The following is a 72,089-nucleotide window of genomic DNA, read 5'->3' as shown; positions in this document are numbered from 1 at the left end:
TCTCCAAAGTTCCCCAACATAGTTGTATTAAAGTCTGTGAGATCTTTGAATCCTAAACCTCCTTCCTCCTTGGGGCTACATAATTTATCACATGATTTCCAGTGCCTACTTCTCGTATTACCCCCATGAACTCCACCAAAACTGTGCCACGGCACTCATTAGTTTCTTCATTACCGTCTTCGGAATACGAAAACAGGACATTACATGGTTTGGCAAAGCCGTAACCACTGACTTTATAATCACTTCTTTTCCCCCCTTTTGTGAAGAATTTAAAAGTCCATATGTTGACTCTAGTATCCAAACGTTCTTGGAGAAACCCAAATACTTGTGTTTTTGATCCCCCCAAACTCTCAGGGATTCCTAGATATGATCCCATTCCACCCAAATTCTAGTATCCAGCTTTAGCAAGTTATTTGAAAAATATCAAGACCCCTCAAGAAAGATTCTCCAGCTCAGAGATCATTAATTTACCACGGAGGCATAATTCTAGGGGTATAGTCTAGCACACAGTGTCAGAAAACAACCGTCTTTCGTCGTTCACATCGATGAGGAGCTACCGTTTTGGTTTACAGAGTCAGTTTGAGTCTATTTAAGTTGATGACAAAAAAATATCTAGATAGGATATTAGGCAGAAACAAATATTAGACGATTGATCAAATCTCCCGTTCTTCGAACAAACTCAAAAGGAGGTGATTGGAGTTTTGTCATGATATTTCATTAAAAGTTTTTTAGTAATAAAAATCAAGACTAAAATATTTAATCTATATAAAATAATATATATAGTGCTCCCAATATTAAAAATCACTTCAATTTAAAGAAGTGTATTTTTGGGATTGTCAGAATCAAATAACATATTAAACCACATATTTATAAAATAATTTGTCTACATTAGAGTAAGTACATAAACCAAAGCCAATACATTTTGTTTATTTACAATCATGTTTTTGGTAAATAAATCAAAACAATCATTTATTTACTTTATATGGTATATAATCAAACTTTAGTGATATTGACACATATATATAGTATATTTTAATATAAATATTTATTATTGACATTTCATACTCATATGATTTTATAAACATTTGTATATTTGTTGTAACAAAAATTTAAACCGTTAATCACAAAACTTTTAATGTGAGATTTATCAATACAAATTTCAAAATTAAAATATTAAGATCTCAATAATTTTTCAATGCAAATTTTGCAATTAACATATATATATAGGGCTTTTTCCAGAATTGACCTATAACTTAAAGTCAAACACAAAACTAACCTCCTTTTTTTTTGAAAATTGGTTTTTCCCTATTCACCCCACAAGTTCATATAATTTACGAAAATGCCATCAATTTTTTTTTTCTTTTTTTTTCGAAAATGACATTTTTACTCTCTCACCCTCATCATCTTCAAGTAATTACAAGATTGCCATTGTCATCAATACCACAACCACCATGAATAACCAATTTGAAGCTCTTAATGCTCCCAAAATCGATTCACCCTTCTTCTTTTTCCATTCTTGTGAACTAAACACAACATATCTCTCACTTTCTCTCCACAATGAGCTAAAAAAAAACCAAGATTTTGATTCTAAATTTTTTATGGTTCATAGAGTCATAGAAGCTAACGATTCTGGGTGGGTTACTTTCGTTTGTGATTCTGTGTGCTTGGAGAAGCCTTATGTATGCTAAGGAACTTATCTCACCAATTTAAGGTTCGTCAGACGACTTACTTGGGAAGTCGTCTGGCTGTAGACAACTTACCTGGAAGTCGTCTGGTCAACGCAGAGGTTATTTTTGCAATTGACTTTGAAATCTGTAACCTGAGACGACTGAAAGTTAAGTCGTCTGTTTTTGTTTGGTTTCAAAAAATTTTCCAAAGAACCTAGATGACTTACATTTCAGTCGTCATAGGTTAGTTTTGCATTTGACTGGATAATTTCAGAAGTTTGACTTCCCCAGACGACTTACATTTCAGTCGTCTGGCGAAAATTAAAATAATAATATTTTTTTAAAAGTAGACGACTTACAGTTAAGTCATCATAGGTTAGTTTTGCAATTGAAAAAAAAACTTCAAAATTTAATTATACACAAACGACTTATAATTCAGTCGTCCACGAGACGACTTACTTGTAAGTCGTCCACGAGACGACTTACTTGTAAGTCGTCCAGGATTTTTTTCCGAGATTCTGGTCAAACCTCGTAAATCCTGGACGACTTACATTTCAGTCGTCTCGTGGACGACTGAATTATAAGTCGTATGTATATAATTAAATCTTGAAGTTTTTTTTTCAATTGCAAAACTAACCTATGACGACTTAACTGTAAGTCGTCTACTTTTAAAAAAATATTATTATTTTAATTTTCACTAGACGACTGAAATGTAAGTCGTCCAGAAAAGTCAAACTTCTGAAATAATCCAGTCAAATGCAAAACTAACCTATGACGACTGAAATGTAAGTCGTCTAGCTTTTTTGGAGTTTTTTTTTAGCCAAACAATAGTAGACGACTTATTTTTCAGTCGTCCGAAATAACAGATTTCAAAGTCAATTGCAAAAATAACCTCTGCGTTGACCAGACGACGTATAGTTTAGTCGTCTGGACAACTTAGATTGAAGTCGTCCGCGTCTTCTCCGCTAGTTTTTAAGTCTTCTACGTTAGTTTTTGAATAACTTGTATTTTTAAGAGTGATAAGTAACTTCAAGATATGTAAAACTCATATTTACAAAATATGTTCTCTCCCTTAGTTTTACTAAATTTGACTAAGTTTTTCAACGCAAACTTATAATAAAATATGATATGCTTTGACTAGTTACTATTGTTTGTTTCCATCTCTTAAGTATTATTGTTATAGACAATAATGATGACTATTGTTATGAGTTGGAAGAAGGGTTAAAATGCTTCTTAAAATGTTGTATCAATATAAAGCTACCAACATTCTTGTTTATTAAGATGAGAAAAAGGCCATTGTAGTTTATTATTGCATATGAGAGATCCAAAGATAAGAAAAAGGCTACTGAAGTCTATTATTTCATTGATTTGTAAATGTGTAAACACATTGTTAGCACATTTAATACATCTTGGAAAACATTATTACTGATTTTACAAAAAATTCACAACTAAAAGAGTAGACATGCAATTCACAAAACAGACCACAAACAAAACTATTATAGATCATTCCTCTACAAAGACAAGCTTGGATTCCACTTGAGTGGACAAGACCACACGACTTTTAAGAAGTCCAGACGACTTTCAGGAAGTCCAGACGACTTTCAGGAAGTTCAGACGACTTTGTCAGAAGACCTTTAGGAAGTTCAGACGACTTCCAGACGACTTTACAGGAAGTCCAGACGACTTTACAGGAAGTCCAGACGACTTTGTCAGAAGACTTCCAAGAAGTCCAGACGACTTCCAGACGACTTCCAGACGACTAACAGGTAAGTCGTCCCAGAAGTCTTCCAGATCTGAAAAACCTGCATATTAAATCCAGATCTGAAAAACATGCATATCCAAAAACGTTCAAATGGCTTAAAAACAGAAAAAATGAGTGAAAGATTAGATAAATCTACCTTTACAGAACACACAAAAATACATATCTAAAAATAATAGATCTACCTTTAAATTAGTGGAAGATGAGTACCATCTAATTAAAAACCTGCAAAAAAGATAGATTAGTAAGAAAGACATGAGACAAAACTGGAAAATTCATATAAAGTTTGGTGTTTTCAAGTCAAAGAGATTAGAGTGGGTTTGGAGAGTTTTAGTTTGGGAAAAAAGTAAGAACTTTATACAACAAGAAGTTACCAAATGAAGAAAAATCAGACATAAGAACTTACCAAAACGCTCAGATCTATTATGAAAGGGAGACTTCGTCAGAAGACTTCCATGAAGTCCAGACGACTTCCTGGAAGTCCAGACGACTTCCTGGAAGTCCAGACGACTTTGTCAGAAGACTTCCAAGAAGTCCAGACGACTTCCAGACGACTTCCAGACGACTAACAGGTAAGTCGTCCAAGAAGTCTTCCAGATCTGAAAAACCTGCATATCAAATCCAGATCTGAAAAACCTGCATATCCAAAAACGTTCAAATGACTTAAAAATAGAGAAAATGAGTGGAAGATTAGATAAATCTACATTTATAGAACACACAAAAATACATATCTAAAATTAATAGATGTACCTTTAAATTAGTGGAAGATGAGTACCATTTGATTAAAAACCTGCAAAAGAGATAGATTAGTAAGAAATACATGAGACAAAACTGAAAAATTCATATAAAGTTTGGTGTTTTCAAGTCAAAGAGATTAGAGAGAGGTTGGAGAGTTTTAGAATGATGAACATTACATTTTTGTTGCAGCCATTTGAGAGGAGGAGAGAGAATGTGTAAATTTTTCTTTATATAGGGACACAAAAAATCCAATTAGGTTAAATATTTTTGACTCAGACGACTTCCTGGACGACTTACATTTCAGTCGTCTGGTGAAGAAATTAAAACAGACGACTTACATGTAAGTCGTCCAGAAGAGTTTAATATTTTTAGCGGGAAATTAAATATTTTTAGCGGGAAACTAAAATAGAAGACTTTCCAGTCGTCTGGTTTAAATTATTTAAGCGGGAAAATATTTTTTTAAAAAAATTTTAGGCGGGAATATTTGGACGACTTACATGTAAGTCGTCTGTTTTAATTTCTTCATCAGACGACTGAAATGTAAGTCGTCCGAGTAAAATGATCCGGTTAGGTTAAAACGTACATTGGTAAAATTAAAGGTTCAGTACGATGTGGACGACTGAAATATACGTCGTCCGAGTAAATTATTCAACAGACGACTGAAATATAAGTCGTCCACACCCTAAACATAACCCCTAAACTTAATTATCTAATTAAAGACTTCATAAAATCAAATCAAACTTGAAAAGTGTTTACTATACACATAAATAAACACATATAGGTGAAAACTAATTTTTGAAAAAAACATTTTAGTTTTCCAAAATCTAACCCTAACAATACATACAATACTACAACATATGTTTGTCAAACTCCTAAACCAAAGTATTTCATGATTCACTACTTCCACTCATCTATCTTCAAAACAAATCAATTTTATCATATCTTAATTTATATCACTTAAAACTGTTTATAATTACTTGATTTTTATTTTTCACGCATCAAAATATTTTTTTACAAGATTTATAAATTATTTTTAAAATAAACCGGTACTAGACGACTTACACTTCAGTCGTCCAGACGACTTCCAACATCTCAGACGACTCAGACGATTTACTAGGGCTATATTCGTAAAAATGGCTTCTGTTTTTTTGTTTGGTCACAAGGGGCTGAGCTGTAATTTCACTAGGCTTTTAGGTTAGTTTTGCATTTGATTCAAGTTTGGGTATAGGTTTGGGGTTAAAATCAAGTTGTGGGTTAGTTTTGGCAAAAAAACCCATATATATATATATCTATTCATGAGACTTTATATTCATACGATTTATGATCATTTGTATCTTGTTTGAGCAAAAAAATGTTAAACCATTGATCACAAAACTTTCAGTGTGAGACTTTTACCATTTTTAGTAATTTATAGTCGTTTTAAAAAATTCAAAATATAACAGATAATCTAATTTTTTTTATTATATGCTTGTATTATTCATAATCGTTAATTGTCATATATATGCTAATCATATTAGCTAATTTTATAGTTTTTATTTAAAGAAAAATTAAAAGTAGTTTTTTGCACACTACTAATCAATTTGATAGTTAATTTAATAAAAAGTATAATATTTATTTATATGGATTAACTTATTTTTTTAAGAATTCTAAAAATTATCTTAGTGATAACATGTGGCTATGAAAACATGTTGTAATGCTACATGATTTATATAGGCGATTTACAACACAAAATTAGCTACTGTATATAATAATAGAAAAGGAAAAAAAGACTTCCTCAAATGTTCAAGTCAACTCGAGAAAATTCGCAGAATCATTCTTTTGAGTTTTTGAATCAAGTATGGTGTCTACTTCACTTTGGGCTAAAGGCTAAATTGAAATGGGCACCTATTTCATATAATAAAAGAGCCCATATGATAATCACGTTTACATTGGAACACAAAAACGTCAGGTAGTTTCTTGTAATGAAAGAAAAAACGAAAACGACAAACATTTCAAGCGATTAACGATAACATATCTTTTTGACTTCCTTCAAAGCTCATTTCAAACCACACATTCAAAACTTACTCTGAGGAACTGAACAGAGGAGAGACCAGACAGACAGAGAGGAGACTCTGTGTGTGTGTGTGTGTGTGTGTGAGGAAGCAACAAATGTCCATATCCATGGCGTTATTCTCTCCGCCGATCTCTTCTCCACATCAAAACTCTAACCTCATCCCCAAGATCTCCCTCTCTCTCCTCTCCACCAAGCGCCTCTCTCTCGTCTCCCTCACTCGAGCCTCCTCCGACAACGGTACGTCAACACCCGCTTCAGCCACAGTCTCCGCAACCACCGTGGAGGCTCCGAAGCCTGTCGCTGTAGAAGAGGTTCCGGTAAAATCTCCGTCTGAAAACGGCGCCGTTGGAGGCGAAGAGACTGACTTGACGACCACCACGACGGAGATCAAGTTCCAGGATGCGAAGTGGGTTAATGGAACTTGGGATCTGAAACAGTTCGAGAAAGAAGGCAAAACAGACTGGGACTCTGTTATCGTTGCTGGTTAGTTAGTTCTTGCAAAACTTTAGTTTCGTTCTTGTTACAGTCTACAGTAATGTTTCGTCATAATCCTATGAAACAGTTTGAAATAAAAATGGAAAAGGTTGTGAGTTTGGAATTAGCAAATACATGTTATGATTTAGGTTACTAGGAAGCTCATTGCTTTGGTTTTGTAATAATTATAGGGAGACAAGTGACTGTTGTGTACTAGTAATGTGTGCTGTTTCTGTAATGATAGAGGCAAAGAGGAGAAAGTGGCTTGAAGATAACCCGGAGACAACTAGTAACGACGAGCCTGTCCTCTTCGATACCTCCATCATTCCATGGTGGGCATGGATGAAGAGATACCATCTACCCGAAGCTGAACTCCTCAATGGTTATTTTCCAAATCACTAATGTCCATGATAAAGATCCAAACATTATCCGAAGTTTGAAGTGGCTATTTTTTGGTTTATCTTGTAGGTCGTGCGGCGATGGTTGGGTTCTTCATGGCTTACTTTGTTGACAGCCTTACAGGAGTAGGACTTGTTGATCAAATGGGAAATTTCTTCTGCAAAACACTCTTGTTTGTGGCTGTCGCCGGAGTTCTTTTCATCCGCAAGAACGAAGATTTAGACAAACTCAAGGGTCTGATTGAAGAGACAACGTTATATGACAAGCAATGGCAAGCGGCATGGAAAGAGCCGGAATCATCATCATCATCAACGGTTTCTTCAAAGAAGTGAAGAAAATTTATGGCTTATGTTTCCTCTTTTGTTATGTGATGATGATAAGTGAAAGTCCCAAGATAATTTCTTTATTGTATTACTGATATTGAGATTGTAATCTTTCTGGCTTTAGAAATCTCCATGAAGTAGTCCGTCACGAAGAAAATCAAGGAAGGTCCTTGACTTTGTAAAACAGAAGAAAAAAACAATTTCTACAAAAAAAAAAAATCCATCAGTTTTAAAACAGCTAGATGATTTCGGAAAGGTGATTGCTTTGTATGTTTGTCATGCTAATGTGTGTGCCTTTGTGTGCTGAACTTCAGTGATAAAATAATGTACTCGAACATTTGTGTGCTGAAGTTTACTAGCCATTAAGTGACTTATGTACAGTTTACAAGTCATCAAGTGATTTTTTTTTTAACTCAAATACAACTTTTCATTAACCATGAGGGGATTACATGATTTGTACCACATAGGTATTCAACCACTTTTACTTACAAAGAAATTCAGTATCACCCAAGATCATTAACCAAGAGGGGATTACATGAAATTCAGTATCATCAAGTGATTTAGAGGTATCCAATCTATTATTCTGTATTTTCTTTAAAAATAAAATAAAATTTTATTATTGATTTTTTTTGTAACACAGATTTTGTTATAGATTTACTTCATTTTGGAGTGAAAATTGAATTAAATAGATAAATATAAAATAATTACTTATTTTGGAGTGCTTCCATTATTTATTCTATTATGAAAAAAGGAAGTAGGGTTAAAAAAGTTTTTACACCAAATTCAATTTTAAAATTTAAAATGGAGTGAAATTGGAAATGTAATTATAGTTTAAAGTATCATTGTGCTATATAAAAGCATCAAAAAAATATTTTTATGATTTAATTTAATATTTAAAATATGTTATCTAAAAATTTGACAAGTGTTATATTAGTTTCTAAAAACATGCTACCAAAATTTCTCAATGAGATATTCTTATATTGGAAAAAATATTGTATTTGTGTAGTCCGCTGCTGGGTAAAAAAAAGTCATCAAAATGCTTCAAAGTTTGTAGCAACTCATAAGCCGGTGTAACACATCAACACCCAATCATGAATTTTGCATGGACATAGTATTCATGCAATTTGTAGTTTATTATCTGACTAGGATAAGACCCACGCCTTGCGCGGGATTAAGTTATTATTTTTATTATATTTTGAAGAATGAAACAATAGTTTGGCTTCATTTGGATTAGGGGTGTTCAATCCGGATATCGGGTTGGTTTCGGTTTTTTTCGGTATTTCGGTTAGTAAAATATAACTACTATTCTAAATCCATATTTACTTTGACTTTAGTCTTTCACATACTTTTGAAAGATTTCAAGTGGACGACAAAATTGATCAGCCAATCTTGTTGCTTTAAATCATTAGTATTTATATATATATTATTTAGTTTGAATATTTATTAAATAAAAATTCATATGCGTTATATTTTATGATCATTTGTAACTTATTATAACAAAAAAAATAATCTATTGATCATAAAATTTTCAGAGTGGAAATCTTCAAATTTCTAATAATATATAGACGTTTTGAAAAATTCAAAATATAACATATAAGAAAAAATATAAATGTTTTTATTATATATTTAATGTGGTTTTTTAATATCTTTCAATAATATAAAATTAAAAAAAAGAACTAAGATACCAAAATTGTTATCAAATATTTATTATTCATAATAATTAATTTTCATATATACGTTAATCATATTAGGTAATTTCGTAGCTTCTAATTAAGGAAAGTGCAAAAAAAATTTGGTAGATTATTTATCAATTCGATAGTTAGTTTAATAAAAATATAATGTAAGTTAAGATGAATCAACCTATTTTTCTAAGAATAGTATATTTTATATAGTCATTTATTAAATGAGAATTTATAATCATACAGTTCTATGATCATTCATATCGTTTTATAACTGAATATTTAAATCATCGATAACAAAATTTTCAATGTGAAATCTTTAATAAGTTTATAATTTATAAATGTTTTTGAAAATTCATTGAAAGTTTTAATATTAAAATATTTATGTAATCTTATGGTATATAGTTTAATATATATATATATATATATATATATATATATATATGTTTTATTATTAAATGATATTTTTTACTCATACGGTTTTAAAATCATGTGTATCTTCTTATAATATTAAATAAAAGTTCATATTAATTCAATTTTATGATCATTTGTAACTTATTATGACAAAAAAATAATATATTGATCACAAAATTTTCAGAGTGGGGATCTTCAAATTTCTAATAATTTATAGACGTTTTGAAAAATTCAAAATATAACATATAAGAAAAAATATAAATATTTTTATTATATATTTAATGTGATTTTTTAATATCTTTTAATAATATAAAATTAAAAAAGAACTAAGTTACAAAAATTGTTATCAATTATTTATTATTCATAATAATTAATTTTCACATATACGTTAATCATATTAGGTAATTTCGTAGCTTTTATTTAAGGAAAGTGCAAAACATTTTTGGTAAGTTATTTATCAATTCGATAGTTAATTTAATAAAAAGTGTAATATAAGTTAAGATAGACCAACCTATTTTTCTAAGAATAGTATATTTTATATAGTTATTTATTAAATAAGAATTTATAATCATACGGTTCTATGATCATTCTTATCGTTTTATAACAAAATATTTAAATCATCGATAACAAAATTTTCAATCTGAATCTTTAATAAGTTTATAATTTACCAATGTTCTTGCAAATTCATTGAAAGTTTTAATATTAAAATATTTATGTAATCTTATGGTATATAGTGTTTAATCTATATATATATATATTTATTTTATTATTAAATGATATTTTTTACTCATATGGTTTTAAAATCATGTGTATCTTCTTATAATAAAAATGTTAAACCATTGATCATTAATTTTTAACATAATAATTTTAATAGTTTTAGTCATTTATTGTCGTTTTTAAAAATTCAAAATATAACATATACGAAAAAATCTAAATTTTACTTTTATAGCTAATTTGATTGTTTAATTTATTTTAATAATATAAAATTAAACAAAAAATGATGGAGGAGATATAAATTGTTATCAAATCTTTATTATTAAAATCATTAATTGTCATATATATATATTAGTCATTTATGGTAATTCCGTAGGTTTTATTTATGGAAAGCAAATAGCATATCATATCATTATATCATATAGTTTGACCAACTTATGTATCTAACAACATATAAAAATCGAATGTGGACCTACTTATTTTTCAATTGAATGTAATTGACTACCTAATTGAGTGCCACCTATGCATTGGGGCCTCTTTTAATTAATACAAAATTGAAGTTATATCTTTTCAAATGTTCCTCAATTAATATATAAGGGATGTGAAAAGCGTAGAGATAAATAAATTTTTCATATCTTCTATGATTAACGAAGTTTTATGTATTTTTAAAGATTTTGATGCAACTTAACCAAAATAACTAGAAAAAATAAGTCAAAATATCGATTAGATCAACCATGTGCAATGCAGATTAACACATAACACCGAACTGAACATATCCACCACCAAGCAAACACATATCACAAAATAATTAACAGTCAATTCAAATTAAAAATCAGGCAGCAGCATTATGTAATAATATACTTTGAACAAACGTGTTGATTTTATTTGTTAGTAGTATAGTGTCTATATGTGGTTTAAAAGTGTTATTATTAGTGGTTAACTATGCAACATTAACCAATAAAACCAAGAAACTTGGTCTAATTAAAAGATGATAAATCAAATCATGAGTATAAGCATAAGAAAAATTGTGTTCAACAAATTTGACTAAAATGTACTACCTCCGTTCCCGGAAGTAAGATTTTCCAGAGATTTCACGATTATTAAGAATATAATAAATGTTTACAGTTTAATTTATTATTTATTTTTCTATACACTTTTCAATTACCCTCCACCAATTAAATCCAATCAATTCAAATATTTGTAATTAATGTTTCTTAAAAGTATACAAAAGTACTTTTAAAATATAGAAAATCTATCTTTGTGATGTGAAACAAGAAGAATATCTTACTTTCGGGAATGGATGGAGCATTTGGTTGATTCTGAATGAATCATTGATGTGATTTCTTGAATAGCTTTCGAAATATGTAACTAGAATAAGTATATGAGTTTCTCAAAGTTTATGTCAGAAAATTTTTATGTGGACGCTATGAGAGATATAAGACCATCATTAACGGGAGATCTTAGGAGGGTCTCTTAGATTAATTGGTATTAAAAATGAATCAAAAATAGCTGTTATTATAAGAAATGTTTCTTAATTAGAGACAAAAAGAAACGTTTCTTAGAGACACGTGTCTCACAGGAGGGACTTTCGCCTTCTTCTCTCCACGTCTCTCTCTCGACGAAATTTGATCGACTTTCTTCTTCACCGATTGTAGATCCTTCTGTTTCCCTCGTAGATCTTCTCCTCTCTCTGTTTTCCTCGCTTGAGACCAGTGGTGTTTGATTTGAAGGACTTTGGAGGTGTCGGCGATGGGGTCACGAACTCACGGTTGACACCGAGGCGTTTGAGAGAGCGGTGGTGGAGATCTCGAAGCTTGGGGGAAGCGGCAGTGGACAGTTTAATGTGCCGCCTGGACGGTGGCTTACGACGCCGTTTAATCTCACTAGTCACATGACTCTGTTTCTGGCCGAGGATTCTGAGATTCTTGGAGTTGATTGATTGGTGATTGAGCTATTTTTTAGGTAACGAATCAAGTGGATAATAAGTGCTATGTTTGGCATGCAAATGAGTTAGTCTGAGGTTTAAGTACTTGAGGTTACTCCAAGTTGTGATATTGGTGATAGATTCTAGCTTGAGGCTTTTCGTTTCAAGACTTTAGTGTGAATATTGTTTACTGAATGTGTCACTTTTGATTATCAGGGCCTCGTTATGGAAGCTTAATCCATGGTCAAAACCGGTTAGTGGTTCTTTTTTTAGACTTCATGTTTGTGGAATTAGGATAATGGGGACAGTGGTTGATGAATGTGAACGTGCAGGTCATAACCGACGTAAACTTGATCTTCAGTATCGGCGAAAAATGTAAGCTACTGTGATCGTTTCTCCTTTCAGCGTCTGCAGATTTTGTAAAAATAATGAGTTTTTTTTTCTTTTTGTTTTTGTGTTCTAGCGCTGAAGCACTCGATTCTTGTTGTTCTGTTTCTTGATTCTCGTTCTTGTGCTTGCTTATGGTTATTGGTTGTTTTTTGTTTCAGGATTGGACTCTCTTGCAACACACAAGTATTGGGAGCATTTGTGTCACGGATTCACGGATTTCTTCTTATTTCACCAAACGTTCCATGTTAAGTTCTTTCTTTTTTCTTATATCTCAAGTTCTTTATCTAAACACAAGATCAAACGCAAGATCAAACGATTCAAAATATTTATCTAAACACAAGTTTTATCTCAAGCTATTTCTTCCATCTCAAGTTTTATTAAATAATGTTTAATAATTTTCTTTTGAGAACTCTTGCTTAAGAAAGTTGCAATGGAGCAAGAAACTTACAATGGAGGACAAAAATTTAGGTGTCTCTTAACTAAAATTCTTAACACACATTTATTATTAAACAAGTGATTAAAAAACACTAATGTGTTCTAAGGATAATCATGCTCTAAAGCCGTATCTACACCATGAGTATGCGAGGAAATTGTAGGATTTAATTTGGGTAGGAACATGGCTAGGCCTGGATTAGATGGGGAGAGAAAAGCAACATTGGTTTCGAGGATTAGAGAAGAGCAGCAGAGGTTAGGTATAGGTTGGAAATGAGATGATGGGAGGAATCAGAAGATTAAATGACTTCTCTACATATATGTGGCCAAGTGGCCAGTCTCCACTATCTCTCTCACTGGCTGCCGATTCACCGTTCCACTTCCCAGTTCCCTCCCTCGTCTCCGGGATCCTATAAGGCTATAACTCTATTTTCCCATTTTCCCTCTCTTTTAACTAAAAAAAATTAAAACTTAACCAAAAAAATACAAGGGTGAAAAGAAAAAATATACAAAAGCTTCTCTGTACGAAACAGACTAACACTAGAAAAAACGCAAGAACCAGATTCGACACAGAAGAAAAGAAAACAAAAAAAAGCTTCCTAGAACTCAATTTTAACGAGGTACGGCCCTCGTTCCTCGATCTCACGGGCATGAATCGCCGGTGAAGGTGTACCTGTATCAGAAAACGAGAAAAGTCAGGGAGACAGAGAGGGACTTTAGAAATCATGTACAGAGAGAGAGGAACGGCAGGTTCGAGATCCGAGGAGGTTGTGGATCGTAAACGAATCAACAACCAAGCTCTTGAACGCCCTTCTCCGTCAACCTCCCGTCAAGCTAACGGCAAGGGAAAAGGAATCGTCTTGACGGGAAAGCAGCCGCATGACAGCAGAGATTCGCGCTCTGCTTCTCTCTCCAAGAATAACGTTTCAGACGGTGAGTTTCTAATCATATGCATTTTGCGAAAACGCTCATCAAGTTAACTGATGAAATGTTTGTTTGGTGGTAGATGAATCAGACACAGACAGTGAAGAAGAAGAAGAATCTGATGTCAGTGGTTCAGACACCTCGTGGGTATCTTGGTTCTGTAGTTTAAGGGGAAACGAGTTCTTCTGTGAAGTTGCTGATGATTACATCCAAGATCACTTCAACTTGTGTGGACTCAGCAGTCTTGTTCCCTATTACGAGTCTACGAGTATGCTCTTGATCTCATTTTGGATGTAGAGTCTTCTCATGGTACGTTATATGTTTCCTTTTGTAGCTAGGCACATAATCTGCATTGACTTTAGTGTTAAGAAGGATAAAAGAGTATTATGTCTCTTGAATGTTTGATATGGATTTGGGTCGGTGACAGGGGAGATGTTTACAGAGGAACAGAATGAGTTGATCGAGTCAGCAGCTGAGATGCTTTATGGACTTATTCATGCGCGTTACATCTTGACAACCAAAGGGTTGGCTGCAATGGTAGGAAAGAAACACTCTTTGTATACTCATTTGCCTCATCCCATAAAAGTACCACCTCTTGATTCTTATCCTTGATGATTTGTTTCCAGTTAGATAAATACAAAAACTACGACTTTGGAAGATGCCCTAGAGTTTATTGCTGTGGCCAGCCTTGTCTTCCTGTTGGTCTATCTGATTTGCCTCGATCAAGCACGGTGAAGATATATTGCCCTAAATGCCAAGACATTTATTACCCAAGATCGAAATACCAAGGCAGTATCCTTTTTTTTTGTCTCACACTTTCACTTCTTACTGATACATTATCTATAATGCAAAGTTCTGAAATCTCATGTTTGATTCTTATGCAATAAAGCAATAATCATCTTTTATTGGGTTTCTATAGCTTTTGCAGCTGTTGTTGATCTTTGTTGGGGGTTTTCCTTAAAGCAATGAACAGACATTGACGGTGCTTTCTTTGGGACAACGTTTCCACACCTGTTCTTGATGACTTATGGACATCTCAAGCCACCAAAGGCAACACAGAACTATGTACCAAGAGTATTTGGGTTCAAGTTACACAAACCGTGAAGGAAGTTTAAGATAGAGACACCCTAAGAATCGACGATCATGGCTTTGGATTTGAAAAGAGAAAGAAGAAGCACTGTAATCACGAAAGGTGAAGAAGCAGTCTTGTCTCTATTTGTCATCAGGTACATACACATTAGAAGCAAGCAAAAGCATGGTTTGAAACTTGCATCTGTATGTTCCTACTTTTGTAATCATTTTTTTTTTGTTTCTCATTGGCAGATGATATCAAAAAGAAAGTTCTCTTTAAGCTCTACTAGAATATCCCATCAATTATATCAAAATTTTGGAGTTTAGTTTCTATTGTCCAGGGTTTAGTAGTTATATCAATTTGATTATGCAATACTAGATCCACATACTTTATGGAGGGTCTATTTCCTTTTCCCAGATCAACCAGGAAGATGACGCTGACTAGACAAGGTAATGCAGGACAACATACACTCACTCTGAAGTTGAAACAATGATAGACGTGATAAATTTGCATCCACCTCTGAAACAATCTCCTCGAAGCTTTCTTTCAATATGTGGCTTACCTATAACAAGTTCTTGGAATGGATCCGGGTTTGAAATTGCCGGAACTGATCAAGTGGTCGCATAAACCCGTGTCTTTTGCTGTTTATCTGAAAATGATCTGATCAGAGAATCATGTCTTGATTGTCCACCAATTATACTTATGAATGAACATAAAAAAATGATAAGACTAATCTAGTGGAATGTATTGATGTTCTATAACGTCCATAGGTAACCGCACTAAATAAAATAAGCCATGGACATTTTCTACTAAGAAATGATTATTTTAAAAAAATAACATAAATATGAGTCGTGTTATCCTAGTCAACATAAATACGTGAGTCGTGTTATCCTAATCAACATAAATACGGATTCCCAGCGCAGAGTCCCCTCAAAATCATTAAGAAATCACATTTACAAAGCCGAGCGTCATGAGTCATGACGATCGAACGTGGAAAGTTATAACGCATTAGGGAAAAATATTGTAAATTTCTGATACAATTCTTATATGTTCCAGTTGCTCGTCTCATTCTTTAATTGCGTTACTACCCATATTTCGGCAAATATTGAACATAATCACATTATTTCTCTTGAAAGATCTTCATTTTATAGGAAGTGGAAACGTGGTAGTAACTGCGATACGGTTTAACTGTGCTTTGTACAAGAGAAATGAATATCGCGGAACAACCGCGGTTCGTTAGTTTAAAACAAAATATGAATGGTAACATTAAAATGAATAGTATAACTGCAGGATACATATAATATATTTATATTTCTTTATTATTAACAAACTATAAATACAAAATTATTTTTACACTTAGTTAAACCTATATATATTTATTATTTTGTATATTTATTATTTTAAATCATTCCAATTTTTAATAACTAAATAAACGGTGCATGAATAAAAACTAAATTAAAATATATAAATAAAAAGAACAATTATTTACTAATAAACATATATAAAATTTTAAATTATATTATGACAAAATATAGACAAAGATAATATCAAACTTTAAAATTTTACACAACTTATTTGCATTATTATCTCTTATACGAGTCATATATTTTCATATCATGCATTTGATGCTCCAATGTAGGGCTGGGCAATCGAAGTCCCAATGAGATTTCGATTCGGGTTCATTGAGTTCATTCGGGTTTTAGTTTTTCAAGTTCATGAATTTTAACTCCTTTCGAATATTATAAAAGTTTGGATGGAAAATTCGGTATAGGTTTAGCCGGATTCAGTTCGGGTTTAGTTACATGTTTAAGATTCTATTCAACCCATAATAACTTCATTTTTGGATATTAATCATTTTATCGGTTATATATATATTAATTTATACTTGATTAAATTCAATATATTTTCAATCTTTTCAATAATTTTTTGTACTTCTTCTTCAAACAATATTGTTGTCTTTCAAAATAACTTTCAGAGACTTCTGTATCAATAATATGAGACTTGTCCTTAAACTATATGTGCAACATTGGATAAATCATCATTCATGACAAACTAAAGCCTTGTACGAACTAAAATCATAAATAATTAAATTATAAAAATGACTAATATAATGTTATTTATTATGTCCAAGCAAATAATAATAAATAATTTTATTTATTAAAATATCTGATGGCATTAATTTATTTCTTATTAATTATAAACTAAAATATTAAAAGTTTGGTGTGAAATTTGAAAAATAACATGTAAGTCTCTCAATAAAAATATGTAAGTGGATAAATTAAGTTATAATAATAAATAAAATAAAAACTGAAGAACGCACCCCCAACCACACCAAATGTGAGCAAATAACAAAATAGGTGCGATCTGTTGAAAATTACTACATACAAAATATTTTTTTCGTAAGAGCGTTTTCTAAAAGTAGACGCCTTTGTGATTGTTTACTTGTTGAATGGTAACCATTTGCTTAAACAGTACTAGAACCACCTTGTCCCGCATTTAACATTCGCAACTATAGACTAGTGACCAACCGTCTGTACCGCATTGCCGTTAACAGTAACAAATTTTTTATATATACTTATATATCTATACATTTTTGTTACTATTTGAACTGCATTTATCATGTAGTTGTCCCGCACGTTACTATTCGGAGCCTATAATAAAGCAACTGCATCGCTAATATAAAATTATACATGTCGGACTTTAATGGATATATCTTATAAGTTTTTTTTTGGTAAACATGTTAAGATTATTACCAATTTTTGCAGTTTTTTACAGACGCACGGGGAATACAAGAAACAGAGCAACAGAAATAAAAACTAACAGAGACTCAGACCAACCATTACAGGACCTATCTACAAGAATAACAACAGCCACAAGAAGGAAACATCAGAGGCCGAACATTCGCTTGCCACAAAATCGAAACCGCAGTTAAAACGAGAGCTTGGACCAAGTAATTTTGGCCTCCCCGGTGACCAACTCTTTAAGATCGGAATGTCAAAAACAGCTTGCTAAGTCCACCTAATCCGCGGCCATACAAGGACAAATCGCTACACTCGTGACCAAGGAACCCATAATAGAGAAGGTCGAGCTTTATTTGGAGAAGGAGCACCTATGAGCCGCCACACGCCATCACACCTACACTAAGAAGACAGAAACAACAACCTACATCCTGAGGCGAGGAAGAGCCGAGGAATCCCTAGATCATCCAATACCCCTACTGCTTCAACACGCGCCGCCACCGAGAAGCCTAACTGCAGTTGACAAGACTGACAGCCAATCTCCTCGCACACGCCCCGACGACGGAGAACCCGCCGTTGATCAAACTGGTTTGGAAACGAAAGCAACTCAGAGAGGCTTCCGAGAAAGAAGTTTACCGGCCCAAAGACGCACCACCGGAGACCCGCCAGACAAGAAGAAGAAGCACCGCAGCTCCCCCGCCTGAAAGAACCCAATACGCATCCAGCCAAGCGAACGTTTTCACCCATCGGAGAAGGACGAACGGATGAGGCAAAAAGGAAGGAGATAGATCTCGCTACCCAAGTTCCGATCTGACACTAGGCCGTAACCCCCACCACTCCACGAGCCCAAAGGAACCGCTCATCCACTCCTCCGCCTTGCTTCTCCAGAGATCCAAATCCGACGCGCCAGATCTAGTCCGCGCGAAGACGCAAGGAATCAGAACTACCAAGAAAGGAAGCCGAGAGGAGAAAGGAGAAGAGAGGCGAAGAGAGAAAGATAAACAGAAGGAGGGCACCGGCGACTACGGCGGAGAAAGCGCCGCCGGCAACCCTAGCACAGCAAGAAAAGGGTTTACTCTTGAGAGGATTTTAGAGAGAGGTTCTAAACCAACTCATATATCTTATAAGTTTGCTTAAATAATTGAATACACATGCTCACGGGAGGTGTGTAGACAAAATAGAGAAATGGGTTGGTAGTATTAGGATTAAGGAATCATTAAAATTCTGATCTTGTGATGTATTATTGACTTACTTTCTAATTAAGCAATGTATATAGACCAAACTGACTCAGTCCAATGAATGTGATCCTTGACTATTTTCATCACACGCTTTTTAAATAATTTTCTTTCAAAGTTTTAGACGAGATTTTTAGTTATATTGACTTATTTAGTCAAAAAGTTTCACAATGATCAAACTGTATAGGTTTTGAACCCTTTTTCTTAAAGAGAAATTGCATTTCATATAAATTATGTTCATTTATATGACCGGTGAGTTCTTCTACTCATACGCTTGTCTGAAAGAGAGTTATTAAATTCATTCATTATAAATAGAATAATACACGCTTTGACTTGGGTTGTGTAGACAACAAAAGAATACATTTGAAAATTTATTTGTGATGTCACTATATTATAGTGATGAAATGAATTTTAAAGAGCATTTCCGAAAATTACCCTTACTTTTTAATAAAGAAGTTAACTCAAAATGAATTTGTTTTCTACATCAATGATTTTTTCATATTTATTAGTAACTTTAATAATGCTTGTTTTTTAAAAAATTATATCTTTTACCCAAATATAAAAAATTATATCTTTTACCCAAATATAATTTTATTTCAAAATCTTATTAAGTATAAGTTTATTTTCTAAAAGAATTAAAATAATTTATATAAACTTATAGTCTTGTTATGAAAGATTTAATAATTTCGTTAAAGCACAAAGACACAAATATTGAATCTTTTTACATATAAAACAAAATTATATAACAATTTAACAATCAATTTATAAGTTAAAAATTAACACTAAAATGAAGTTGTGAATATTATTCCTTTAATTTTGAAAATGTTATTTATAAACTTATTTTTTCTTTAAGTGGTGCGTTATCGAAAAATATTTTCTCTCATTTTTATATTCTAAAAGGACATTATGATCTAACAACTAAAATATATGTATATATCAAAATTTAAATGTATATATATAAATGACAAAGATAGAGTTAGACACTCAAGCCACCAACAATGGAAGTAATAGAAAGAGAGAGAATCAATCCTTCTATGAGGTACTCCTAACAAGATTTCAGAGACCAACTATCACATGTCTATTTTTTTATGCATACACTTATTTTTTTGAAGATTAAAATTTAATTACAAAATTTATTTATTTTCAATATTAATAGAATAATATCTAGAAACCGAAGTTGAGATACTAATGACTAAGACCATCATTAACCTCAGTTTCTTAACTGGACTTTTTAGATTTTCTTAGATTTTAACTAAGAAAAGCTAAGAACTGTCTCTTAAATAAGAGATATAAGAGTCGTCTCTTATCCGAAAAGTGTAAGAAAAAAAAAGTGTCAAATCATGAGTTAAGAACTCCGGCTAAGAGATCAGGGTTAATGATGCCCTAATGATGCTACCCCTCTCTCCAAAAAGGGTAAATATAAATGCACATCTAATCCCACTATATAAAAGAAGCTAAATTTGAGCTTCCTAAGGCTATCCACATGGTCAAAATAATCATGACCAATCAAAGTGCCAGGTCATTTTGGACTGGGCTTGAAATTAAAAAAAATTAGTGACCTTCAGAGCCCATTTGACCCATCTTGCAGCCCAATCCCGAGTTTCTCTTGACAGTGATGTCGCACAATCCCGTGTTCTAAACATATGGCTCCTTCTCCACCTAACCCTAATCGCCGTCTCATCCCTTCATTGATTCTCTTCCTCTCCCCCAGCTCCTCCCGCATAACGCCTCGGATGTGAGTGCTGGTACTTCAATGTGCTCCCATAAATCCTCCATTCAAGATCCCTACAGACTCTCCACATCATAATCGTTAGAAGATGGAGAAAAAAGCAATGGCACATAGACGTATGGAAACGTAGACACAAAGCGACGCCGCGAAGCTGCTAGGGTTTTTTCTTTTCTTCTGATCGTCATTGTTTCAGGTTTTACTTTTGTTCACTCTCTGACTCAATTTAAGATTTCTGAGTTTCTTTGTGATTGAAATGGCTCTAAGTTAAGCTGACTTGGCTCTCCAGCTCTGTAGTAAGGGTTCTGGATACTAATCTATGATGATTCCAAACTCCAAAGTCTGGTACTTTGGAGTGATTCAAGAGGTTTATGATAATATTACCGAACATCATTACCTGACAGATCTTCTGCTTATTGTAGTGCTATTAATCATTACCAGAGTCTTCAGAGTTTTTTTGTCCGTAAACAGATCGAAAAGTCTACACCTTTTTGTATGTTTCCTTTTTTGGGTTATAAATTTTTAAAAAGGGAAAGTGATGATTGGGTTCCTTTTTTGTGACTAATGATTTTTCTCAGATGACAGGGGATGTTGTAACGATCTGTTGAGCTGTTTAGGATAGTGTGAAACAAAAAAAATGGATGATGATAATGGGCTTGAGCTCAGCTTGGGTCTCTCATGTGGTGGAGGGAAAGGTAAAGGTAACAATGCTGGAACCTCCTCTGAGAATCACAATCTAGAAAGAGGAGGTGATAGAAGCGCTAAAGTGATTGATGACTTTAAGAACTTTCTTCATCCAACAACTTCTCAGAGACCAGCAGCAGAGCAGAGTTCTGAACCTCCTCCACAGAATTTCTTCAATGACCTCTCCAAAGCACCAACCGCTGATGCTGAAGCTTCCACGAAGCCTCTGTGGGTGGAAGACAAGGCGATGAAAGAAGCAGGAAGCAGCAAAATAAAGGAGGAGGCACGTGTTGATATGCACTAGATGAAGAAGAAGACAAAGGCATCCTATGTTTCGAACGCGACTGATGAAGGATCAAAAGCTGATAACGAAGATGTAGCGGAGTGTGAAGCAGGTGGTGGTGATGGTGGTGGCTCTTCTTCCAAAAAAAAAATAAACGTACGAAAACATAGACTCAACTGTTCTACCTTTGGTTGCTTAACGCCTCCAAAGATGATTGATAGCTTCAATAAAATAAAGACGTTTGATCTTAGATCAGTTGGAGGAGCTCAAAGCAGCAACGCTCCCAAGTGAAGACATCCAAATCAGCGATGGAGATCAAGACAAAATTTTCAGTTGCAGCGGTAATTCTTAATTAATCCAATAAAGTTTATCCATTTGCAGAAATGGATCATAACAAAACAGTCGGAAACAAGGTGGTGCGAAAATAGTAGCATTTTTAAATCGTAGTTAGAATTTATGTTGTGTGAATGAAATTGAGTGTGTTGCAGTAAATTAGCATGTACTTTCACATCATCCAATACAATGCATTTCTTCAGCCCATCCAGGTGACTCAGGGGCTGATATGTCGTGTTCACACGTAAAGCTAGAAGAAAAAAACTATCGAGGCCTGACTTATGGCAATATGTCTTGGAATATTATGATACTGCATGCACATAAGTGTACATAAATATGTCTTGGACTCATTTATAACGTGCAAATGAACCATGTTAAGCTTCTATATAAAAATCTCTATTTGTTTTACTAATTCAAGTCAATACTATCAAGTTAGGAACATGTCCAACATAAAGAAATCTAATTACATTTAGAAACTACATTTATATTCTATATATTTTGTAACCCCTGCAAATATATATTTTTAAATTAGTCTAACATATGCCAACAAATTTAACTTTTATATAATGCATAAAAATATAAAGATGATGTTGTGAGATAAGAATGTACACACAAAATTTAAAATAAAAGAATTGACAAATTATATATATTATTTTAAAAAAAAATTTATATAATAACTTAATAATATAAATCATAATCAAAAATACTATTCGTATCACATTTGTATTAACCGAAAAATTCGTGCTTTTGAAGCACGGATCAAAATGTAGACTAATATAGCTCCTAATTTTTATTTAAAAATTAAATTTCTAAAAAAAAAAAATTAAAGACAGCTATCAAGTCTGTTTAAAAAATATAGTGGTTTGTTCTTGCACCAGAATCTTGGTTATGCAATTCAAAATCTATTATGTTGTTTTGTAACTTTTCTTCTTAAAACAGAGACAAAGAGTAATGAACAAAGACAATTATGAACTCTTATTGTCAGATTGTTTGTTTTTTTTCTCTCGCTTCAATTTGATGACTGTAACTAATTATTTTAATTCACACAAAATTTTCATATTTTAAACGTATCACATTAAATATAAAAATCTTCAATAGATTATAATACCTAAATGTTCTTCTCGGTAGACAATAATATCAGAAAGGCAAGTAGCACATCTCCTGCCACAATCACCGGCGGCAATCACTGAAAGTTCAAAAAAATCTTTTGTCTCATCAATACAAATCAACAAAATATACGAATAAATTCAGTAACATTGCATATTTGATACAAACCGGTTAACAACCTCAGCTCCACATAACATTCACATCATCTTCCACTCAGAAATTTGCAACGAGAAGAAAGGCGGATACAACTATTACGTGTAAGTTACTCAATCAGTGGATTTCCACATTTCAAGATCTCTCTCTTTCGCTGACTCATTTTCTAATTATTTCTTTCGTCAAAGGGTCGTTTTCCTCAACATGGTGGTCAAATCAAACCACAATGATCCTCCACCTGCTGGAGGTAAATCAAAATTACAACTTTACTGTGCGTTTATAGAATTCTCGAACACATACGAACCCAATCACCCCTCTTTGGAATCCAAGAAATCATTTGTCTAAAATTCGGACAGAACATCTTAACTATTAAGTGCAAAATTAAGGGTAGAGATAGTTTGATCTGGTAGGTTATACTTTGAAAGTAACACAACAAAACCTTAGTATTAAATTCTCGATCAATTTATCTGGTTTTTCGTTCATAAGTTTTTTTCAACGGGCCTTTTTTCCATGTAATTCATAAAATTTCTAATTAGTTTATTAATGAAAGACCTAAACACACTTTTAAAAGATTATGTTCAAATTCAAAACACCATAATGCTAAACAATATCTCAATTACGAAGTTCTTTTACATATTTTTAATTTTCAACACGTTAATTTAATTTCCATTACTACAGAAAACCACTTTACACAACCAAAAATATCAACTCCCCTCTACTTTTACATCTCTATCGATTGACTTCCAACTATATTCGCATAAAAAAATGAACAATCAATCTTAAAAAACTTAGTGTCATATATTCATTCTTATAATTACTTTAAATCTATTTTAACAACAACCAGAAACAGCCACAACTATAATCATATACAAATTTTAACTTCATCCAATATCCGCGCGTAGCGCGGACACGATCCTAGTTAAGTTAATATTGCTTCTCACTGAACTTAAAAATATGTCTTAAATTTTTCTGTTTTTTTTTCTGGTGTCCCATATGATGTCTATAGATTCGCTAAATAAACATACATGACTAAAAAAATATCAGCCTCATGAATCATATATATGTATCTACCACTACTCTCGTTGTTTTTACTTTGAAAATTACAATCATCCTATAAAACTAGACTTTAACTTGTGTATCCGCATGTATATTTGCACAAACATGTGTTTGTATAGTTTGTATGAATGTTTGTTAGATTTGTAATATATAACATTTATGATAAATCAACGGTTTTTAATTATCTGTAATTTTTAGGTGCTCATATTGTGGTTGAACATTAAACCAATAAAAATCATGTGTTATATAACATAATCATCAAATAATATTTTTAACTACATTAACTGTTTCTAATGTATTTATTTATAAATTAATACACTAATGAGTATGTTTATTTATATTAATAAAATGGATAATTAAATCTTGTTATATATATATAAAGTATAATATTTAACATTTAAATAATTTGACTAAGTAGATGAATAAAACGTTTGATTAATAATATTTGAATTAATACATGATCTAATATATAACATAAGTAGTTTACTTTTTGGTTTAAATATTATTTTTATGGACTGGCTTGTAAATTTGGTAATAGTAAAACAATAATAACATAAGCCATATATATATATTAATTAAGTCATTTTGAATAGTTTAAAATAAAATATAGCTAGAATTAATGTATAGTATTATTATTGTATCCGTGTAATTATTATGCATTAAAAAGACAAATAAAATATTACACATGATTAAATGTTAAATTTAAAGTTTTGTTTCTTTACATAAGTGGGATTATCATATATATTAGAAATATTATGTAAATTTAATGAAGCTTGTGATATTTCAAAATCAAAAAGAGCAAATATTCTGTTAGTAATTTTTACAATTTTGATTTAATAAATTTTAGATATTTTTATAATAAATAGTTTGATCGATAAAAATTTTGGATTGAGATCAAGTTTTATCTATTTTATTAGTGAAAACAAATGAAAAATGATTATTTTCACCTTCTATAAAGAGCAAATATGCAAACAAAAAAAACACAAATTAATCTAATCGAATTTGTTATCAAATTGAACTAATCCATAAATAAATCAATTGTATGAATTTGACTTTAAATCGAACTAAATCGGTTTAATTCATGATTTGGTTGTTGTGACAAAGTAACAATATGTATAACTAATAAATTATTTATTCATTAACCTATATGGCTATATCTAGTATAATATATACTAAATATTTAATAACTGGTAATATCTGACAAAAATATTATGGTAGTGTAAGAAATAAAATAAAAAGAATAATCAATAAAGTAATCAGGATAAGTGAAAATAAGTTAAGAAAAGATGTAATAAATCTGTTGAAAATATGGTTAGTTCTATTTTATACTTCAGTTTTAATAATATAGATTAGTAAAAAAAAATTATGCTGTCTTTGTCATTCTTATTTTAGGTTTGTTTTATATTTACCATCTGTAAATATAATATTTTTGCTGGCAAAACATTATAATTTGTTCAAAACAATATTTTTTACAAGGCTGGTGGTGAAGGAGATTTAAGGACAATTCAGCATCTGTCATAAGCGTTTACCCCCAAATGGTGTTGGCACATGCTGAGCTGTCAACTATTGAAAGGAACTGGCCAATGCGACGTACGTGCTCGATTTCTTCTTTTCTTCTTCATCTTTTTATTACGAGGAAGTAGAACAAGAAGAAGAACATAACACTTGTTTGTCCCTTTCCCACCTCCAAATTTTCTCTGGTTTCCTCGACAAAGACTTAGGGGAAAGAAAGAGAGAGAGTCAGAGAGGAAGTCTGATTATTCTATCTCCAGCTTTTAATGTTGTTGTCTCTCTCATTCACTTTCCAGGAAAACTCTTTCTCATGTTAGTTAAATAGATCTCTGTTCATACTTATTCCATAATTCATTTTTTTGGGTTTAACTTCTCAGATCAAAAGTAATAAATTGTTTTCTTTATTCCACCAAAATTCAACTTGTTTTCCTAAGAAAAAGTTTTAATTTTCTACTTTGTATCTCTCCTCTCCTGAAGACATGAATTGTCTGTTCTTGTTCAAATCAAAGAAACCAAAACCCAGAGATCAACACAAAGACAAAAGAAAAGGAAAAGAGTTAGCACGAAACTCAGCTCCAGAACTGAGGAACCAGAGCGAAACGCTGTCGTTTAACCTCCAGACGCCGAGATCGTTGCCTTCTCCGCGAAGCATCAGAGACTTGTATACAGAGAGGGAAAATAATCTTAGGGTTTTCACTTACGAAGAACTCAGTGAAGCCACTAATGGTTTTAGCAGAAAGCTCAAGATCGGTGAAGGTGGTTTCGGTAGTGTTTATAAAGGAAAGATTCCGACCACCGAAGATTCTGATTCTCCACTTGTCGTAGCCATCAAGAAACTCAATCAACAAGGCTTACAGGTAATTAAAAATAAATAAAATAAATAAAAACTCACGGTCTTGTCTCTGTTAATGTGATCATGAATATGATTAAAGCAAGAAACTTTTAATTTAATGTAATTAGGGTCACAAGCAATGGCTAGCAGAGGTTCAGTTTCTTGGGGTAGTGAACCATCAGAACGTTGTGAAGCTCTTAGGCTATTGCTCAGATGATGGCGAGAGGGGGATCGAGAGGCTTCTGGTTTATGAGTTCATGTCGAATCGAAGCTTAGAGGATCATCTCTTCACCCGTGGATCATATGCATTACCATGGAAACAAAGGCTTGAGATCATTCTTGGTGCAGCTGAAGGATTGGCTTATTTACATGAAGTTCAGGTAAACTCTTTAAAACGAAACAGAGGAAACCTGTTTTTTTTAAGACAGATCATTTGGTAGTTCTTGATAATTTAGGACAAAGACGATCTAAACACATTAATTGTATATTAATGTCTTAATAGACCCATGATTAATTAGTAGATTAGGCATGAGACATGCGGTTATTGCTTATTGGGTAGAATGTGTGGTGGATTCTGAAACATTCACTGTCTAGTTTCTAAGCTTGATATGTGATTCAGTGGATGATAGTTATTTGGTTGGGCAGGTGATATACCGAGACTTCAAATCCTCTAATGTGCTCTTAAACGACGAGTTTTGTCCGAAATTATCGGACTTTGGGCTTGCAAGAGAAGGACCTCATGGCGACAATACTCACGTCACAACTGCTGTAAGTATTGAAATACTCCTTACCTTCCTGGGTTAATAATATACGTGTGCATATGGGTCAGGTTTGGTTATAATCAGTATGAATCATTTTCAAAGTTTTGATCTTTTCTCTTTTATAGAGAGTTGGAACACATGGCTATGCGGCTCCTGAGTACGTGCAAACAGGCCATCTTCGAATGAAAAGCGATGTCTATAGCTTCGGTGTTGTGCTCTACGAGATCATAACGGGACGCCGAACCATTGAGAGGAACAAGCCAGCCGCTGAACAAAGGCTATTAGAATGGATCAAAGAGTATCCTGCTGATAGTCAACGCTTCAACATGATCGTTGACTCTCGTTTACGCAACGATTATCCAGCTGGTGGAGCCAGGAGTTTGGCTAAACTCGCTGATCTCTGTCTGAAAAAGAACGAGAAAGAGAGGCCTACGATGGAGATTGTAGTGGAAAGATTGAAGAAGATTATCGAAGAATCAGAAAGTGAAGCTTATTCAACGTCTGCGAGTCAGGTAAGAAGCAAGAGTCGAGTGGCTGGACCCGTGAAGGGGAGTTCGAGAGGAGTTAGTGTCAGAGGTTGATTTTTTTAGTTTTAGAAGATTATTTTTGTAGGTTTTAGTATATAAATAAGTTACATGGTTTATGAGATTTGTTGGTTGGTTTTGGGATTAGTAGTTAGCTTATTTGTGTCTTTAGAGCATGATTATCCCAGAGCTCCTTTTTGGGTCTCTTAATATTTGTTTAATATTATTAAGCAGTAAATGTGAGGTTAAGAGACATAATCAAGAGACCCGCAAATTTAGCATTTCCAATGCAAGTCTCTTATTGAAGGGTTCTTAAAAAAAAAAAATTGTTTTGAGAAGAAGATTCCATAAGATGAAAATGGTTTATAAAATTTTTTTACAAGATAGAAATTGTTTTAGATTTAGATGAATATTTTGAACATGAAAAAGAACTTTGTTGTAACGTTGAACGTTTTCGAACCTTGTAACATTGATCAAGTGATGTATATAGTACAAACCTCATATTTACTCCATTCAAAATCATAGCAAGTGTAAAGAAAAACAATTTTCTTAAAGAAGTACGAGAAAGTCAAAACACACTTGTACATGGTGCTGCTATAATCAAATGACCAAATAATTTGGTAATGAAACTATTAAGAACGTTGAGACAAATCCTAATGTGGAAACCAAAAACTTAAAGATCGATATTGTTCTTGCAGTTGCACTCGACATCTTGAATGGCCTGTCGTCGCGGGATGTTCACAGTCACATCCATCGTGCAGTTCATTTTAACCGTAACGTGCTTCTTCACAATCCCCATAATCTTCATTTTACCACTAACCCTAGTGTAACTCCACAGTCTACACGTTCGCTTATGCTTTACAATCATCTTGTAGAAGGTACTAATCAAATAGTTGGCAGACAAAGTTACCATTTGTTTAATGATAGGCCTTGCATCAAGTTCCTCAGTAACAAAGTGGCTTGTTGCTCCAATCAGCTTCACGCCTGCATCAAAGGCCTGCACAAAGAATCTAGAATACTTAGAGACACAAAACAAAGAGACCAAACCATAAGACAAGGTAGAGAGCCATGAGAAAACCGAAATGGAGCACTGTAGTCCTCAGTTTCCCCTTCACGGTTCTGAAACACGATCACGTATAGCATAGATTATCCCTGGGATGTAGCCTAAGATAGTCAATACAAAGCATATCAAGAACTCTAGCTGCAAAATAAAATCAGAGTGAACGCAACTCTCTTAGTTACCAAATCATTTGCTCGATCAGGACTATTAACCAATTAAGAAACTCCATGAGAACTTACAGTGCAGCAGCCACGCTTGAGGCAGACTCCAGGAGGCGGAAGAAGGATCGCGATTAAGATCTCGCAGAAAATCTCCATATTGCTTGCCATTTTTTTTTGTAAGCGATGAGAAGAAACTGTTAAAAGATTATTTGATCAAAGTTAAAGGCACACGCACAACCGAGTTCATGGCACCGTCTGTTTGCGCAATAGCTTGAAAATCTTCACCCACTTGGTGTCTCAGCCATTTCACCGGATCAAATATAAACTCACTGTCAAAGAAACCATCTTTTCATCACCAAATCTATTGCAATCTGTGATTCACTATCAAAAGCTTTTGACTTTTATATCAAGTTCCACTCTCAAGACTTGTCTTCATCAAAAGGAGGAATATATACAATCTGATAGCTAAGCTACGATTCCAACTGCGTCCTGTAAAACAATGGGATTCTGTTTTGAGATTTCGAATTTGGAAATCAAAGAGAGCAAAAAGGACGAGACTTTTTTGATATGGGAACCTGGCAACGGAAGACATGGACGCCGGGAATGAGAACAGGTGAGACGGAGGAATCGAGGGACTCGCCGTGAAACCGCGACGCCGAGGATCTGAGAATCAAGTTCTTAGAGAAACCCGAAGCTCTAAACGAGACCAATCACCGGATGGAGTCGGATTGATTCCGTCGAGGAGTGATCACCGGATGGAGTCGGAGTCGGAGTCGGAGTCGGAGTCGCGAGAGGAGAGAAGATGATTTGGTCGTGAGAGAGAGAGAATGGTGAATGTGTGACACGTGTGCCATAAGACCCGTTTCTTAGCTAATTTAATTAGGTAACTTTTTGTTTTTATTTATTTTTATATAAATATTTTCTTTTCAATTCTAAATTGATATATATTATAATATATATGTGTCTATCAATTTTTAAAACATAATAAGTTTACGGTATATTTTTTCATTAAATAGATTGTTTCAAACTTTCACATGTATTTGTATCTTATTCTAAATATATATTTTCAGATTATTATTTCATTATTAAAATCGTAACTATATATATAAAGATTAGTAAAATATTGTTGTATTGTCGTATTCAAAGATATTGTAACATTTCACAAATTTAAAAAGTTTTTAAAAATTAAAATTTCCACTTCATAGATTTATATTATCGAGTAAATAATTAAACATTTAGTTTTTGTTTATTTTTTAAAATAAACTATATAGTTTAAAATTTGTTTTCATTGGTTTAAGGTAGTAAAGATTAATCATTGTTAGATAATATAATTTTTGTTATTTAAAAAAGTCTTTATAATTTTAAAATTTAACATCGATAAATATTTAAATATTGAACATATGGAGGTATAGTATTACAATATTAAATCATATCTATTTAAGTTATATTATCTATAAATCTAATGGATATCTATTGTTTAAATTCAATTATTGTTAGCCCAATAAAAATTTCTGGTAGGCCCAAAATTTAAATGATAAGATTGGAGATTAAATGTAACATGACTTTGTAGAAATAAGTCCATTAGGTCCATTTTTTAAAAAATCACACATGAATCAAGGTTGTGACTTATATTTTAATATATAAGATTTTTCTTTTTTTTTTAAACCTGAAAACACTAAATACATGGGCTAAGATCCGCGTTAATGGTGTTCTTATAAAATGAAATTTATTACGGTGAATTCAGAGAAACGTTAATGGTGTTAGCGACTTGGCGATAGGCGACAACAACAAAATGATGCACGCTTCAATTTTTTCCTGCTAAAATTTGTTGCACATAAAAATAATTAATTGCAGAATTATATATTGCTATCGTTGCAATGTGAAGTCCTATTAGTCGTCAGTGCCGTCATGATACTATGATAGCAAATTGACTAGTTTTCAGACATAAAATAATGTATATATTTTAGAAAACGATGAAACAAACTATAACGACATTTATCAAAACTGAATGAAATTGAATATTTATAGGACAAATACAAATGATTCCTTGCAAGTTATACGTTCCACTTAACTTTTGTTTCCATGAAGAATTAGTATATACGGTAGAGTTTGCTATACTTTCAAATTTATCTAGTGTACGATAAAGATATGTAAATGCAATTTTTTTTTAAAGCTGCAATGAAGTAAGTTTTGGAATCAAATACACATGTTTAAGTTTTTGTCACAAAAATAACATAGAGTTTTCATCTTCAATTATGTCTTATATACTCTTTCTCTAGATTGCAAGTGCTCTATCTTTGGTTGCTCCAAAGTGATGAAGATGTTTTTTTTTTGTAAACGAGTGATGAAGAAGTTGTGTTCAGGAGAATGCTTCTCTTTGGCTTTGGTTGCAAGGGATCCGGTTCTGAAAACCGTAGCTAATTTCTGGTTCTTTAGAGATTTCCCGACTTTTAGTCTTTCTTTGCAACAAATTGTTTGTAGTCAAATGATTTTTAAAAAAGTGTTTCAACTTGTCTACCTAAATTAATTTCATGGTTCTTTATTTTCTTTAGAGCAATATATTGACCTTGATCTTGAATTTCGACTTCAATAATGTTTAGTATTGGTTGTTACTCTTCTCACTACTCCCCTTTATCTCAGTATTCTTCATTTGATTTAATTGCTTTGTTCTTTTGATTTGTATTGTACTTACGCTTTGATTGTTATGTTGTTCTATTCTTCTGTTTTTGGAATGTCCCTTTGTCGCTGGTTTTTGCCTCTGATTTTTTATCTACTGAAAATGCATCAGTTTTATTTTAGCTCATGTGTAATTTTGAAATCATTTAGTGGAAAAAAAAAATCCTGTCATAGGGGATAGGGCTCATGTCAAAAACTTAACAATTTTATTTACCTATTTTAGCAAATCACCAAACTTACCGCAACAAGAATCAAACGCTTTTATTTGCCAAATAAACTTAATATAAATTAATTATCATAATTTTCACGTATGTAGTTTTCATGGTTGAATATGTAAATTTTTATATATGTATTTTCTCATACCCAGGAAAAAAACAAGAAAATTTACTCATGCCATGGACGTTAAACTCACACCGGCATTTACAATTTCTCTCTTCTCATATGGACTCCAAAACTCCAAAACTTTTAAGTTAAAACAAAAACCACAAAAAAAGAAGCTGAAGGATCTTTAGCTTTCTCTTTTTCCTGAAAACTTCAAGCTGAAGTAAAATGATCTTTTAAGGAAAAGATCTAAAGAGAATCCCAAACCCAGCTTCGAAGCTTAAAGAGACAATCTCACTTTTTTCGTTTTTGAACATAATAATTATTATTATAACTTTCAAACTCATCATCAGATTCAGAATTTCAAGCAGCAGCTACAGTCCCGTTGTGAAAAGCATAATCACGAGATCTAGTAGGAGAAGAAGATGAGCTTCTTTGTTCTTTTCTCCTCATTGCCGATTTCACAGAATGAGACAGATCCTTTTTCTTCTCTTTTGCTTCATCTCTCTCTATCTGTTCTTGTCTACACTCTTCACTGCAAAACGGTGTGTCTCCTCTGCAATCCACCAAACTTCGAATCAGACCCATGTTGAATCGTTTAATTTTAGCTAATGAAAGAAATGGGTATCCTAAAAAATCATTTTTTTTCTTCTGGGTTTTAATTATTTCGATGAAAAGTAGAAAATTGAAATGAGATCTGATGTATAGATCTTACCTGTACATGTAGATGTCTCTGTTATCACCAAGTGGTTTCTTGCAGAGGAAACACGAATCCAAGAAATGAGGCTGTTGATTATCGAATCTCAAATCATGGAACCTTCCGGACACAACAGATCTCGGAGACGAAACAGAGTATTGATTGTAATAACAACTCTGAGGGTAGTTGTTATAATAATAGTTCGTGTGCCTGCTGATACTGTTCATCCTCGTATAAGAGAAAGTTCTTGAAACGACGCCGTGTCGTGGGTTTCCACTGTTACCAGAAAACCCAGCTTCCATCTCCGATAAAGAAGAATCCAAATCATCATCATCATCTTCTTCTTCAATGAAATAAGGCTTTCTCGCTGAAACCTCCATTAGAGAAAGAGAGAGAGGTTTTGTTTTGTTTTGTTTTGTTTGTGGGTGGAGTGTTTGTGAGGAAAGTGTGAGTGCGTGAGGCTTTATAGCAGAAAAGTTCTTTTGTGTATTTTTAAGGGGTTTAAGAGAGAGAAAGTAAGAAACAAGGTGCGAATGTTGAGAGAGAGAATCTGTATCGGCTTTGTAGTAACCAAAACACTTTTTCTTTGATTTTTTGCAAGTACAAGAACTTGAAAACCGCTTTTGTTATTTTCTAGAAATACTTTTTATTGCCACATATGGAATATTAATTTTTTTTTTTACAACGAGAGAAATATTACAACGATGAAAAATATACATAGATGATTCTACGGCCGACGATTCTACCATCATATGAGAATGCACGTCTGATTGCATCACTCTGAGTTGTCCTATGAGATCCATGTTCGATGATACGTTCTTACACTATGCTGAAGACTTCTTGTAATCATTTTTCTCCATAATCTACATAATTTGCGTTTTTTAGGGTTTGAACTCATACCTTCTGGTGTAGAAGCATTAATAAACCCTTAGTTAAACCCTTAGTTCTTACACTATGCTGAAGACCTCTTGTAACCATTTTTCTCCACAATCTACATAATTTACGTTTTTTAGGGTTTGAACTCATACCTTCTAGTTTAAAAGCATTAATAAACCCTTAGTTAAACCACTAAAATATTAATTTTGAGGCGTTAGAAAATAATGTCTTCGTGATTTATTCATCATTGAAGTTTCCCAGGAACTTTCAAGAGAGCTTAGATTTTCTTTGATCAAAGAGAGCTTAGTTAAAAAGTAAAATATTTTTCTTCATTTACTTTTTTTAATTCAAGTTATATTTTTTGATTAAGTAATTAAAATTATATTATTTACAGACAACATTATTTGAAGTATTACTAGCTTTACTTTTCAGTGAAATAATACATGAATATCAAATTATTACTACATAGTTAAATTATATAGCATATTCAGATGGATACATTTGTAAATACATCAACTTAATTGTTTGCAGAATTTAATGAAATATAATGCCGAATAAGTTTGAAAAATTACTAAAAATACCACATTCATAGTAACATTTTTCATATTTACACTAACCACTTTAACCCTCACTTTTAAGTAAAAAATATATTTATAATCGTACGATTAACTAATCTACACTTATGATTTAGAGTTGATGGATGGGGTAAAGTTTTTGTAATGTGAAATTTAGGATTATAATAAATATATAAATAAATACTTAAAAGACAAAAAAATAATTTCAAAATAATTTCAAAAATAATTTTTGATTTTAAAAAATAATTTTTGATTTTCAAAAATTGTTTTTGAAAAAAAAAGACGATTCGAGAAAAAAAAATTCAAAAAAGAAAAAATTATAAAATTATAAAAAAATTTTGAATTTGAAAAAATATAATTCGAAAATATAAACAAATATTTTTCATACTTTTATATTTTATTTATTAAATAATTATTATATATATAGAACAAGAGTATAAAAATCTTTTGTCTCTTAACGAATAAAATATTTTGAAAATATTTATTTAATGGTGGTAAACAACAAAAAAATGATAAACATGAAAATTTCCCAACGTACTCCGAATTCTCATTTTACTATAATACATATTGATTTTATATCACTGATTTAGCTTTCTAAATCGATGTCTTCATCATTTGATTATAATACATCATTGAAATAGAACATATAAAACAATTATTTATCTATTTAAATATAAATTGTTTTTTTAATATTTGCTTCACATTTTTAAAACTTAACTAGGTAAATAATATTTAATCAAAAAGTTAAAAAGTAAATTTTGAAATATGATTTTTTATTGATCATTCTCTTTATTTAAGTAAATGTTAAACACAATCAATATTTATATTAATATGTGTTTTGGGCAAAACAACTTATAATTTAAAATAGATAAAGTATATAAATGACATATATGAATTCATTTTATGATACTTTTCTAATTTTAATTTTAAGACTATTTCTCTAGTATTATTTATCTAATTAGTTAAACAACTAAGATTGTTTACTATAAACATCTAAATTTATGTAGAAAATTTTATTTTATTAGTTAATCTATTATGATTTGGTTATCAAGACCACCTCAAGTTTGGATAGTAAAATAGTTTTTTCATCGTAAAAAAAATATCTAAATTTACATATTTCCAATCGAAAATAAAAAAAAAGTTTGAACAACTGATCACGTCTGTCCAAGAGGAAAAAGGTTTAAGGTATTGGCAATAAATTAAATAACAGTAATATTAAGGGCGTAAAACTAAATAAATCAAATTCTATCACGGAGTGGTCCCAGCAGCACTTGGGAGGCGTTAAAGAAAGTCATGGGGATTCGGGGAAGAGGAGGAGATGGAGCCTACGCGCGTGGGGATTCTCCTTTATTTTCTAAAGGCGTTACGGTGATGACGACACCGCTTTACTTACTACTACTACTTGTGTGTTTTTTTTCCTTTCTTGACAAAATTAGTAGGAGTAATTAACTTTTAATAAAACTATTTTATTTCTTAAAAATGAGAAAGAAGTAAATAAATAAAATTGTCGTTTTGTCTCCTTAATGAAATTCCGTGGTGAGGGACGATTCTGGCGAAGACTTTGAGGTGCTTGGTGAGCTACAAATAGTAGTGGTGCGGTAAGGTCGGTGTTTTCTTAATGCGGTATTGGTGTGACTGCGACTAGTTGTGATTTTGATATATGTACGAATCAAAATAAAGGATCATGAAATAAACAATAATTTGGACCTCTTATACTGTGGATTGTGTGGAACAATACTGTGTGTCGATATTATAGCATAGTGGAATCGGTCAAGAATGACAAATGAATATCAATGGAAATGTTCTGAGTTTTGGCATAGAAGGGTAGTATGTTGTATAAAAAAAATGGTAAACCATTCCCCGGAAAAAGAACGTGAAAGTTCTGGTCACCATGCACGTGAAAATTTGGTATGGTGCGGATTCGAACTCGGATCTCTTTATGGATCTACGGAACGTCTTGACCACCCAATCACAGACGCGTGATTTAGTATATTGTATAAGCATAAAATAATGGTAATAATATCAAATGCTGCATTTTTCTCTTGAGTTTATAGTTTCAACAATATAATCTAAAAAATACCACATATATAACAGAGGTTTGGTTTATGAATGTCAATTTTTCTTATTCGTGTTGTGGTATATAATTTTGTTTTCTACCAGCGGGTATAACTCCTGAATATACTGTATATAAGTTTATGTGAAAAGTATTTGAAAATTTATAAAGATACAGATGTGATGTACAGGACGAAGCTACATTGAGAGTTGGAGAGGCCGCTGTCTACCATGAATTTTTTTAATTAGTGTATTTTCTGCTGATTTTTTATGCCCCTGGTTGATAATTTAATTTTATAAAAGTATTAAAAAGTGTTTCATAGTTCTTCCTGGGACAACAATTATTTATAGAACCGCCATTGATGATGTTTCATGTAAATATTGACTCCACGCATTCATCATAAACGAAACGGCAAAAATCAATTCGTTAGATAATTATGCTATTACAAACTACTATAAATACTATAGACGATTTTACAGCCGACAATTTTACATGTTTTATAAGGATTCACGCACGATTGCATCACCTGAGTTGTCTTATGGGATCCACGTTTAACGGTACTCTTTGTGCCGTGGTGCAGATCTCTTGTAAGTCTTTTCTTCATTAATTCGTATAATTCTGTTTTTTCTGGAATTTGAAATTCAGATCTCTTAGTGTAAAAATATTAATGAACCATTAATCAGACCACTGACCAAATAAGCCACAAAATCAATTCGTTATCTCAGTATTTTGTGTATTTCTATAAATACACTTTTCTTAACTTGGTGATATAATGTTTGGTACGTTACTCTGCAAACGAACTTTTTTCACTTCAAACGAACTTGAATTCCACACCATCATTAACATCCCGAGTACTGACTCATGAACATTTTCCTAATTGTTGTTACACCGCAAAATACATTATTCCAAACCTTTTTTTTTGTCAAAGAAAGAAGTGATGTGTGTATATATCACTCAAGTCAATATTGGGGACAAAGATAGATTTTCTATATTGTTAAGGTTTAGTAAAGGCTTTGTCCCCAATATTGACTTGAGTGATATATACACACATCACTTCTTTCTTTGACAAAAAAAAAGGTTTGTTAAGGTATTTTTTTATAATTCCGTTCCCGAAAGTAAGATGTTTTAGGTTTTTTTCTTGTTCCACAAAGATAGATTTTCTATATTGTTAAGGTATTTTTTTATACTTTTGAGGAACATTAATTGAGAATATTTGAATTGATTAAATTTCATTGGTGGAAAATTATTGGAAAGTATATAATAAAGTAAAAAATAAATTAAATTATAAACATTTATTAAATTATTAATAAGCGTGTATGCTTTAGAAAATCTTACTTTCAGGAACAGAGGGAGTAAGCATTTTACACTTGCGAGTAATAAACTGCCACAAACATTTCTTCATGTGACGTCAGCTTTTTACCTGTCGTTGTCTCTTTTTACAGATTCGTTTTAGGTTATTCTCTTCTGTCTTGTCTTTTCCCACTCTTCTACATGACGTGGACCCACCGCCTATCCCACTGGGTATGGATCCAAATGTCTTGAAGTGGGTGTTTACCCTCCCCTGCCCTGGTCGTGTGTGAAAAATAAAAACTTATACACAAAGAGTGTGATTAGTTAATTTTGGAGCAACCTGGAGTAATTAAATTAGAGTAAATAGGTGGAAAGTTGTAGGAGTAACAAATATAAAATAAAATTAAAATTAAATAGAATTTGTTTTCCACTTCAAAAACAGTGAGAGAAAAAAGTGACGTATATACCACTTGCTAAATAGTAATGAGAGTAAATTAGATAAAAGTCACTTTCACCTGATTGGTAGAATATAACCCAAAATAACTTACGAGTAACTTTGGGCAGGTTGACTGGTGATGTATTTCCAGTAATGTTTGCTTCATCTTTGTTTATTATTTTTTTAAAAAATATTTACTATTCCGAAAAGTCATCAATACGAAAGTTACAACTCCGATTCAAGCAAAAAATCAATACAACGCAGAGATTGGTAGATCTGGTTGTTCGGACTATACAACCAAATTGTGGTTGCAACTCCGAATTCTTTTGTCATCGCCACTTATTCAGACTATACAACCAAGATGTATTTCCAGTAATATTTGCTTCTTGGTATTTGAATTTACCTTGTCAAGTGGCCACTAAAAGAAGAGAATAAATAGTATAGTGATACAGTTTTAATGCTATCAACTAAGAGTAATTTTATTGGGGGGTTTCTTGCTTCTAGGTTCCTAAAATACATATATATATATATGTATACATTATATATGCGTGTGTAATTACGGAGTTCTAAGCTTTACGGAAAACCCAACCGAAAGTTTCTTATTTAAGAAACTTTCGGTTGGGTTTTCCGTAAAGCTTAGAACTCCGTAATTACACACGCATATATAATGTATACATATATATATATATATGTATTTTAGGAACCTAGAAGCAAGAAACCCCCCAATAAGATTGCTCTAAAAAAGGAACTATATATTATAAGAAGAGAATATACAGTTGTTTTATAAAGAGGTGCAACTTTTGCGAGGTTTGTTTATTTCATCAACCACTCCTCTTTGCCGGGCATTTCCCGGGAGTCCATCGCCCCTAGACTCCTAGACTCAGTTGTCATTTAGAAATTGTCTCCTCTTTTTATATCAAATATGAAATATATGAAACTACTCCACCAAGATTTGTTACAAAGAAACGAAAACAATATTTTGTTTGGTTAAACTGGGGAGATATGAAACATATTATTTGGCATACGAACTTATCTGTCACTATTACGATTATTTGGCACCTATGTAATATGACGTTAAAAAAAGACACCTCCATAATATACGAGAGTAATAATAGTTAACTGGCGTAACATTTCAATTTTAGTGTAAGATAAATTAAGTCGGGCTTAGCACAGTTTCAGTGTAAAAATAAACATTTCGATTTAGTTGCCACTTGACAAGGTAATATTTGCTTAGCAATTTTTATGTTAAAAAAAAACATTTCGATTTAGTACAAAAAGAAATATACTAGTGGCATTTTAACTTGTGTTGTCTTGATCTTTGATCTAGAATTTTCAAGCTGTACACGTGTGAAACAAGGCCTGACGAATTGTGACACGTAAGAGCTTACCGATCAATGTTTGCTTCACAGTGAATCTAATATCATCAGTTAATCAGACTGTCAATAAGATTTGATCAATGTTTGACCGTCCGATTAGAAACTGATTCCTTCCCCCACATTCACCGAATCGGGGCCGTTCAGCCTCCTATGATACTAGTTCATAAATGATAATCTAGTAGATTTTTCTTTTCTTTTTTTGGTCAAGATAATCTAGTAGAATTAAATTAAGAAATGGGTTTAACAAGCAGAAAACGTTTTGAGCAAAAAAAATCAGAAAAGTTTGTCGTAGATTAAAATTTTCACTTAAATCAATCATTTTTGTTGTTAACATGCGTTTATAAATCACTCATTATAACCAACGAATATAGTGACACAATCTCTGCAAAATTCTAGGCACATGCTTGATATGATAGTTTTATTTATAATGAATAACGAAACATTATTAAAACTGATAATTACTTTGCTGAGTTCGTTGCATGTGATGTGTTTCATGAAAGAAGTTGCAACCAGGGCCGGCTCAGATTTTTTACCGGCTCTAGGGCAAAATTAAAAAAAAGTGATCTTTAACCGAATAAATTGAAATTTTGATATTGTATCTACAAGATAAAATAAAATCGTTTTCGTTTGAAAAAGTAAGCACACCCATAAAAATAAAACAGTCTTGCTCTTTTTATAGCTTCTTTTTTTTAGAATGAAATTATTTGCTTTTACAAAAACTTTCAAAATATAACATTTTTAGTCGGCTTTACTTCAAAGTCAAGTTAATTTCTAAAAGTTAAGTAAAAAGAAAAGTACGTCTGGATTTAAGAATCATAAAAATGAATTAATGAAGCTGAAAGTGAAATAGATACCTGAAACAAGAAAACAAAAAAAATCCTTAGACGTTTTAGAAACGAAAAAAATATTTTGCTCTACCAAAAAAATCAGTGATCTCTAAACAAAAAAATATGATAGTAAAAAATATATTAAAAATCACTTACATAAACTAATCAACAATGCAATAATCCTCGAAGAATCAACGATTTTGAGATTTTTAAAATTGCATTGTCACTGAAGACATCTTGATGACATATAGTCATGCCTAAAAAGCTCACATTAGGTAACTACTTTTAATGTTGATTATAATATTTTAATATTAATTATAATTTGGTAAAAATTTAAAAAAATTAAAATAAATAATATCTTGTTTCCATAAAGTTATATTTATAATTTTTTTGTTTATTAATTTTGTTTTTCTAAAAAATTATATGTATAGTTTACTAAAAATAGAATTGCACTAGTACATAAAAAAACAAATTATGAGCCCCTTCCAACAATGGACCCAGGGCGGGTGCACCCGGCCCTGGTTGCAACCAATTTGGCGCACCGTGGGCCAGTGTTGGTGTATATACCAAATACATCAGAAATGAAAAAACGAACCTAACGTAGATATCTTTATAATTAGTGAAATCAGCAAATATTATTTGTTGTACTAATAAATCCAAGAACACAGTATAGAGATCTTTATTATTTGTATATTATGTAATATCATTTGTTAAACTGAACAATCTAACAACACATCGCTCTGCTGAATACTCCCAAACATTAGGTTGGCTAAAGAAATACCTAGTTAACAACTTTTGGATCCACCAAAAAAGCTTTAGTATCCACAAAAAAAAAGCTTTTGTACCCACCGTGACGTTTTACTCCTAAACAAGAGTTTTAGCCGAACACCACAAATATTTGAACAATCAATTTTGGTTTGATATTTTCAACCTTTATCTTTTGTTTTACAATTAGATAATTTCAACTTGCCAAGTTGCATTGTTTAATTATTTACAATTTAGACAAATACGTCGTGAAGCAGAAGCCGCCACGGAGAGTTTAAATGCAACAAAATGTTTTCAATGTCTCCGGCATGTCATGCAAAAATGGAACCTCTTCTCTTTTTCACTATATTTATTTTTAAAACATGCATTACTAGTTTAATGCAAAATTCACTTACATTTTTAATACTTTTTTTCCGATAAAACGTTAATATCATATAATATGAAAAAAAGATCTTACAAAGTTGTAATTCTAAAGAAAACACGTTCGAGACAAAAAAAAAAAAAAAAAAAAAACAAGGAAACATTTTTAATACTCCTGTAGATAATTTCGTGTAATATTATTTGTGTCCCATTCACATGTTTTCGATATGATGAAAGCCAATTAAACCAAAAAGGTATACTACTATCCTGTGTCACGCCTTTCGTCAATTTCTTTTCACTGTGTATTATTTTAACTTTTTTTTCTCATACCGCCGCTTGTCTACGTATTCGGGGGTATAAAATAACGATCTACTACCTCCTAAGTGGCAATTTCTGAAATGTAAAACATGCTCGCGTACTGTTATATGCAGACTTGGTGAGAACATACGGTAGAACTCCATTATTAATATTCGATAAATTAATAAAAATTATAAATTATTAAATTTTCTGGTTTTCATAAAATAAAATATAAAATAATAAATAATAAATCAAGTCCTCTTAACCAAATGATAAAAAGGCTACAGGTGGAATTTATGGCCTGAGATCGAGTAGCATTGACTATAATAAATCATGGATTTTATTCACTTTTACTCATGGTTTATAAGTGTTTTAATATATATTTACTACGATATAGAGTCTATTTAGAGTATTTACAGGTTCAAAGATGATTTGGAAGAATGAGGTGATTTTAGTATCTTTTGGAGCCTTTTGAATGCAGAGCTGCACATACGCGTCAGATGTTTAACTATGTATAAAGACCTTCCCACCGTCAGATTGAACTCATCTTTTTAACACAAGATAGATATTTGAGTTAGCTTTCCAATCCACCGGTTCGAGGTCAATCAGCATCCTGTAGCAGACGTTATGCATGTTTTACTGAAGAGTTGTCAGTCTGCCTCGCGAGATGAAGCTGTCGAGGAGATGAAGGACTGTCGATCGACGGTGCACCCTTGCCATCGATGCCATCGATCGACGGTGATGCCGCTGAGCATATTTTATGACCGGCTGAAGCCCAGAAGCAACCACAAATTACCATAATACATTTGGACGACCTAAAACCCTATTTATGTGTTTTCTAAGCCATTGTTGACGGCTACGCTATCTACGTTTTCTTTTATTCTTGTTCTAGGTTAGGCGCGAAAGGAGGAACTCCTTCAGAGTCCTCCCGGAACTCCTTTGGTTTTTATATCTATTCTATTGCAGTTTTATATCTATTCATCATCTATGATTTTTGTGACAAACTTCATGCTTGAATAGATCCACCTGTTATGTTTACGGTTCAAATAAGTTATGAGGGATTAGCCCCAAATATATAATTGCTAGGTTGTGATATTCATCAAGAGGGTGTTCTTACTGCTTGTGTTTTAGAGTCGCGAACTAGAACCCTGATCTTAGTTACATTAGACACAAGTGATAGTTTGGTCTTTTCTCTGAATAAATCCTCATTGAACTAGGATTACTAGAAACAAGTGATAACTGATTTAGGAACCCTAGTGAGTATTTTATCAACCCGCGCGCAAAGCTTGCTAGAAGCGTGTCGATCGATATTCCAATAGAATAACCGATCAACGTCGTGAAAGGTGTATCGATCGATATTCCTCTAGAATCATCGATCGAAACTTTCTAATTGATCGACAAAAGATAGTTGAGATCATTAGATCTAGTCAATAGACGAATCTAGAAAGCGAGAGCCGATAGATTTGTTCTTAATTGTTGAGCTATTTAATATCTTGCATACAATAATTAGTCTTTATATCATTATAATCCTGATTACCTGAATATAAATCCTAGATCTAGCAACCATCCTTCCATCAAAATTCAATCAATCAGCCGAGCAACTAGATCTAGCAACCATCATTCCATCAAACCTCAATCAATCAGTCGAGCAACTGCCTTGCTCACCAATGCAATTTACATTAAAACTATTAGCCTAGCTTAATCATATAACTATTAGATCTATTGTGCATCCTAGCTCCCTGTGAATTCGATCCCTAAGTACTTCAACTCGACCTCTTATTTGAGAGAGTATAAATCACTCATTAGGGTAATTTGAGTGATATCAGATCACCTAACCGAGTTTTAAATGGATTTAATCGTCCACCCATATCTGAATGCAAGATCTTGTGAAACTAGTCTTGAACCTAAAAAACTTTTGGGATCTCCACGGTTATAAAAAAAAGACATAATTTAATAAAATAATAATATAGTAATATTTAGAAAACTCTTAAGTAAATATATGATCTCATTAAATCAGAAATTAATAATTACCATATATATAAATTTTATATAAACATAAACAAAACTTTTTGTTGTGTATTTTTCTTTAAAGGAAATTTCATCTCTAATTTTTTTTTAGTTTTATATAGTTACATATAAATGTAAATTTGTATTCTATGATATGTATTCATCATACCTAAAATATACAAATAATCTAATTAAATAGTTAAATTACAAATCTATAAACTTTTAACCAATATATAATATCATGAATGAAGTGTTTTTTTTTTCATTTTATACATTATTTTTCTTAATATAAATCTAAAGAAGGAAATTCTCTTAAATTAATAACTCTACAAACTAATAAATTTTTGTAGTCTTAACGTTATTAATTTATAGAGTTTCCACTGTATATTAATAGAAGCTACTAAGATCATTTACATTGGTTTACATAATTTAACATTTTCTTTTTGTTCTTAAACATTTCATATTCAACGTTCATTTAATTTTAACATATATAATAATTTTCTTTAATAATTTTTAACATCTTGCCACACCATTTTCAATTCATATTTTTATTTTTATAATTTAACAATTACATATTAATATTAATTTTTTATAGTAACGAATGTAAATAACTAAAATAACATAGTTTTTAATGAACTTTATTTTATTTTGTATTTACATTCTTAACTAACTTCTGACCTTTACAATAGATTTAAATTTTGATTTTAAAATTGATATTTATTAGGATCTGAGTAGTTATACAAAAGTAAAAAAAAATTGGATGTTAAAATTATATTAAAAATGATGTTTTTCAAAATACAAACGATATAAGAATAATTTTATTTATAAATCAAAAATATTATAAATTTGATTTATATTTTATTTTTTAAAAATACTGTACTATTAAATAATTGACGGAGATAAGCATCATAAAATTTTGTGCAATAAATAAAAACTAGAGTAATTGCAGTGTACCCATTAGACTTATTGCCAAATTAGCTCTATGCACATCGACAATTTTTTCTTTTTTTTTATACACACGTCTATTGACCATTATACCCCTACACATGGTCAGATATATATTTTCGTTATTTCTAAGGCAACCCAAGCGATGTGCATGTCCTTCTGATTACCAATATCACACTAAACCTCATTTGTCAGATAAGTTGATTTATTTTCTTATTTTTATAAAGCCCCGTAACTAAAATCACCCCCTGCTTAATCCGCTATATATTCCGTCCTTGGCTGATCAATGTTCTATCAGAACCAGAATTCCTAAAGCCATCATCTTAGAGAACATGGACCGGTGATAGAAGAAGGCTAGATTCAAATCGTTGATTTGGTATAATCCATAAATTATTTTTTCTAAAGTTTAATTCTTTTTACTGTAACGTTAAGTCATTGATGAATTTTTTGTTCCTCTTTCTTCTGTTGTTTTACATAATGATTAGGAAGTTGATGAAGATGAGAACAAAGAGAGAGTGATGAAAGAGAAACGTGGATTTCTTCTGCTTACTTTTTTTTTTTTCTGTTACTTAACTTTATTGCTAATGAATAATGGATAATGCTAAATTTTGTATTTGTGTGTTGGATATTAGTTTAGCTTAGTCGGATAATGTAAAATTTATATGTGTTAAAAAGTTCATATACGATCGAATTAGCCTGTAAACAAAGGAAAAATGATGAACTTTGATTTGTGTTTGGATATTAGTTGACTTGTAAACAATATTATTGACCCGATAAACATAATACCAAAAGTTACATTTTAATATAAATATTTTAACCGGCTAACATATCTAATAACATATAACAATTCATGTATCCAATATATTTATTATTTGTAACAATTTATGTTTTATTCTAGTCATCTAAATTTATTGTTGGCTAGCTAAAATATATACAATACTGTATAACAATTATCTTTTCCGTCCTATTTGATATAAAAAAAAAGTCAAAACGTTTTAATATAGTTATAACTATTTTTCATGTATTTTCGAATTAACCGTCGAGATTCATTGTTATACAGCTAACATATTGAATAACATATAGCAATTTATATATATGGTATATCTAATAATTTATATTAATTTATCTTTTAGGTTAGTCTTTTAAATTCATTGTTCGACTGATAATATACATAATACTGTTTAACAATTAGTTTATCCATCACATCTAATGTAAATACTATATCAAATTAGTTCTAGTGTTTAATTCAATAACGTAGCATAGTTAGGTGGAAAGCAAACTAGTTAAATCCATCATTTCACGTGTTTGCATCCCTAAAGAAACTAGTTTAATGGCAAAACAGTAAATAACTCGTCTTTTTCTTTTAGTTGTGAAAATCTTCTGCAACTTTCACCACGGGTTTCATCGTACATTTTGGTCTATTTCCCCCCCCCATACAATCTTCTGCAATTTGATTCGCCCAAACTACCTTTCTAGCTTCATGTAATAGGAGCGAGGGCTTATGCCCTAACACAATCATTACAAAACCCCATAGCTTCTAACCTACTTACCGTTCTTATTTTCCTATGCATCTAAGGACGGCTTGGTCATTTCGCATCTTCCACTTGCAATTTTCGGTCCACACAATTCTTCTGTTGGGTATTTATCTAATTTGCCAATCTTCTATAGATATTGGGCCAATTTACTCAAACTAAACAAGTGAATTTTATCTGGATGTGTGACTACGTGTGTGTAAAAGTACACATTCAACTTTTTTTCTATTCAAAACCAATTATATGGTATTAATGGCTCTTTTTTTTCAACAAGTTAAATAAATTTAATTTGTCTGAATCCACTTAATCACCCTTCCAAATTCAATATTATCATTTGCATCACTTTATTAATTCAAGTACTACATTGTTAATGGTTTACAAAATTGTTTTTGTTTTTAGAAATTGTTTTTCTTTCTTTCTGGTTTCTTCAAAGCCAATTTGTTATTCATCCAAATGTATTACAGCCATAGTTATCAACCTAAGTTATCTTAACATGTGTATATTCAAATTGAACACTAAAAAGTTTAAACATAATATGTAAAGGAATAAACTTTCAATGCACTGTGGGTCTGATTGGCAATGACTCCAGTTTTAAAAATTTTGCTGTAGAAAAAAATCTGTAAATTTTTGTTGTGGCTTTAGATTTTATTGCTGTAGAATTTTATGGAAAGCTCTAAAAAATTGCTCTGGATTTTTGGTTCTACAGAACATTTGTACAGGTGTAAATTATTTCAAGAGCTATGATTTGAAATTTTTTATTAAAAATTGATTAGTGTAAACTTAATACAGTAAAAATAAATAGAACTGTGGACAGCACCTACAGCTACTACCGATCATATCCTATAGCGTTACTTTCTCCCGAATTAAACATCAATTTATAATTTTTAAAAAGAGAGCAAAACTGTAACACCTTTTAGCAATGGATTAAAGATGGGCCCGTTCCTCACCTGCATTAAACTGCAGCTAATTGTTTTAAATCCATCGTAAAATAATTTTGCCGTAGCTTAATCTCCCTTTAGTGCGAAATGCGAATGTTTAAATTTCTGCTCTTATTTCAAAGACTCATTCATAACTTTGAGAATGATCTAGCTTTTAACCACAATGTCTTCCTATTACGTTAAATGAGTTTTTAACTTGAATTGGCAATGAATTTGACCATATCTTTCTTCAGATTTCTTCCAACTTTTTTAGTCAATCTCTAGACTATAAATATTTCCACCTTTTCTGTTTGTGGAGTTTTCAGTTTGATTGTTCAAAAGAAAAGATTTCTACATGGCAAGATGTTTAGATTATTTATCAAAGATTTGGGCTATATATATATATATATATAACCTGAAGTCAACGAGATATATGATCCCAAACTATGACAGTGGATTGATTTTGTTAATACATGGGCCATTTGTCAACTTATGAAACTGATTGGGGTTTTCACTTGGGCCGCACTAAAGTAACCTATCACCATTTTTTGTTCACCAACTTTGGCACATGCATCCTTTTCCCGTACTTCTAAATCCCAATTGCTACATCATATTGTTCTCCCGATCTCATTCTCTATTCGTCATAAACTGAACAAACATATCAACTGGTTCAAATCATCTAAAGAATTGGTGTGTTGCTATTCGGTTCGTATGTATGAACAAACAAGTCATGGGTCCATCTTAAATTTTAAATTTTTGTGGACATATCATATAAATGTACTCGTTTTTTTTCTTCAAAATATATATAAAGGAACAAATGCACTTAGATGCCATGTCATATTTGCATATTGTTTGTTTAAAAGGAACAAAGGCACGTGATATTTAAAAGTCTATTGGTTCAGCTCATAAAGAGAGTTGTCTCACCAAACTTGGAATATATCAAAGCGTTGGATCAGTTCACTTCTTTTTAATTATTTATTTTCATATGACCTAATTTAGTTACGAGTTTTAGATCGAACCAGGTTCGGCTTAGACAGGGAGGCGGCCGCGCCGGGTCCAATCCGTTGTCCTCCTATTTCTTAATAGATAAGGGCTCGATTTTTTTAAAAAATACATGTATTTTAATATTAAAAATAAGAAAAGGGGTCAAAATTTTTTTTATATAAAAGTATTTTTTATTTTCATAGATTTATTTTTATAAATACTTCTGATATTTTGAAAAAAAAAAATATCTATCTGATTTTTTAAAGAAAATAATAGTTTAGAAATAATTTTTTTTTTTGCCTCAGGGGCCCATGACACCATTGAGCTCGCCCTGAATCGAACTGTTCCTTTAAGTCTTTGCATCATTGGGGCTGTTCGTTTCTCCTGCTCCATTTATGTGATCCATCCAAATGATTCATCCAAATTTTAGTAGCAATTCGTTTCTCCATCCAGATGAGTCATCTAGAGATGAGTCATCTTGATGGATTTTATGTTTGTTTCTTTATTTTTATTTCCATCTAGATGAGTTTAATAAACGAATTAGAAATATACTCTTGTTTTGATTTAATGATATGTTTAATATTAATTTTAACTATATTAATTTTATTATTTAGTATAAATATATATTTACACTGGCATTAATTTTAAAATTAGCATTTCACATTTCTAAATTTTTATTTCATATAAATTTATTTATTTTTGTTAAAATTTGCATTAAATTTAACTACAACTATAACTTTTAATAAAACTCAAATTTGAATAAACTTCCAAACAACTATAAAAAGTTTTGATGTGAAAGTGCATTTTTGTGGTTTGATGAAAAAATATGGTTTGGCGGGAAATAACTTTTTTACGAGAAAATTGCGATTTTGGGGAAAAATGTGTTTTGTGGTTTTGGCGGAAAAATGTGTTTCATAGTTTTGGTAGAAAAATGTTTTTTTGTGGTTTTGTCGTTTTTCACGAGTGATAAAATGATATTAGGTTTGAGTTTGTAATTTGTTAATTACATGAGGGTATAATAGACATTATACCATTTTGACAGACTCATCTCCATCCAGATGATCCAATTTGGATCAGCCATCTGATTTTCAAAATTAAGTTTAAATTTTTAAAACTCATTCAAATGAACCATCCAGATGACTTGTACTTTTAATGTCTAAACGAACAAAACTCTGTCTTCACTCAAATGGATGGTCTAGATGGAGAAACGAACGGGCTTATTGTCTATGAGATGGATCATCAAAGCGAGAGCCGTGCCTCAGTGTTACAAATTGAAACATTGGCTTAGGGAATTTAATTTTCTAAAAATAATAAAGGGCATATTTTTATAGTTTCATCTACTTAAACTTAATTAATAAAAATAGAAAAGAAATGTTTAAAAGTTGAAAGCTTTATGATAATTAGAATAAAAAACAAGAGTATATTATAAATTACGATTTAGCAACCAAAATGGTATATAATATTTTTATTTGTTAATAAATAATACCATAAAAATTTGGTTGTGTCATATAAAAATTTGTTTGATTTGAATATTCTATACTCGTAAGCATGTTGTATAAAATATTAAACTTTTTAATCAATTTATTTATCTAATAGGATTGGTTAAAAGTTTTAAATTTTATTTAATAATTATTTTGAAAAACTTATAACTAAAATTTGTTTAGTAGTTTAAATTTTAATTGTTTTTACTATATAAACTAACAATGTAATATTTTATAACTAAGTTAAGGCATATTATTTTTAATCGCTTAGGACAGTTCTAAATGCCCGCATGGCACTGATCACAGCCTCATGGACCCTCTAACTTATAGTGTTCCATATCATGACATTATTTTTATGTTCATATTTAAAAATGGGAAAATTAGAAGATTGGGCAACTTTTAAGTTTGAATTAGAAATTTGGGCAAGCCCATGTTTTAATTAGGTTGTTGGGCAACCTAGTAGGAGAGAGAAGAAAAAGTTTACAGTTTTAACTTTTTTGCCCAACAATCTTGAGCTGAAATTCGTGGGATCAGGCTGTCTTTTGCCCAGAAAAACTTGCCTCAGGAATACCGACACACACGCGCCAGATGTGCGTGTAAGAGACGAATTGAATATTATATTATTTTAATTTCAGAAGGAAACATGGTATTGGGCTTCGTTTTTGGGCTATTTGACCCCAAAACTTGAAGGCCTTATATGTGATGATTTCTCGCGGGAAACAACGGCTCCAAAGTGGACGAATGATCATTAATGACTGGTGACTTTGGAAAACATGTGTTCCACTTTATTTTATTAATTAAAAACAGGGCAACTATTAATTATTTAATACAAAAACGTACGAACCCTATCTCTTTGCCTGTCTCCTTGTTGAGGAGTAAAAAAGGCTACCGAACAAGGGAACTTGAGGCAGCGAATTTTACACACAGAGGCATGAGCTGCATCCGATATGGTGAGGGAGGAAAGGGTATGGCGGTTGGTGGGTGTTCTGTATCTAGCATTGAAGGTAAATCATATATAAGCCGTACACCATTGCATTTATGACATTATAGTTATTGCTGAAATCATTTATTACAGATTTGAGGGTGTTCGGAATTCAGGTGTTTTTTTGTGCGAAACTATATTTATTGCTTCTGATTAGCACATTGAATTTTTAAATAAATTTATGTTTTTTTTTTCGTAGGTGTTCACGATTCATACATCGTTGTAATCTCTGGACGGTGGATTATGTACGACACTGGTGACTGGGATTTTAAACTTGATAGCGACCGTATGGAGAGGGCTGTCTATGCGAAGTTGATAACTTCTGTTGAAGACTTGAAGCGAGCCATTATTGAGTCATACGGTCCAGTTGGAATGTCTGTTGCCGTTGAGATGTCATATTGGCTTGGTGAACACGGATCTTGTGCTGTTGGTGAAAGAGAAGCTCCTGTTCAAATTTCCAAAGATAAGGATTTCGACTTGTTTACTTCGGCACGTAAGGTGGACAAGTACATCAACGTATTTGTCACATTCAAAGAGGAAATAGATGGGAAAATCCATTTTCTGAGGCCAATGGGGAATCTTTTGAAGTCCAAAGAAGTTGCCAGCAGCAACGAAATGCAAGTTGGGAGTACGTCTGCTGATGTGCACACCCGGAATGAAGTTAATGACGGTGAGACTGATTTGACCGAAGATGAAATAATTCTGATGGGAGTTGCGGAAATTGAAGCAGTTTATGCCTCAAATGGTTTTGGGATGCGTGAAGTGGATGGAACTGCATGTGAAGTTCAAAATAAAGTGGAGACGACTGAAGATGCTGCGTTAGGGGAAGGCGAAGATGCCGACGATGAGGATTATGATTACAATTTATGGCATGATTTTGTTGGACGAAATTGCGAATGGGACGATGATAAAGATGAGGATGGAGGGGTAGGTGGTGGTGGTCGAACGAACGTTGCATATGGAGGTGTACGTGGTGAGGTGGTGACTAAAACGAGGAGTGGATGAACTAATCCTTCTTCAAACAAAGGCAGTGGTTCATCTACAAACAAACAGCGTACCGCAAACCCACCATCAACTTTTGAAGATTACGTAGATGAGGGTAGAGATTACATAGGCTCATCTAGGATTTCGATGGAGAATATTGAAGAAGCAAGTAACAATTTAGGTGTCAAGTCAAGTGATCAAGTGGCCGACACTGAGAATCAATCAGATCCAAATCAAGAAGAGGACCCAATTTTGGACAACAGCTCCCAAATGTTGGTTCTCCAGACTCCTCCAAAGCCGTTCAACATGCATACTCGGGAAGTTGACGACATTGATGATTTCGTTGGGCAGGTCCCTCAATGTGTTTTGTCTAGACCGACACATGATACATCTGATGGAGAAGACGAGGATGACGACTTTGTCGAACCGGTACCTCAGTGTGTTTCGGATGGTCAGACACATGAAACCCTGGTTGGAGAAGACGAGGATGACGACTTTATCGAACCGGTACCTCAGTCTCGAAGCCGTGAGGAAGACGCAAGAAGACGTCGTGAAAAGGATAAGGCTGATGACGAATCACTCATGAAATCCGTTAGAGAGGTTGAGCTATATGGATTTGAGGATGTAGAAGCTTCGTCTAACAACGAAGCAGTTAACGATTATACCGTCGATGATATTGACTTCACTCTAGCAGATGCTGATATGTACACTGGGAAGCTATTCAGTAGCAAGCAAGAATTCAAGATCAGTTTGCACATTTATGCCTTAAAGCAGGTGTTCAGGTTCAAGTTCCACAAACATGCGTTTAACTACGTCGCAGCGAAATGCATTGATAAAAACTGCAAATTTTATGTTATGGCTAAGCAATTGGGGGAATCTTCGACATATCAGGTGAGGAAGGCGCAACTGAAGCATGTCTGCACATCTGATGCTAAAGCGCAATGTAAGAAACATGCGACGTCGAAAGTAATAGATGCACTAATGAGATCGAAGTATGAAAGGCTCCAAGCTGGATCGCGCGCATCTGAATTACCCGAGATGCTCCGGAGTGAGTTCTTGTTTACGACCACATATTGGAAATGTTGGAAAGCAAAAGAGTTAGCAACTGTGGCTGCACAAGGAACAGAAGAGAGCTCTTACAAGCTCCTGCCGAAATATTTTTTTGTTGTAAAGTATGCAAATCCTGGGTCCATTACTAATATCAAAACTGAAAAAGATGATAAGAGTTAGGCAAGGTTTAAGTACGCGTTCATGGTGCTGAAAGCTTGCATTGACGGGTGGAAGCATCTACGAAAGGTTATTGTGGTGGATGGTACTCATATGTTTGGGAAGTACAAAGGGTGTTTACTAACTGCAAGTGGGCAAGATGACAATTTTCAGGTATTCCCTATAGCGTTTGCTGTTGTAGACAATGAAACAAACGAGTCTTGGAGTTGGTTTTTTGAGAAGCTGACAGAGATCGTAGAAGATGGCCCCGATTTATCTATTGTGTCTGATAGAGCAAATCAAATATGTGTTGCTAAAGATAAGTGGTATCCTCTTTCACACCATGGGTGCTGCCTCGTACACCTACAGAGAAACGTCGACGCAAAATTAAAGAAAAGGAATCAGAAGCAAATGGTTGGCAGGGCAGCCGAGGTATTCAAGGTATCCCACTTTAAGAGACTTTACGCGGAGATCAAACTTACAGATAAGCGCTGTTGGGATTATCTTGAGAAGATCGATCCTATACATTGGACAAGGTCACACTTTGAGGGCGAGCGGTACAATCTAATGAGCTCGAATATAGCTGAGTCTCTCAACAAAGCACTAGTTCCTGCGCGCGATTCCCCGATAATGGCGCTATTTGAGTTCATCAGACGCATGATTAGTCGTTGGTTTGTGAGTAGAAAGTTTCCTACTTCATTTCATATGGTCTAATCAGTCGGAGATTTAATTCTACCGAGGAGTCGCAACGATTTAATTCGCATGGTTTAAACCGAGGAGTAGTAATGGAACGCCGCGTCTGTTACCAAAAAATTAATTAATTATTTTCGTAATATATATACTACTCTGTTGTCATTTAATATCTTTTTCATCTTTCTAAACACATTCTCTGCAAACCTCTTTCTCTGCAAAACTCTTTCATTCCAAAAATGGTGTCTGATATCAGCCAGGGCAAAATGACCGTCGCAAAATACAAACGATTCTTTTACAGTTTGCCTATAGTCGGCGAACGCACCGAGCAACAGTTGATCCTGTTGGCCAAGGCCGGTTTGAAGGAAGAGATCCACGATGGTCTGGAAACTGAGGAGTTCGCCACACTCGAGGCCCTGTTCGAGGAGGCGGAGGAAGTCGAGGAGGGGTTAAAGGAAACACCTCCATCCAGCCCTCGCAAACGCCGCCGCACAAGCCCCGATCACCGCAGTAGCAATCGTGCTCGCAAGGCGGAGAGAAAAGGTGACCCGGAGGATGAGGGTTATGGATACCCCGGCGAAGAAGAGACGGGGTTAAAGGACGATGAAGAAGGTGACTACTGGGAGTGGATGCAGATGGACACGGAAGTGGATGACGACGCTTCCGACTGGACCGACGACACATTGGGTTCTGGGCAGGTCAGGATAGACAAATACCCAGACAGCTCCGGCACCGACTCCAGCACCTCCGACTCCGACTAGGAACCTCCTCCTCTTTTAATATTATTAAATATTTTGAATTTTATTGTTTTTTGTAATTATGTTGATCTCTTTTTTTTTTTGAACTCTTTTTTTTTTTGAACTCTTTATTATATTATATAATAAAATTAATGATTTCTGTTTATTATTGCTGTCTTTTTATGCATGTTTAATATTAGTAAAATTAGGAATTGCTAATTATACGAATACTGACAGTATACGAATACTGACGGTATACGAATACTAACGGTATTCGAATACTGACGTTATTCGAATACTGACGTTATTCGAATACTGACAGTATACGAATACTGACGGTATACGAATACTAACGGTATACGAATACTGACGGTATACGAATACTGACGGTATACGAATACTGACGGTATTCGAATACTGACGGTATACGAATACTGACGGTATTCGAATACTGACGGTATACGAATACTCACGGTATACGAATACTAACGGTATTCGAATACTAACGGTATTCGAATACTAATGGTATTCGAATACTAACGGTATTCGAATACTGACGGTATACGAATACTCACGGTATACGAATACTGACGGTATTCGAATACTTAAGGTCTATGTATACTGACGGTATTCGAATACTTAAGGTCTACGAATAATTCCATTAATTACTCACTTTTATTACTTAACATTCATAACTAGGGATGTCAAATGGACTGAAACCTATTAAGTCCAAATTAGATGGACTAAAACCATTTGGACATGGACGTCCAATTTGGAATGGTTTATGGTTCTATTTGGAAGGGTCTGTTTTGGAATGGTCTTTTTTGTGTTTGGACAATTTGGACTAGGTACAATTTTGACTTAAGATTAATGTCCAATAAACTGCTTTGTCCAAAGGATATACCCATTGGACATAGACAGTCCAATTGACATCTCTATTCATAATTCCATTAATATTTATATTTACTCATTTTTCATTGATTAAACGGTATACGAATACTGAAGGTATACGAATACTGAAGGTATACGAGAGAAAACATATAACATTGACGAATACTTTAGGTCCACGAGAGAAAACAGATAACATTGACGAATACTTAAGGTATACGAATACTTAAGGTCTACGAATACTTAAGCTATACGATAGAAAACAGATAACATCGAGGATAACATAAATAAAGTCCTAGAGGATGTGAGAAATGTTGCAGCATATCCAAAATAGCCTGCAGTTTTTACAAGAACCTTCAAAATCGACTGTGTAATCATGGCCATAAAGGCAGCTTGGTGACTTGATTACCTCATCATCCGGAAATTTGAAAGATGCACCATATCTGTTCATGTATGGCGCTCCAAATGATATCATTCGCCACTCTAGATCAGCTCCCAGTCCAACTATCGCATCCGAACGAAGGTCATAGTGATTAGCTTCGAACTGCTGAAACAGTTTACTGGCTTCCTTGTCATTGCCAATACACACGTTGAAAATGCCGACTGCTAAAGTTGATAAATCATGATTTGGGACATTTGGTTGCAATATTCTAATACATTTCTCAGGACCTACGATCAGTGCTGTATAGAGCCCTTCATAGTAGATAGCGTTTGTGTTGCCAGCTGTTACGCACTTAATGAAAAACTCTCGAAACTGACCACCAGTGCAGATTTGACATGTTGCAAAGGTGACCATTGGCCGAACATTACACTTCCTTAAGACGGAGGGTTCGTGGACAAGTGCATAACCGCGTTTCCCAGCCCGCAAAATACCACCAATATAGTAGAATGAATCCGCTCCCACCATCTCTATTATTTTACACAAAATTTCTTCTGGAAGATTGGGGATGTTTAGAGATGCCATACTATTGAGTTCTATTGGAGATGTTTATCAGAAGCATTGAATATGTATATATAGAATAAAGAAATAAACAAAGGAGTCTTATGAGTTAGTAGGAAAGTTATTGTCCCCTCCCACATTTTGTACCTAACACACTCAGAGAAATAGTTATTGCAATCAATTTTTAAATTTTACACTAATACTTATTAAATGAAACAGTAAAAACACCAACTACTTCTGAAATTGTTTTCCTTTGAAACAAATAACTAACACACTATGGTGAGATCTTGCATGGATATTATACTTTAATAACCCTAAACCTTAAACCCTAAACCCTAAACACTAAACCTTAAACCCTAAACCCTAAATATATAAGAAATACGATATAAAACCTTCAAAGATAAACTGATCTGTTTGAATTATAGTGTCTGGATGAATGAAAAGATACAATAACCGTTAACAATTCGGTTTAACAAACGAAATGAAGCAGGCAGTATACACGTCTTCAACCATCGTTTTGAACTTTTGCGTTTCCAATAAATTCTTCATAGGTATCCATCGCGTATTTCTGACGGAATATGTCCACCTTTTTGTCATCGATCTGCCCCATATCCTCATAGGAGTATCCCGCTGCATGCATTTCCAGAAATTTGACCGCGCATGGTCCACAGTCGCCAGACCTTTCGTTGAAGTAAATATTGTCTGGACGCACCCATGAAAATGCTTGGTCTTCTTCAGGATGACTACTATCAGAAGGAGGCGAAAACGCAGCTAAGACATGAGGCAATGCGCGTAGAAGATAAGCCATGTACTTGTTCACCTCATTATCGGACTCATTAAGGGGAATGTTCCAGTCCAAAATCTCCACTTGTCTGCATGTCAAGTTGATCACAAGACCAACCCAATGATCTTTTCCCCACATCATTGGGGCGTACACCCTGTCCACATCAACCAACAACACCTTCTTGTCATTCCGACGCGGCGTTTTTCCGGTGAAACTGAAACTGACAAGCCCTCCCCAGTTGAATCCCAATTTATCTGAGGCCTTCTCGAACTCTGCGAACTTTGATATGATGCCCGCAATACTGAAGTAGTCTACAAATCTGCACCTCCGACTCAGATAATTGTGTCCATGTCGCCTTACTAGCATACTAATTAGCACAGAAATGTGCTGAAAAATATGTACAAACCATTAGAAAAATATGTACAAACCACTTAAATAAAACGGATTAAGTTCTGATGAATGGAATACCTCGGTACTGACCCAATTTGTTGGCCTCGCCAACGACAGGAAGAACTTATTTGAGACATGGATCCCAATAACAATTTCGAATTCCCTTAAATTTGAGAACAAACCAAAAGTCAATATTAAACATTTGACAGTCCAAGAAATTTATACAGTATATCCAAACAACTTACTGTGCCGGTTTCTCGCGGAGAATTGAGTGAAACTCTTGAAACTGCGCTTTCTCCAAGTCTGCTAAGGGCGTATATTTGGGTTTCTTGCAGCTTTGGAAAAGCTTCTTCAATCTCTTGTCTGGGGTGTACACTCCTCCAATCTTTGTTGAACGTCTCGGAATACGCTTCGTCTGGAGGTCATTTTTTTTGGTTGAGCTTATTGGAATACATTTCCCTTCTAGCTCTGCTTTTTTTAATGACCTAGTCAGATATCGACTCAGCTTCGAATTCCCAACGTCTGGTGTGCGACATTCAGTCATCGGATCATCTTCTGGCGGTGTCTTGTAATCTTCAGAATTTGTCGGTGACGCTTTACCACCTTGTTCCTCCGGCGGAAGGACGTAAGATTCAGGATGAGACCAAACGGTAAGCATCCTACAAGTGTTCTCCTGTGGATCTTTATAGACATTGTCACTCCGTGTCTCCTTTTCAACCTCTTCTGCTAACAAATTTAGCCCTGATATTGGAGACTCATCTCCCCCCTCGCCCTGACAACGTTCAGATATACCTCATTCAAATACTTCGATTCAGATGTAGTTTAACATTAAAATACCTAATCAACATAATCTGTACACCTGGCAAAATTATCTGAACACTTGACTAACTAATATGAATACCTCTGATCTCTCACCTGAAAACTATCAAACAGATCAGTATACCTGACTACTTAAGCTGAACACCTCTTAAATTAACCTGAATACCAGACCAAACAAATGAGTATTCCTGTAAACCTCATAAATTAACATGAATACCTGAACTATTAACCAGAATACCAGACCAAACAAATCAGTATTCCTGTACACCTCAAAAATTAGTCTGAATACCTTAACTAAATAACCTGAATACCTGACCAAACAAATCAGCATTCCTGTACACCTCACTATCTTAAACGAACAACTGATAATCTACGCTGAATACCTAGCCAAACCAAGCTGAACAGCAAAACATAATATATCTAGAGCCTATAAATTCATTGTTATAATCTATTTACCTCCAACGGTTCTGGGAGAGTCGGTTTTGCTGGCTTTGATACAATTTCTGGTCCAATCGGCGTTGAAACATCGACTTCTGGAATGTTTGCCGACTTCGAGAAAGAGGGGCCTTCGCCCGCCATTGAATCTACCTACACATTGAATTTTCCTCAAAAAAGTTAGACCGGGATTCAGGCATTGTTTATCATTAAAAATTGTAGGAGCAGTTTGATTACCTTTTCCCAGAAGCGAGCATTTGGCGTACAACCATCACAATGATTATCATGCATTCTCATCGTCTCATCGTCGCTAAACCCATCGCCGTTGTTCTTCTTGTGTTTCTTACTATCAGACCAAAATATTTCAGCTATATCATTACCATCACCACTGAACGGACGTCGCTTCTTTGGACCTTCCATGCCGGTAGGGTCAGCGTGACTGTTGTCTCTGTTTGTTTTACCGGCTGCTGTGTTTTGCGGAACCGTGAACGAGCCTCCCCTATCATGATGCAACCAGCCAAAAATCTCGTTCCGCAATTTACCCAACTGCGTTTTCAGTTCAACTCGTATCCACTCTTTCAGCTCTTGCTCCTTATCTGATAAGTTTCCTGGTTCAGCATGTTTACATATCCCACGACGAGGTCGAATAGGACGCTGAGGCGCCTGAGTCGAACTTCCAGGTTCATCACATGCTTTCCCAAACCGATTAGACGGCTTTTGACACTTCTTTTTGACACCAACACCTTCAGCCTTTTCGGCTGGCTTCAGAGGTGGAAGGGATGAATCACCTCCTCTAATGTCTGTTGCTTTGAACTCGTGCCCTTCCCGCATTCGACGAACTAAGTTATCTATTTGGGGATCGATTACTTCTTTCTTCCACTTTGGATCCCCACCTTCATCTGGGATTGAATACGTAACAATAACCTCAAACAAAGAACACAAACATTCATAAGTACACAAAGTTTGAGCGTCTTAACTTCTGTTTTGCAAATAAGATAGACAACAGCATTGTACCTCAGTTTGAGTTTCCACCAGAAGTATGTCTTCAAAATTCAGAAGTGCATTTGTTGAGTCGCATCCTTCTGGTTCTTGCAAGAAAGAAGTTGTTTTATTAGGTTCGGGAATTTTCTCAAGCAATGAGGGGATAGCTTTAAAAGCAAAAAGTTGCAGCGCCAGAGGGAACCCATAACACGCTGTTGACTGCTGTTTCAAACGAAGGCGCATGACCGAAAGGAATTTATCCATTTTAGAAGGATCAGAAGGTTGAGGTGGTCTCAATCTAGACAGAGTGCTGACGAATGCCTCTCTCCCCCATGGATATTGAAGAAATGATCTGGTGTCTTCCAGCATCTCGACGTAAGCAGGCGTCACACGAAGAAGTTTGTGACCACAAACCAGGAGCCCATCTACAAGCGCAATGAGAGCTAGTGGCAACCGCTTCCACTCAGGAAGACTAGGCTGTTCAAGCATACGAAGAACATATGGTACAGTCACGTCTTCATCTTCAGTTTCAAACAACTCTTTCCACATACGTCCAGGTGTGGCATCGATAGATTCTGACCCGTTTCCAACTTTTTCCCTTTCAGGCTCGCATTTCAGCCCCGTGATGTCTCCGAACTCACGCAGAGAAAAGCGTAGTGGCTTGTCTGCAAACAAGAACCAGAGCTCATATATGCGCATCGTAACCAGCTGACGGCTGAGGAGAGAATGTACAAGTTTCGCAGAGTTTGAGCAGCGCGATACAAGTAAGTGGAACAGAGCTCCAAACTGACTTCCTAGCATACAATTCATTTCAGGGGAGCCTCTTAGCAACTTCACTAACGATCCAATGATACTCGCCTTTGAATAGATGTTCAGTCGAGGTTTGCCAGGATAGCAATTACGTGCGAACAGTCTTTCCGGGAAAGTCGGCGTGGTGACAATAAATTCCGGCTCGGTGGATGCAGCTTCTTCTTGGTCGGTGGATGCAGGGTCCTCTAGTTCGGACTCCGTGCTAGATATTGAAATACAATGACCAAATCCAGACATTTACCCAACGCTTTATTTTTAAAAACTTTTTCCAAAGAATTTCACAGCGAAGCTTAGCGAAAGGAGATACCTGCATAACGAGACGCAGTTTTGCCTAGTCGGGGAATTTTCTTGGGATTTGCTTCTCTATCACTGGCGCATTGACTACGAGTCACCCTCCTCGAGGGCGTTACGCTGGAGGGGGATACCATGCCGATCTGGGTACAGTCGAGAGTGGTTCTTATGTGAGATTCTTCTTATGTTTGGTTCTCGATTGCAGCTGTTTAGAGGTGATTCTGGTATATTTTGATATAAGGGATGTTTTGGTTTTTCTAATTTCCTTCTTTTTTATTCTTTTATTAGGTCTTTTTTTATTTTTAAATAAAAAATCAAGAGGTGGCACGGTCGTAATACCAAGAACCACGCGCGCCCTCTGTCGACATTTCACAAGTCTGGAAAAGGCGATTCGCCCAATCTTCTAATTTAAACTCGAGGTTACCCAACTCCCTAATATCAAACTTGCAATTTGCCCAATTTGCCCAATTTGCCAATTTTTTCTTTAAAAATCGGTCCCAAACGTATTGCGATTATGAACCTAAAACTTTATAAAGTAAGAACACAAAGAAAGACGATGTCAGTATGTCACCGAAGATATCTACTACAACATTCACACATTTATTCATTTTAAAAATAATTTGAATATGGGTACAACATTAATTATTATAAAAACATAATGTAAAGAGCCAATTAGGTAGAATGACGGAAACGCGCCGGCGGACGGAAACGCGCCGGCGGACGGAAACGCGCCGGCGGACGGAAACGCGCCGGCGGACGGAGACGCGCCAGAGGCGAGTGCGGTGGAGACGCTCGGCGGTGGAGGCGGAGAATCCGGAGGCGAGTGCGGCGGAGGAAAAGGAAGGGGAGAGGAATGGGCTCGTAGCCGTCGGACTCGGATCATCTCCGCCACTTCGCAGTTTCCGCGACGTCGCCGTCTCCGCCGGACGGTGTGGGCATTGCCGTCAATTCCTCCAAGAGATCTGCGACGCGTCGGAGATCAAACTCATAATCACCTATCCGAACGCTACCGCAGATTCCGACGCCGAGGGAGCAACTTGCCGCACAGATCAAGTCCTGAGGATCTTCTCGATAAAGACTTCCCTCTCATCCTCGAGCTTCGCGATAACAACCTAACGATCTCGGATCGCGATCCAATCTCCAACGGAAACACCGATTCCGCCGTGGAATTGAAACGTGCGGCTCTTGCGGCGGCAAACAGATCGTACGCGCCGTATAGTTTGTGTCCGTCGGGTGTTTCGCTTGTGGTGGTGAAGAAGATGATAGTTGTGGGATACGGGAAGGAGGTAGGGGTATTAGAGTCATTGAATTTTTAGCATAGTGTCGAATGGTAGATCCTTAATTATACAATGCAAATACTAAATAATTAATCTAAGTAACTAGCATACTTATGGAATGGAATATATAATTACCGTTTTATTTTATTTCTGCAGGTATGAGTTGGTCTTCCACTTTCCTTGATTTATGACAAAAGCAGTCTACTCATGTGTTACTGACTCAATGACCAATTTGTTTTACCATTTTCAAATGTGAATGAAATCTACCTTTGTTCGTTAAAGTATATTTATATCAATATTTAATAATTATTGTGGTCTCTAAAGTTTATTGATATTTTTCTGTAGTGAAGTTTGAATATATGATCCATGATGCAACCAAAGGAAAAACATGAATGCGAACAGCAAAAGAAACCCGATAAATATGAAAGGTTATCAAAATACGACTACACATTATTCAACATCGAACATATATCATCTACGTACTACGTTGAAAAGAAAAAAAAACATATATCATCTACAAACGAGGCAACAACCATACACTATCCTTTTTTTTTCACTATCCACCAACTACTATGCACTATTGACCAATAATCACAGGTATCATCGGTTAATATGCAACTTTCATTAAATGTTTATAACTATTTTATTACAAAGAAATAAATAAAACTTATCTAGTTTGCTACATTTTAATTTATTTTATGATACTTCATTGTTGTAAAACAAATAGCAAAATTATGGTCATAAATCATAATTTAGTAATCTATTATTTTAATTTTTATTGAAGTTTCAATAAATCTACCAAAAATAAAGATTTTTTTTTTCTTCAAAGCATCAACTAAAGCAAATATTAATCATACACTTAAATATAATAATATGTTTTAAATATAAAAACCTGAAAACCTTAAATCTTTTTCTTCTTGTCAAAAAACGTTAAATCCTAAAATATATACATATATAATAAAAACAATACAAATTTATCACTGCAATAGAATTTATATCACTAAATAAAATACTAATTATATAATAAAATATCATATTAATCTCAACTAATAGATAAGTGAAATAAATAAAAAATCAAATGGTAACAGTTTATTAGTTATTTCGTTATTTCACCAAAACAAAATAATTTCTAAAAGAAAAGAGAACAGTGCCGCTGTGTAGGATTTAATATTTACATGTATCTAAGGCCATCTGCATTGAGGGTTTTAAACTCAGGTTCACACGCTTCCCAAAACATAAAAGGTGAACTCAGAGTCTTGCAGGTTCACGCATAAGAGACGGGTTCACAACTATTTCGTGGGTCCCACGACGCGTGGCGGCCCGCGATTGGTTGGGCTTTTTACTTATTTTTTCTTTTTTTAAAAAAAAAAAAAATCAAAAAAAAAAAAATAATAATAAAAAATTAAATTGGTGAACCCCATCTAAGTTTCAACTAATGCAGATGCCCTAAGCCTCTCAGCTTTATTGAGAGCTCAGAGATGAAGAAACTCAAATTTTGCAATTATATAAATATGATGAATTTAATATCATATAAATTTTGTTTTTAGAGTAATAAAACACCAACGTTGGGTCTAGTAGGCCCACTAAAAGAAAGCCCATCAAGAAAAGAATACTTCCACGCTTGAATTTTTCGAGCCAAGGCAAAGCGGACAAACTCGCACAGAACCGTCGCAACCTTTACAGAGGATCAAATGCCGACACGGTAAAGCCAGCACCGTCGCCGATCGCCGCCAACAAATCCTACAACTCGGTCCGGTTAATTCAAGTCGATCGGGATCAACGTAAGCCGATTCAGCGTCTTCGGCTTCATCCACACCGTCTACGCTTCCTGAATTTGGTTCCGCAACTGTAACTCCGCCGCCGTGAGCTACGGCTTGCTGCAATCGAGCTTGTAAAGTCGTGGCTTCGGCTTCTTTCGAGGCCGCTCTCGCCTGCCAAGCACGTGACTCCGTCTCGATCTGCATCGCACGTGACTCAAGCTCTGCATGACGACGCGTAGCTTTCTCGATCTCTGCTTCTTTCTCTCTTAATCTCCGTCTAACTGATTCTTCCGTCGTTTTTAGAAGCTCACGATAGTGCCTCTCGCTGTTTTCTGCTAACATGCGTCTCAGCTGCTCGTCCTTACAAATTAAAAAAATATAAAAATCAGTAATTTTAAAAAACTTTTCGGAAAATTCAAAAATCATAACTAAATTAAAAAAAAAACACTCACCTGGGTCTGAAGAAACATATCTAATTCATCCGATTGTCGTTTGATTTCTCCGGCGATATCTTCGTTTATCATCGGAAAAGATGATGATGATGGCGGTTGTTCTCGATTCTGCGACTGTCCCTGAGACAAACGAAGACCGGTGGATACTATATTAGGAGTTTGTCTACGGCTGATAAACTGCGGCGGAGTTGACGGCGGAGGGTTCATCGGAGACGTCATGTTTTCTAAATCAATCACTTCTCTGGCTCGCTTTCTTGTATTAACCCCTGTTTTTACCGACCAAACGCTAAACCGATTAATTTCTTGTGATAAACCGGTTAATTTTTCATACAACCCATTTGGAGTTAAGAAGTCAAACCAGTGGTGATGGACGGAAACTGAGACTTTTGCAGCTCCGGCGAAAAATCATTCCCTTCTTGTCCGTTTCTGAGATATCGAAACATCAAACGTTTGAGAACATACATATGTGTATAAAGAGAGAGAGAGAGTACCTGTTGAGGAACATAGTAGGATGATGGTGATGAGTTTGAACCGCCATGAACAAATGAATCTTTAATATGTATATAAATCACACAAAAGATATGTATGTGTCTACGGTTGCATCGGACATGGTGATGACGAAAGTGGTGAAGATTGGAACTTTGCTTTTGTTTTGTTGAAGAAATATATTATTTTAAAAAAATTTGAGAAAGATAAATGGTGAAGAGGAGGAGGAGGAATGGAATGAAATGGAAGTTTTTTAAGGGAAGGCTTTTAAAGTCTCCGTATATGCACATAGTAAGCATGATTCTCATTGATTACTAACCCAATGTTGAATACTTGAATCGCATCTACATTTTTTTACTTTTCTTTTTTATGGGTATATTTCGTTTTTAGATCTTTTATGCTTTTGTAGATTCGTCCATATTAGCAACTTTTTATAAAATGTTACTTATTGAAATAAAAAATGCAACTAGTTGTAAGTATCACAATTTAATCTTTTATATATAAGTTGGAAGAGCGACAGATTTACAATTAAAATTCTTTTCTTTTTGGGTTAAAATTCACGAATCACATTTTGGCCTGTTTCTTGTTTCTAGTAAGACCGAAATAACAAAATGCAAATACCTTTTCCTATACATATGTTGGTTAAATGGTTAAATCACATATGCTAGTATACAACATTTTTTTTTACTTTATAAACTAAATAATTGTAATAATTACACTTATCATCAAGATTTACAAAACTTTTATCTATCTTTGTCATAATTAACATATATATATATATATATTGAAATTCTCTTGGCATGCTTTCTTTCTTTTTCTCTCGAGAAGACTCTGTGTCGTGTTTGCTCATTGCGCTGATATCAAACAGTATAGTCTTTTCTTTCTAAAAGATATTCAAGTATCGTGTTCTTGTAGCATTATTTCTTTTGTTTTTGTCCGTCTTCCAACAAACTATTTATTTCAAAATTTACCATGTTTTTTTTGGGAAAGGGTTTGCTAAAAATTCACCATGTGAAGATTTTTTAAAATTGTTTTCAAACAAAAAAAATTGTTTAAGCCCAGTAGAAAACAAATTATAAATGAAATTATTTGTTCGGCAAGAAAGAAAATGTCGTATTATTCATTTTTGTTTTACTAAATGCAGTTCATATTATTCAATACTGTGAAATTCAAATTATATTACTATTACATTTAATTGAATTTAATGAAATTATGGCATTGCAGGTGACTGACTTTCTCGATAATAAAGACATGCTATATATTTGCGCGCCAAAACACACACACATCGCATGTATATATGTGTGTATGTATATATCGTTGGGTTTTGTACATTATTCATGATGGAACAGAAATCTATCAACTAAACAATTTCACTAAACAAAGATAATCAACAAGTTTTATAAAAAAAAACTGCAAGTTATGAGCGTGTAATATATTATATAGATATTAGGTAGGTTGTTGCTCTTCGCTTAACCTAATAATTTTCTAAAATTTTAATTAGTTTTGAACATTTGGGGAGGTAGAAACATATCTACAACGATAGGGGAATTGTATTTCAATATTTCAAGTCTAATCTAATTTTCAGAATATATACGGCTGACATAAATCTGCAATTTTTACAGAATATGATTAATATTGTAATATCAGTTTCTACTATAGCCTAATTGAACGATGACCATTAGACTGGTATCGTCTTGATTTGACCAAAACCAAGTGATTGTTATAAAACTTAATGGAGTATCTACTATCTAATAATAAAAGCAGTAACGAAAATAGTAATGGAAACATAACACACTTTTGTTCTTTGCCCTTTAGAGGAGCCCACCACACCAAATTGTGAATTCTTGGGCAAAACTTCTCTAGAACATTCAATTCTTCTCTTCCTAAAACATGTTATCCTCACTTTTCAATCTCTCTTACACTTTACCCAACAATCTCATTTTCCATATCTCCTGCACATTCTTTAAAATACACATAAAGATATGTATAGGGAACCCTATATTAAAGTTGTCCATTTATGAATCACAACATATACGAAAACTTGCTTACATCCGAGATTAGCTGGATGCTTAAGCGAAACTCATATATCTGATGCCAAACCGGAAAAAAAGTAATATCTTTTATTGGTTGTTGAATTCGACAACGCGTCTTCAGAAACATCAGTGTATATGCAGTCATAATAACGTGGTGAAGGTAAAAACAACAATTTATATTATACATATAGTGTGTATGTTTTTTTAGGCAATAAACGGCTATTATATTACTTAAACTTGAGGTTATCTGGATAACCAGACCGGAATAGAACAACCAACAAAACAAAGTTTTCTATAGAAAGATTTCGCAGTGTTAGTTAAATAATCCGAAATCTGATTTTGCGCTCGTGGAATATAAATGATCTTGAAGTCCGGGAAACATATCTGCAGAGTCTCTATCTTCTCCAATTCTGTAGGAAAACTTGGCCAAACATAAGGCTTCTTAATCATGGCGATTAAATCCTTGCAATCCGTCCCAAAGCTCTGACATGTCGAATGCTGAAGCATACTCTCCATAGTCCATCGTAGTGTTTCCACTTCTGAATGCAAGACAGACTCGTCGTGGAAAATTTCGTGTCTCCATAAGTTGAACCTTCCCAAAACTGTCTATCCAAACTCATCCAGACCCGTTGAACTGAGTGGTAGATGTCCATGATTCATCTATCACGTAGATATTACCTAAGCTTAAGACCCGGGGATCCTCGGTACTCAGAATACCCATAGTGTGTGTATGTTAAGAGATGTTTTTAGTTGCTTAGAATACTTTCTATTTGATGTTTATCTTATACATATATATTATATAGGTGTAACTTTAGCCTATAGTTGGAATTGTGTGTTGGCCATGATGAAAAAATGCGGAACTAAATGAGAATTAAAATATGGAAAATTATTTGCTCGCGGAAAAAATTAAGAAATGAGAAAAGTGGAAAGAAGAAGAGTCAATATTCAAAGGTGTCGATTTGATTAGATGCAAAATACACAATTGGACATCATTGTTTTCCTTAATTAGGGTTTTAAAAATTTATCCCTTTTGTCCACCTTCACGTTTCCTCATGAGTAAGAATAATAATGCTTCACACTATGCAATATCACATTCTCAACCAAAAAAAAAATCGCTTCCGTCTTCTTCAAAACAAAGAGTATATATAAACATATACATACACGTATATCACATGGTCATGGTTACAATACATAAAATCGAAATATCAGATGGCATATTAGATTTTATTTATGTAAATATCATATATATTAATATCTATATATTGAACAATATAATGTAATTAGTAAAGATATTTCTATATAGTCCTCTGAATATTAGTATTAGACAATTAATGTTTTTTTTTTGACCAAAAAAAAAAGAAGACAATTAATGTTTTCTTGAGAAAACGCACTCATGTCTTAAAATATGATTGTTTTGAACAAGGACGATACTTAATTTGTTTTTCGTATATATACATTTTAAAATTAGAATGAGAAGGAATGGTAGACTGAGAATATTAGACTCTAATTAACTAAACTCACAAATAAGATAATAAGATGAGAATGGACCATACACACGCGATACATATCTGTGATATTCTGCGTATATAGACAAAAGGTGTAGAAGTAGAAATGTGGTGGCAAGAGCTAGACAGGTAGGCAAAAACATTGATGTAAGGGAATGGCATCTTATGAGCCAATTCATGATTTGGTCTAAGTCAAATTTCCTAATGTATTGGTTAATTAATCCAATTATGATTTGTTTTATTTTGTTGTCTAGCAGAAGCACCGTACCATGAAGTTAACTTGGATGTTGAGCCTATCAATTTATTACTTTTCATTCTCTGGTTAAGTTTTATGAGCCCATCTTTCTTTGTTGAAAATATGAAAAGTAGTACAAGAAGAGTCAGTTTTGCTAATTAAATATATTTGTGCGAGTTTAACATTTTACCCAAAAAAAAGAGTCAGTTTTGCTTTTGTTTTGGTTTTTAAATAGTAGTGTATGCTATTGAAAGATCTGGCCGTTTGTTCCCAATTTCCCAAAAGGTGTGGCTTGTGCCATGGATCATGCCCTCACGTAAGAACCTAACAAAATACAAAACATATTACAATACTTAAAGATAAAGTAATGGTCCATTTAATGCGTAATGGTTACATGTGTGTGGTTACATGTAATGGTAACTGGTAAGTCTCTTTTTGAACATGTACACGAAAAATAAGATCAACAAAGCCATCTTTAACTTGTCCATTTAGCTAGCCAATATCATATACGCAGTTTGCTTTTAATATAGAACCAATAAGAAAATAAAGTTTACTTTCTGTGTATAAAAGAACATAATAGCGATTTGTACACACCTTCTAGCTTGTCGTTCTGATCCCTTTTTATTTATTTTTATTTAAAAGAAATGGTTAAATTTATTTTTATTTATTTTTATTTTTATTTATTTTTATTTTTATTTAAAAGAAATGGTTAAATTTGGATCTATTAAAGAGACAGACCTAACTCTCGGGTGGAAAGTGTAGCCCACGGATAGACTCTCTCCCGGGTATTCAAATGGATCAAAAAGCAGTAGCCCATATCCGTGTAGAGTGACCAAGTAAATGTGACTTTAGTTTCGCATGGCAGATGAATCGAACCTGAAATATGGTGACATCCCAAACCCTACTCCTTACCATTTGACCAGAAGCTCCAGGTCACCTTTTTATTTATTTACATATATCACCTAAGGGGTTTGGAAGTTAGCCAAATTGTAGCTTTCAAGAAAGACCAAACTAATCAATCAATACTCTCTCTATATATATGGTCTGGTATGGATTCTTATAAGTGATCCTTATATGCAACATCATCACGATCAAGTCAATTACATGTGTATAGTCTTTTACTCATCATCATCAAATCGATCCGAAAATTTCTTTCTTTATAATTATATGCGTACGTATCTTGTGTCTGATTCTCTATTATAGGAGGGGATAGTGAGGCCAACTGGTTTCATACACTACAAGAAAACAGCGGTATTCCGACGGAAAATGAAATCCTCGGAATGTCCCGAGGAATTTCCGAGGATATTCCGAGAAAACACAAAATTTGGTTTTCTCGGAATATACCGACGGAATTCCAAGGAAATATTAATCCGTCGGAATATTCTTATGGAATACCGAGGAAAAACGTATTCCTCGGAAAAAACCGATAAATTCCGAGGATATATTATAGCCGTTAGAGAGCCGTTGGGAGATTTTAAAAATTCCGAGGAAATTCCGACAAACTAGCCGTTTCCGTCGGAATTTCCTCGGTCTGTCGGCAGGATTTCAACTATAAATACAAGCACCTCTCTTCCTCTTCATTCACTTCATATCTTCATCCTCCCTCTTACTCTCTTTACACACGAATTTGATTCATAAAAAACATGTCTTCTTCAAATTATTTTCGTTCTTGGATCGATCGACCTCATTTGGATCCGAACACGAGATTGCTTATGGAAGAATACCAACGAGGTATAACCGAATTCATGTGGTTAGTTCACCGACAACCGGAAGCAAAAACAGGTATGTTAAGATGTCCTTGCTCTAATTGTAAAAATAGAAAGGTTATTAAAGAGTGAGATGTTTGGACTCATCTATATTTGAGTGGGTTTACACGAAGTTACAAAATTTGGTATCATCATGGGGAAACTGATTATGAACATGGTAGTACTAGCGAACCTCAGCCAGCGGTTAGATTAGAAGAACCAATTAGAACGGATGTAGATTATGGTGTAGGTACTGAGCAGATGGTAAATGATCATTTTAGAGGGGAAGATTTACCCAATGCACAAGCTATGAGATTTTATGATATGTTGGATGCTGGAAAGCAACCATTGTACGAAGGTTGCAGAGATGGTCATTCAGCTTTATCATCTGCTACAAGATTGATGGGCATTAAAACAGATTATAATTTGGCTAAAGACTGTGTGGATGCGATTGCTGATTTTGTAAAAGGTATTCTACCCGAGGATAATGTAGCTCATGGTTCATACTACGAGGTTCAGAAACTCGTAGCTGGTCTTGGTTTATCGTATCAGATAATAGATGTATGCAGCGACAACTGCATGATTTATTGGAAGGCGGATGAACAGCGGGTTACATGCAAATTTTGTGGAAAGCCTCGTTATAAAGATACGAGTGGAAGAGTTCCAGTGCCATATAAAAGGATGTGGTATTTGCCTTTGACGGAAAGGTTGCAGAGGTTGTATCTGTCTGAACGCACAGCGCAACCAATGAGATGGCATGCGGAGCACTCAACAGATGGTGGGATCACACATCCTTCAGATGCAAAAGCGTGGAATCATTTCCAATCAAAGTATCCCGACTTTGCGTATGAGAGAAGAAATGTCTACCTTGGATTATGTACTGATGGTTTCAGCCCGTTTGACAAGAGTGGAAGACAGTATTCTCTATGGCCAGTCATTCTTACACCATACAACCTACCCCCAAACTTGTGCTTGCGACGAGAGTTTTTGTTTCTCTCGATTCTCGTTCCCGGACCAGAGCATCCTAAGAGATCACTTGATGTGTTTCTTCAGCCACTAATATATGAGTTGCAACAACTATGGGCTCAAGGTGCTGAAACATACGATGTTTCGTGTAAAGAAAACTTTCAAATACGAGCAGTACTAATGTGGACAATAAGTGATTTTTCAGCATATGGTATGTTATCTGGATGGACAACGCATGGAAGGCTATCATGTCCGTATTGTAAAGATAACACTGATGCTTTCCAACTAAAATACGGAAGGAAAACGTATTGGTTTGACTGTCACAGGAGATTCCTACCACCTGATCATCCATATCGTAGGAGTATGAATTTGTTTACGAACAAGAGGGTGTTTGACAGTCCACCTCCGGAAATTTGTGGGAAAGATTTGAAGACACAACTAAGAGATTTTGGTGCAGAAAGGAAGCCAGACGTCGGTGGACATGAGCGTTTTCCGGTAGATGCTGTTGGAGACCTACATAACTGGCACAAAAAAAATATTTTCTGGGATCTGCCATACTGGGAGGATCATCTGCTAAGGCATAATTTAGATGTCATGCATATTGAGAAGAACTTTTTTGACAATCTCATGAACACGATCCTTAATGTTCAAGGTAAAACAAAGGATAATTTGAAGTCAAGACTGGATTTAGTCGATATATGTGCTCGTTCAGAACTTCATGTTGATGAGAATGGTAGGGCTCCTTTTCCCATATACCGACTTGATGCAGAGGAAAAAGATGCGTTCTTTGATTGGATTTCAAACGATGTGGAATTTTCAGATGGTTACGCATCTAATTTGCGTAACTATATCGACAGAAAGGAAGGAAAGTTTACTGGCGTGAAAAGCCACGATTGCCATGTAATGATGCAGCGCCTCCTTCCGTTTGCCTTCAAGGAACTATTACCACGAAATGTTCATGAAGCAATTGCAGGGATAAGTGGTTTCTTCCGCGATTTATCCACGAGATCAGTGACTCTTGAAGGTATTGAAAATTTGAAGACTAACATAGCCGTGATTCAGTGCAACCTTGAGAAGATATTTTCTCCCTCATTTTTTGATGTTATGGAGCATCTTGTTATTCACCTGGCAAGAGAATTGGAACTTGGTGG

At 33.7% G+C, this 72,089-nt stretch overlaps 6 protein-coding genes and 1 long non-coding RNA gene across 8 annotated transcripts; 4 read left to right on the top strand and 3 right to left on the bottom strand.

The window, feature by feature from the left end:
• Positions 1-6,131: 6,131 nt before the first annotated feature.
• Positions 6,132-7,544, top strand: BNAC07G19940D (light-harvesting complex-like protein 3 isotype 2, chloroplastic). The gene is made up of 3 exons (XM_013851420.3): positions 6,132-6,700; positions 6,936-7,073; positions 7,160-7,544. Exons 1-3 carry the CDS (start codon positions 6,313-6,315, stop codon positions 7,420-7,422), a joined length of 789 nt encoding a protein of 262 aa, XP_013706874.1. The 5' UTR covers positions 6,132-6,312; the 3' UTR covers positions 7,423-7,544.
• Positions 7,545-13,213: 5,669 nt separating this feature from the next.
• Positions 13,214-15,287, top strand: LOC106353616 (casein kinase II subunit beta-1). The gene is given in 6 exon segments (XM_013793373.3): positions 13,214-13,899; positions 13,973-14,151; positions 14,154-14,199; positions 14,318-14,427; positions 14,517-14,682; positions 14,864-15,287. Coding segments are annotated over 6 exon segments (840 nt in total). The 5' UTR covers positions 13,214-13,691; the 3' UTR covers positions 14,995-15,287.
• A 10,609-nt stretch (positions 15,288-25,896) lies between these two features.
• On the top strand, positions 25,897-28,164 carry LOC106411436 (probable serine/threonine-protein kinase PBL19). Its single transcript, XM_013852197.3, has 4 exons — positions 25,897-26,646; positions 26,750-27,001; positions 27,267-27,389; positions 27,508-28,164. The coding sequence occupies exons 1-4, from the start codon at positions 26,269-26,271 to the stop codon at positions 27,961-27,963; spliced, it is 1,209 nt and encodes a 402-aa protein (XP_013707651.1). The 5' UTR covers positions 25,897-26,268; the 3' UTR covers positions 27,964-28,164.
• Positions 28,165-28,393: 229 nt separating this feature from the next.
• Positions 28,394-29,613, bottom strand: LOC106411438. The gene is made up of 3 exons (XR_002660110.2): positions 29,206-29,613; positions 28,985-29,107; positions 28,394-28,903 (listed from the first exon to the last, which is right to left on the bottom strand). It is a non-coding gene; the product is annotated as an uncharacterized LOC106411438 (long non-coding RNA).
• A 2,512-nt stretch (positions 29,614-32,125) lies between these two features.
• BNAC07G19900D (FCS-Like Zinc finger 1) lies at positions 32,126-33,345 on the bottom strand. The gene is made up of 2 exons (XM_013849743.3): positions 32,840-33,345; positions 32,126-32,680 (listed from the first exon to the last, which is right to left on the bottom strand). The coding sequence occupies exons 1-2, from the start codon at positions 33,199-33,201 to the stop codon at positions 32,488-32,490; spliced, it is 555 nt and encodes a 184-aa protein (XP_013705197.1). The 5' UTR covers positions 33,202-33,345; the 3' UTR covers positions 32,126-32,487.
• A 19,414-nt stretch (positions 33,346-52,759) lies between these two features.
• On the top strand, positions 52,760-53,428 carry LOC125590577. The gene has a single exon (XM_048764188.1). The coding sequence runs from the start codon at positions 52,760-52,762 to the stop codon at positions 53,426-53,428; it is 669 nt and encodes a 222-aa protein (XP_048620145.1).
• Positions 53,429-63,237: 9,809 nt separating this feature from the next.
• On the bottom strand, positions 63,238-64,831 carry LOC106406996 (BOI-related E3 ubiquitin-protein ligase 1). Of its 2 annotated transcripts, none has more exons than XM_048762593.1 (4): positions 64,460-64,831; positions 64,327-64,394; positions 63,969-64,234; positions 63,238-63,867 (listed from the first exon to the last, which is right to left on the bottom strand). In XM_048762593.1, the coding sequence occupies exons 1-4, from the start codon at positions 64,504-64,506 to the stop codon at positions 63,355-63,357; spliced, it is 894 nt and encodes a 297-aa protein (XP_048618550.1). In that variant the 5' UTR covers positions 64,507-64,831; the 3' UTR covers positions 63,238-63,354. The 2 variants fall into 2 exon arrangements, with proteins under 2 accessions (XP_048618550.1, XP_013703225.1); XM_013847771.3 differs by having other exon boundaries at positions 63,238-63,876; positions 64,460-64,776.
• Positions 64,832-72,089: the final 7,258 nt, after the last annotated feature.

This window comes from Brassica napus, chromosome C7 (assembly GCF_020379485.1).
Source record: "Brassica napus cultivar Da-Ae chromosome C7, Da-Ae, whole genome shotgun sequence".
NCBI lineage: Eukaryota > Viridiplantae > Streptophyta > Magnoliopsida > Brassicales > Brassicaceae > Brassica > Brassica napus.
The sequence above is the reverse complement of the archived record's forward strand: the minus strand, read 5'-3'. Positions and strand labels throughout refer to the sequence as shown.

Excerpts from the sequence above, each read along its gene's own strand:
- LOC106411436 (XM_013852197.3), top strand. The coding sequence starts at position 26,269 with ATGAATTGTCTGTTCTTGTTCAAATCAAAGAAACCAAAACCCAGAGAT. Across the intron at positions 26,647-26,749 it reads TCAATCAACAAGGCTTACAG|GGTCACAAGCAATGGCTAGC; the intron begins GTAATTAAAAAT and ends TAATGTAATTAG. Across the intron at positions 27,002-27,266 it reads CTTATTTACATGAAGTTCAG|GTGATATACCGAGACTTCAA; the intron begins GTAAACTCTTTA and ends TTGGTTGGGCAG.
- BNAC07G19900D (XM_013849743.3), bottom strand. The coding sequence starts at position 33,201 with ATGGAGGTTTCAGCGAGAAAGCCTTATTTCATTGAAGAAGAAGATGAT. Across the intron at positions 32,681-32,839 it reads AGAGACATCTACATGTACAG|AGGAGACACACCGTTTTGCA; the intron begins GTAAGATCTATA and ends GGTGGATTGCAG.
- LOC125590577 (XM_048764188.1), top strand. The coding sequence starts at position 52,760 with ATGGTGCTGAAAGCTTGCATTGACGGGTGGAAGCATCTACGAAAGGTT.
- LOC106406996 (XM_013847771.3), bottom strand. The coding sequence starts at position 64,506 with ATGGCGGTTCAAACTCATCACCATCATCCTACTATGTTCCTCAACAG. Across the intron at positions 64,395-64,459 it reads CCTACTATGTTCCTCAACAG|AAACGGACAAGAAGGGAATG; the intron begins GTACTCTCTCTC and ends TCGATATCTCAG. Across the intron at positions 64,235-64,326 it reads GTTTCCGTCCATCACCACTG|GGGTTAATACAAGAAAGCGA; the intron begins GTTTGACTTCTT and ends CGGTAAAAACAG.
- BNAC07G19940D (XM_013851420.3), top strand. The coding sequence starts at position 6,313 with ATGTCCATATCCATGGCGTTATTCTCTCCGCCGATCTCTTCTCCACAT. Across the intron at positions 6,701-6,935 it reads GGACTCTGTTATCGTTGCTG|AGGCAAAGAGGAGAAAGTGG; the intron begins GTTAGTTAGTTC and ends CTGTAATGATAG. Across the intron at positions 7,074-7,159 it reads CGAAGCTGAACTCCTCAATG|GTCGTGCGGCGATGGTTGGG; the intron begins GTTATTTTCCAA and ends TTTATCTTGTAG.